General features: G+C 32.8%; 5 protein-coding genes across 5 annotated transcripts; 1 reads left to right on the plus strand and 4 right to left on the minus strand.

Annotated features, from left to right (window-relative positions):
- Window positions 1–13,371: 13,371 nt before the first annotated feature.
- On the minus strand, window positions 13,372–14,114 carry LOC131039120 (citrate-binding protein-like). Its single transcript, XM_059212373.1, has 3 exons — window positions 14,019–14,114; window positions 13,854–13,967; window positions 13,372–13,752 (listed from the first exon to the last, which is right to left on the minus strand). Exons 1-3 carry the CDS (start codon window positions 14,112–14,114, stop codon window positions 13,372–13,374), a joined length of 591 nt encoding a protein of 196 aa, XP_059068356.1.
- Window positions 14,115–30,306: 16,192 nt separating this feature from the next.
- LOC131039122 (cytochrome P450 71AU50-like) lies at window positions 30,307–33,365 on the plus strand. Its single transcript, XM_057971776.2, has 2 exons — window positions 30,307–30,585; window positions 32,796–33,365. Exons 1-2 carry the CDS (start codon window positions 30,307–30,309, stop codon window positions 33,363–33,365), a joined length of 849 nt encoding a protein of 282 aa, XP_057827759.2.
- A 12,887-nt stretch (window positions 33,366–46,252) lies between these two features.
- LOC131039123 (citrate-binding protein-like) lies at window positions 46,253–53,491 on the minus strand. The gene is made up of 3 exons (XM_057971777.2): window positions 53,231–53,491; window positions 52,765–53,134; window positions 46,253–46,281 (listed from the first exon to the last, which is right to left on the minus strand). The coding sequence occupies exons 1-3, from the start codon at window positions 53,489–53,491 to the stop codon at window positions 46,253–46,255; spliced, it is 660 nt and encodes a 219-aa protein (XP_057827760.2).
- A 9,234-nt stretch (window positions 53,492–62,725) lies between these two features.
- On the minus strand, window positions 62,726–63,461 carry LOC131039124 (citrate-binding protein-like). The gene is made up of 2 exons (XM_057971778.2): window positions 63,198–63,461; window positions 62,726–63,106 (listed from the first exon to the last, which is right to left on the minus strand). Exons 1-2 carry the CDS (start codon window positions 63,459–63,461, stop codon window positions 62,726–62,728), a joined length of 645 nt encoding a protein of 214 aa, XP_057827761.2.
- Window positions 63,462–69,462: 6,001 nt separating this feature from the next.
- LOC131039125 (citrate-binding protein-like) lies at window positions 69,463–70,193 on the minus strand. The gene is made up of 2 exons (XM_057971779.2): window positions 69,933–70,193; window positions 69,463–69,843 (listed from the first exon to the last, which is right to left on the minus strand). The coding sequence occupies exons 1-2, from the start codon at window positions 70,191–70,193 to the stop codon at window positions 69,463–69,465; spliced, it is 642 nt and encodes a 213-aa protein (XP_057827762.2).
- Window positions 70,194–72,089: the final 1,896 nt, after the last annotated feature.

Here is a 72,089-nt window from a genome sequence, read left to right on the forward strand (position 1 = left end):
CCATTTCATGCATGATTCTCTCACATACAAAATTCTTCTAGGTAGATTGTGGATTCATGCTATGCAAGTAGTCCTATCTACTCTTTATTGCAAAGTAAAATGCATACATGGTGATAAAATTTATGCAATGGGAGCTAATAAAATCCAAATACTGATATCTTAAATGAAGTAGGATCTATATCTTCGCTTAATTCTAAGATTCCATCTATAACATCATTTCTTGTTACTAATGCTTTCTTAGAGGAAAATTGGGGTGCATTATAACTTACACTCTCCTTTGTTCGAGAATACAAAGTCCCACAATTTGTATCTGAAGTGTCAAAAGAGCCTTGGGTTTTATTTGTCCAAGATAATTTTAAATCTCTTGCAACTTCTTCTTCTTTTGATACATGTCTTGATCGTAATGGGGCATCTTTAGATTTCACCCCACATGGAACAATTAAAGCTAAGAATAAAATTCTCATCCTAACATCTCAACACCTAATAAGAATCCAAATTCTTATAAAAGAAATTATTCTTCTTCTACTATTGATCCTACATTTGATTTAAAAATACATTATGGCATTCATTTAAAAAATCAAATAATATCAAATAATATTGGCTACAATAGAAATGATTTAGGGTGTATGGAACAAAGTATTAAGACCCCTCTAAAACCTACATCACACTTTTCTAAATATGGTTCAGGTTTTGAACTTGCTTCTTTTTTCATATAGCCTCATCCATTGTCTAATTCCTCTATGTCTTATTTCCAGAATCTAAGAGATTAAAAATGAGCACAAGATTACACAAAATCGACCATTGAATAATGGAAAGAATATGTAGACATATAGGTGAAAGACCAATCACAAAATGAGGAAAGAACTGGAGGTGGAAAAACTACCCTAGAAATAAGGGAGATGTGTCAAATGATATTTGACACCACTCACAACCTCTCAACAACCTGGACACCTCATAAAGAGATGTGTAAAGTTACCTAGCTAGGCTTAAAAACCTATGTGGACTCCTAGGTGGAATATGAAGTAAACTAAAACCTATGAACAATGAAACCTCTTTCCATAAGAAGAAGGATTACTTCCTACTATTTTCCATCCATCTAAGAAACTAAATATTTTTTTGATACTTATCAAATCTAACTTTATAACTCTTCCTCCTCTAATGTATATAATAAATCTCATAAACATACTAAAGAATCCTTCATTTTATGTGTATCATTTACTACATTAACATTCCTAATGAATGTCAAGCCTTGAAAATAAAAACTCAACAACTTCTCAAATTTGCTATCATTCAAATGACAAGTGAAGAAGAGTTGTACCTTTTTCATATTCCTTCTAAATAACACTTCTTGATATTATGTTTCTCCTCATTATGTGACATTTATAGCTCTATATGGGCTCATTGTCATTCATGGTGGTACAATCTCGCATATAACCATTTATTTTCTTTCCTAAGAAACATAATAGTCTCTAGTGTGGTTTTCTCACCTACACACTAGGGGCATGGACAAATTATCTTGATTTTAATGTGTCCTTCTATGAGGATCCCCTCTGCACATTTTTGGGAAGTGTGTGTCCTTTCTTAAGGATTCTCTCTCCCTTTTCTTATGAAGTGTGCATCCTTTATTGAGAATCTCCTCTCCTTATCTTGAGTGTATCCTTATTTGAGGATCTCCTCACAGTTTTGTTCATAATTGTGCATCCTTACTTGAGGATCTCCTCTTCTTCTCTTTTGTGCATCCCTATTTGAAGATCTTCTTCCTTATATGGAGGTATGCATCCTTAGATAAGTATTGTCTCCCCTCTTTTCCTTTTTGATAGCTATGTATCCTTGATAAGGATTTTATAATCATCCCTTCCTTTCTTGAAGATTTGCATCATCTATAAGGATCTTATTCCTAACTTCAACACATGAGTCTTGAAAAGGATGTATCATTGTGAAGGTGTTTATCTTTGATATGGATCTCAATCTTATTTAATTTATCAACATGGCAATATGATGACATCTTAAGGGGGTGTATATGTAGGTTCCTTTTTTTCTTGTATTCATTCATTAATGTACTGATGACTTAGTGGTTGTGTTGTTTTTCATAACGCCCTTTAAGGCATGATTATCAATTTATCTTTGACAACTTTCATGGTGTAGAATATTTATTTTAATAATCTAGTATACTGTGGCTTACTAGTTTGATCGGTGAAGTGTTCATGATAGATGGATCACCTAGAATAGCACAATTTGATAGTCAGTGGCATCCATATGACTTATATCAATCATCTAGCATAACACAATTTTTTTTTCTTGGTCCTTTCTTAAACATGATTATGTTTTTTGAGGTTTTGTTCATGTAAAATAACATAACTTGTTAGCATAAATGTCACTGTTTACACCTCTTGAGGCATTTATCTCCTATTATAGTGGGGCTTGCTAGTGTGATTATTTTGTTGTCACATATAAATCACCCAAAATAACACCTTGTTCACCATTAGAATCTATGGCATAATTGTAGATCCTTAGAATAACACAACTTTCTAGTTGATGGTACATGGATTCCTTCTCATCCTGATGTCATATGCTCTTATTTCTTTCTAGAATTCCACTTTTACTTTGGCAATGATATTTTAAGAATGATATTAGTTGTTGATAGAACCTTTTCATCAAGGTCTCTTCACCTAGTTCACTTGGAAACCTTTATATGATTTGGTTATTTTTTGTGTATGTGTGTATCTTTATTTAAATGAATGGTGTGGACAACTCGGATCTTAATCTTGGGGGTTTTCACATCACTAAACTTAGTGTCATCCTATCCATAGTCTCTCTCTCTCTCTCTCTCTCTCTCTCTCTCTCTCTCTCTCTCTCTCTCTCTCTCTCTCTCTCTCTCTCTCTCTCTCTCTCTCTACTACGAATATGGTTAAAATTTCATACACCTGCTAAAGTGGGGGATAAATGTAGTCTTGTAAATTATATCCCTATATAATTCTAGTTTAATTTCATAATATTTTTTGGATCCTACTTTAGTTTGATTTTTCTACATCATCACTTTAAGCCTATTTAGGCCTTATCCTACCATATAATTTAATTATTAATCCCATAATTTAACTATCATTAAATATTTAAAATAGGACTAGATCTAACATCAAAAACCTTGACTCTTGTGACCCCCTTTTGAAGGATTTATTTTGGTGGGACCAAGATTCCTGGGACTTGTGTCCTACCAAAATTATCTGAAATTATAGCCAATGCAAGCTAAGTTAAAAATCACATATTCTATCATTCATAAATTTAAGTTATAAAAAGAACCAATGAATCCATATTCGACATGATTAAATAACATATCTAAACATATTGAGTAGCAAACTACATGTATTAATCATTCAAGTATTACTTATTTTTTATTATGTTTTGTGATCATTCTTTTTTCACTAAAACATAAAGGACTTATCTAAAGAGAGTTGCATTACCATCATTTCCATTCCTAAGATATAAGTATTTCATATTAGTATTTCAATGATTATTCAGTCTATTTCATTCCAATGATAAACTCTGTTTTTCAAGAATTATAATTTTTGTGGAAGTTCAAAGACCAACATAGGGTTTGACTTAGGCAAGCCTATATGAAACACAACCAATTTTCACATTTTCATGTGTGTAGGTTTACATTTTACATCAAGGCATGTTATAGGTGTGTAGAGAAAACTATTATAGACATTTCCAAATTTTAAAAGGACAAAAACCCTTGGATTAAGGCACCCGGTTCCTATGCCCGACACTTTTTAGCTAATTTTTGGGGAGACAGTCCTACTAGAACTCTTGACTGCATTTCTATGCTATTCCATCACCTAGCACACCAGACCTCCATTTTTAGCTATGGGTTGCAGCCATAGGTTCCTCTCTGTATCTCATTTCTAGATGTGGCCTATTATGTTATTTTTCTTTTTTGTAATTTATTCACTATTGAAAGTCATTAATTTTCTATCACTTAGCCTTGATGTTGAAAAGACACTTTACAATCTAAATTCCATTAAAAAAAAGAAACATAAATATAAGTTCTTAGCTCTCATATTAGGAATATAGATAGACCTATTTATGTTCCCAATGATATGTAGTAGGGATTTGAGATCTTTGTTTACACTCATGAACTAGGGATCTCATTTCCATATATATCAACTCTCAAGAAGCTTCACCTCAATACAATCATCAAAAACCAAAACGAAGGAATTATAAGAACAACTTTTTATCATAGGGTTCCCACTAATAATCTTGCCAACCCATAAGCGGGGTCCAACCCATCAAAGAATAATTAAAAATCTTGTAGGGAAGGATCACCATGGGATCCATTGAGCTCTAAATATTCCTTTGACACATTTATTGCAGGTGCATAGATAGAAATTCCCTAAAAATCTTTGAAAGTTATCTTGTCAAGGTTTCTCATGACAACACTGTTGGGAAAAATGGTGTCTCAACCTTGCATTTATGCGAGGTTACTATTTATAGTAAGTTTTCATTTGAGCACGAAATGGTGCGAAACTCTCCCTAAAGCTTCTGGTTGGTTAGATAAGCATTCCGGTAAAGTTGCGTCGCAAGGTCACAGCTAGTTTTGAAGATATTAAAGTTTTCGTCTTGGAGGGGTGCAATAAAATATTTAAACTTAATTTTGGGGACTTTAGAGGCTCTGAAACGCCCTGAAAAGTGGTTGTAACCAGCGAAGCTGGTTACGAGGTGATAGAGCACTTCGCGAGCTTTCCGGCGCTTCAAACGGTTCGTCAATCGGACACCCGGTTCTCAAGTTATGGCCTCCGGAAGTTTGTACTCTTGAAATAGGAAAAATAATTTGTATCAGATACATAAATGAGCTGTAAAAGGGAGCGACACGTGTTGATGTGTGCTTTAACATGTCATAGAAGGGAGATAAGGTCGGCTACACCATATTGGGTGGTTTTAGCCCATGGTTTTGTAATACCGTTTGATGGTTTCTTGTATTGTATCTCCTATTTATGAGGTGTGTGAGATAGAGGTTGTGTGTAAGAGTCTTATGGCTATTGAGTTGCCTCTGAATCTCTGATTAGTGGTACTCCTGCGAAGAGCTTGCTCTGCAAGTATGTTGTAATCTGTTTTTGATTGCTGAATAAAATATTGAGCTGCTTTTGGAGGGTGGGGTTTTTCTCCCGAAAGGGTTTTCCCCATGTAAATCATTGTGTTGTGGTATGAATGTTATTATATCTATTTCTATTTTCTATAACTGTTGTAACGATCTGAAAAAGTTTTGCATTACCCTCCTCTCAAGGTTAGTGTAGGGAGTTGTTTCCGCTACTTAACTTCCTTACAAGTGGTATCAGAGCCTGATCACCTTTGGTTTCAATTGTGGGCAGTTGGGTTTTTTGAACTAATCCAAATTTGAGTGGGAGCTTGTGCAGAAGACACTTTTTGATCTTGTTGCAGGAATATTCAGATGGCGAGTTCGTCAGGGAGAATAGAGGTGAAGAAATTTAATGGAAGTAATTTTGAGATGTGGAAGCTGAAGATGGAAGATCTGCTAATAGATCGAGATCTTTGGGATGCTGTTGATGCGAATGTCCAAAGGCCCTCAGATCCTACTGTGGCAGCTCAGTATGATGTTATGGACCGAAAAGCCAAGGGTCTAATCAGACTGTGCCTGGCAGACTCTGTTTTAATCAATGTCCATGAAGAGAACTCTGCAAAGAAGCTATGGACTAAGCTTGGTGAGATGTATCAAGTGAAATCTTTATTAAATCAAATTTTCTTAAGAAAGAAATTGTATTCCTTAAAGATGGAAGAGGGTGGACGAATTGCGGACCACCTGGAAGCATTCAATATGTTGGTGGCTCAATTAGTATCCGTCGGTGTTAAGATGGACGAGGAGGAGAAATGTCAGATCTTGCTTTGTTCTTTGCCTGATTTGTGGGATTCTCTTGTTATGGCTATCGGTAGTACTTCTGTTGTTTTGAAATCTGAAGATGTGGTGGGTGCCCTACTCGGTGAAGAGATGCGAAGGAAGGTATCCATCAGTTCAAAGGAAGCCCTAACCGTTCGTGGAAGACCTAAGGAGAAAGGCAAGAAGAATGAGAAGCGTGACAAGTCCAAATCCAAAGGGAGATCGAAATCTCCTGGAAAGTCCAAAGTCATTTGCTGGAACTGCGGTAAACCGGGTCACATCCGTAAGGACTGCAAAGAAGAAAAGAAGAAGAAGAAAAAGAAAAAGTTCGATTCTGATTCTGAGTCCGACAAGAAAGATGGCGATGCCTTTATTGCGGCTTTGGCAACTCATGCAGGTAATGATGCCTGGCTAATTGACTCAGGTGCATCTTTTCATATGACTTCCAATAGAGATTGGTTTTCTGAATATGAAGGATTTAATGGAGGTAAGGTGTACTTGGGTGATGATTCACATCTAGACATTGTTGGTCGAGGTAAAGTTAGAATCAGGTTTTCTGATGGTAGAATAAAAAGGATTAATGGTGTGTTGCATATCCCTGGATTAAAACGAAACCTGTTATCTGTGAGCAAACTGATAGATGCGGGTGTGCAGGTAGTCTTTTCTGAAGCAGGATGTAAGATGATTAAGGGTGCTATGGTAGTTGCTAGAGGTGTCAGGTTTGGCACTTTGTATAAGCTTGAAGCATACACTATTGAATGTAATAGCACTTCTGTAAAAAGCAAATCTGCGGATACTTCACTGGAAGATTTGAAGGTTTCACGTTCAGCAGATGGAAATGGTTTTTGGGTACCTAAGGGTGCTCTTTCGTCTGAAGCAAAGTTACCTGCAGAGAAGACTATGTTATGGCATCAGAGACTTGGCCACATTGGAGAAAAGGGTCTAAGGACCTTGAAAAATAAAAACCTTGTTGAAGGTTTGAATGACTGTAACCTTGACTTTGATTTCTGTGAGCATTGCATTTAAGGAAAACAAAACCGCGTTCAGTTTTACTCGAGTTCTCATAAAACTTGTGGTGTTTTGGATCTTATCCATTATGATGTGTTTGGTCCAGTAGATGTCTCTTCGATTGGAAAATCCACATATTATGTTTCATTTATTGATGATTTTAGTAGAAGGACATGGGTTTATTTTCTAAAGAGTAAATTTGAAGTTTTTAGTCATTTTAAAGAATTTAAAGCAATGGTTGAGTTGCAGACTGGAAAGAAAATAAAATGTTTGAGAACTGATAATGGCGGTGAGTTTTGCTCTAATGATTTTGATAGATTCTGTAAAGACTGTGGAATTAACAGGCAGAAGACAACTCCATATTCTCCACAGTAGAATGGAGTTGCAGAAAGAATGAACAGGACACTAATGGAGAAGGCTAGGAGTATGTTGAGTGGTGCTGGTCTCGAACAAAAGTTTTGGGCTGAAGCTGTTGCCACTGCTTGCTACCTGATTAACAGGTCTCCTACATCAGCTCTTGTTGATAAAACGCCTATGGAAGCATGGTCAGGTCACAAGCCTTCATTGAGACATCTTAGATTTTTTGGTTGCGAGGCATATGCACATGTGCCAAAGGAGAAGCGAACAAAGTTGGAGAACAAGGCTGTGAAATGTATCTTCATAGGGTATAGTTATGGTCTGAAAGGATACAAGCTTTGGGACCCTGTTGCACAAAAGGTAATTCACAGTAGAAGTGTTATTTTTAGAGAAATTAAGTCTCCTTCTGTTACATTGCAGCCAGAATAGACTAAAAAAGAAGATGTGGTTCAACTTCCTTCTACACCTGAAAGAGTTGAATCGAGACCCCTAGATAGGCAAGAATTTGAGGAGAGCTCATCTAGCTCTGAATCTTCAGAAGAGGAGGAAGAACCTCCAACTCAGCTTGTTCGAAGGTCTACAAGACATAGACAACCACCTAAAAGGTATTCACCTGATGATTGGAGATGTATTTTTGCTCTGAATACTAGTGTGGATGAACCGAAATCTGTAGAAGAGGCATTAGGTATGAATGATGCAGAATCCTGGAAGATTGCTATGTAGGAAGAAATGGCAGCTTTGAAAAAGAATGATACATGGGATCTTGTACCATTGCCTGAAGGACGAAAACCTGTTGGTTGTAAATGGGTGTTCAAGAAAAAGATTGGTTCAGATGGAAGCATTGAGAAGTATAAAGCAAGGTTGGTTGCAAAAGGCTACTCTCAGGTTGAGGGTGTTGATTACGGTGAGATATTTTCTCCTGTTGCAAAAATGACGTCTATTAGATTTTTGCTTTCTATTGCTACTGCTTATGATTTAGAGGTTGAGCAAATGGATGTGAAAACTGCTTTCCTTCATGGTGATTTGGAGGAAGATATTTATATGACACAGCCGGAGCACTATGTGGTGAAAGGCAAAAGTAATTTGGTCTGTAAATTGAAGAAATCTTTGTATGGCCTCAAACAAAGTCCTAGGATGTGGTACCAGAAATTTGATACATATGTGTTGAGTTTGGGATTTGAACGTTCTAAATCAGATCATTGTGTTTATTATAAATCTTATGGTGATCATTTCTTATTCATTGCATTGTATGTTGATGATATGTTATTCATTGGTAAAGGGAAAGGTATGATTTCAGAACTGAAGTCTCAGCTCGCTGCTAAATTTGAAATGAAAGATCTTGGTGCAGCAAAGCACATTCTTGGGATGGAAATTAGAAGAGATAGAGTGAACAGAAAGCTATGGCTAGGCCAGAGTAAGTATGTGAATTCAGTGTTACAGAGGTTCAACATGCAGAATTGTAGACCATTGAGTGTTCCTTTTACAGTTGGAACGAAACTATCTGTTTCAGATTGTCCTACATCCCCATTGGAGATGGAAGACATGAGCAAAGTGCCTTACCAGAGTGCGGTTGGAAGCTTGATGTATGCTATGGTCTGTACTAGACCAGATATTGCCCAAGCAGTGGGAGTACTTTCTAGATATATGTCTAATCGTGGTAGAGTTCATTGGGATGCAGTCAAAAGAGTCTTCAGATATTTGAAGGGTACTTCAGAGTATTCTTTGTGTTATCATGGTAATTCAGTTGGAGACATTACTTCCCTTGATATCCATGGTTATGTGGATTCAGATTGGGCAGGTGATATTGATAGCAGAAGATCCACCAGTGCTTATGTGTTTACTTTGTTTGGTGGTGCAATTAGTTGGATGAGTAAGCGACAGGCTGTGGTTGCTTTATCCACTACTGAAGCAGAGTATATGGCAGCTACTCATGCTTGTAAAGAGGCCATTTGGCTTAAGAGACTGTGTTCGGATATTGGAATAAAACAAGGTACAGTGACAGTTTACTGTGACAGTCAGAGTGCAATTAGCCTAGCTAAGAACCCGACATTTCATGCCCGAACCAAACATATTGATGTTCAGTATCATTTTGTTAGAGATATGGTCGAAGATGGTAGGGTGAAGTTGGTTAAGGTGGAAACTTTGATGAATGTTGCAGATGCTTTAACTAAGGCTGTGAGCACAGAGAAGTTCAGATGGTGTTCAGAGTCTATGGGCCTTATGGCCCCTAGCAATTGATTCATTGTGTTGACATTCCTTTCTGCTCTTGCAAGGTGTTCGACAAGTGGGAGATTTGTTGGGAAAAATGGTGTCTCAACCTTGCATTTATGTGAGGTTACTATTTATAGTAAGTTTTCATTTGAGCACGAAATGGTGCGAAACTCTCCCTAAAGCTTCTGGTTGGTTAGATAAGCATTCCGGTAAAGTTGCGTCGCAAGGTCACAGCTAGTTTTGAAGATATTAAAGTTTTCATCTTGGAGGGGTGCAATAAAATATTTAAACTTAATTTTGGGGACTTTAGAGGCTCCGAAATGCCCTGAAAAGTGGTCGTAACCGGCGAAGCCGGTTACGAGGTGATAGAGCACTTCGCGAGCTTTCCGGCGCTTCAAACGGTTCGTCAATCGGACACCCGGTTCTCAAGTTATGGCCTCCGAAAGTTTGTACTCCTGAAATAGGAAAAATAATTTGTATCGGATACATAAATGAGCTGTAAAAGGGAGCAACACGTGTTGATGTATGCTTTAACATGTCATAGAAGGGAGATAAGGTCGGCTACACCTTATTGGGTGGTTTTAGCCCATGGTTTTGTAATACCGTTTGACGGTTTCTTGTATTGTATCTCCTATTTATGAGGTGTGTGAGATAGAGGTTGTGTGTAAGAGTCTTCTGGCTATTGAGTTGCCTCTGAATCTCTGATTAGTGGTACTCTTGCGAAGAGCTTGCTCTGCAAGTATGTTGTAATCTGTTTTTGATTGTTGAATAAAATATTGAGCTGCTTTTGGAGGGTGGGGTTTTTCTCCCGAAAGGGTTTTCCCCACGTAAATCATTGTGTTGTGGTATGAATGTTATTATATCTATTTCTATTTTCTATAACTGTTGTAACGATCTGAAAAAGTTTTGCATTACCCTCCTCTCAAGGTTAGTGTAGGGAGTTGTTTCCGCTACTTAACTTCCTTACAAACACGGAGGCTAGGGATAGGATCTAAGGCTTGGGGAGCATACTAACTCCCCACCCCCCCCCTCCCCATCATGATTTTCATGCCATGAATCCCATTGAGATCTCAAAAGTTTAAAAATGTTGTAGAGTGCCAAAAGCTCATATGTAATTTAACTCATGTTTTAGATATATAATTTATACTTACAATTGTGTGTTAATAAAACAATGAGGGAAAAATGATGTTGACTAATATTATATTGTCTAAAACCTTTGGATTGTTGATGACACTTCTTTGACATTACAAATGTATGGTAAGGTAAGGGAAATTTCGCTAATGGGTTCAAACCCTTCATTGATAAGTAGAAAAATAGTGGGAGCTTGGTATATCTTGTAAGGTTATACTTAGCATCCTTTAAATACAACTTATGGTATACATTATTTGTGCATCTCTTGTATATGTGTGCTTGGCTTCATAACATTATTTATTCTTATCATGGGTGAGGATTGTAGTATTAATTTCTTCCATATCTTGAGTATGTAATGATGATGTATTCATTTTTTATTACTATTTAATCTTGAAGAAATTATCATGTCATTGTTCCCTAAATAAAACATTATAATGAATAATGGTGAAGTGACATTACAATAAACAATTGAAATTGATTCCTTAGATGATTTGCTAATATAGTCACCCAATATGTGGATAAATATGATGGATGCACTCCTCCTCATATAACAACTATTCTCCATATAAAGTTGGATTATGCTCATATTTTAACCATGGTAGAGGTTTCTAAAAAACTGGAACTTTTCATTGACTGGATAACAAATAGATTCAAAAAATAATTCAATGATAGATAGAAAGGTTGAAATATTAAAGTGAATGATTATTGTGGATCTTATTCCAACCTAATTTTTTATGATACTAATCCCTTAAAAGTCACTTATCAAACATTAGAAAAAATTTAATTCATGTTTTACTATAAAAATACCAACATGCATACGACCATTAATTGTAGATTCCAAATATTATCTCCATAACCTATACATGCAATTTTATATAAAATATGATATAATATTAAAATGATAAATATGATGTTTTAAGCATGCTATTTTATCTGAAAAATTAACCAAACACCCATTTTTAGACGTGTCTTGTATAGATATACATAATAAATCATATAAAATATTCATCATATATTGGTTTAGGACTACATGAATCAAAAGTTGCAATCTAATGGTATACAATCAAAAAATACTCCTTATCCACCTACAAAGACAATTGTTGTACCTTCATTAATTGATACTTTTATTCTCGTTAAGTAGGATAATTAATCTATCTGTCTTATCGATTGGGATTGCTATTTGACAAATATTGCTTCATGGTTTCTAGAGTCTCATATTTTAGATTTGGAGGAAACATTTGAGGGTTTATCTCTCTTATTTGATGGTAGTCATAGCACAATTGTTGTCACATCATGTTTATCTTTAGAGCTTGTTAAAAAGTAGTTTCCATTGATTCCTTATTTGTCACCTATTGTGATTGGGTATGTACCTGATTGGTTTGTGGCATCTTCATCATCCAAGGAGTCGGTGAAACATGAGCATTTTTTAATGACAAATCATATATTTAGAAGTTTTAAAATGTTGTAGAGTGTCAAAAAATCATATGTAATTTAACTCACATTTTAGATGTATAGTTTTATACTTACAATTGTGTGTTAATAAAACAATGAGGGAAAAACGATGATGACTAATATTATATTGTATAACACCTTTGGATTGTTGATGACACTTCTTTTGAATTACAAATCTATGGTAAGGCAAGGGAAATTCTTCTAATGTGTTCAAACCCCTCATTGATAAGTATAAAAATAATGGGAGCTTGGTGTATCATCTTGTAAGGTTATACTTAGAATTCTTTAAATATAACTTATGGTATACATTACTTGTGTACCTCTTGTATATGTTTCTTCCATATCTTGATTATGTAATGATGATGTCTTCATTTTTTATTTCTATTTTATCCTAGAAAGAAATTATCATGCCAGTGTTCCCTAAATAAAATATTATAATGAATAATGGCGAAGTGACATTACAATCAACAATTAAAGTTGATCCATTAGATTATTTGCTAATTAAGTCACCCAATATGCGAATAAATATGATGGATGCACTCCTTCCTCATATAACAACTATTCTCCATATAAAATTGGATTATACTAATATTTTAACCATGGTAGAGGTTTCTAAAAAACCATAACTTTTCATTCATTGAACAACAAACAAAATCGACAAAGAATTCAATGATATATAATAAGGCAGAAAGATTAAAGTGAATCGCTATTGTGGATCCTATTCTGGCCTAATTTTTTATGATACTAATCCATTAAAAGTCACTTGTCAAACATTAGGAAATTTCTAATTCATATTTTACTATAAAAATACCAATATACATATGACCATCAATTGTAAATTCCAAATCTTATCTCCATAACCTATACATGCAATTTTATACAAAATATGATATACTATTAAAATGATAAATATGATGTTTTAAGCAAGCTATTTTATGTGAAAAATAACCAAACCTGTTTTTAGATGTGTCTTGTATAGACAAAACGGCTTAAACCACACACACTAATTATACACTTCTAGACTTAAAAGTATTAAACATTCAGATATGAATAATATTCTCTAAACTTAATATGTTGCTTAATGTGTGTAATTTAAAGCTGACTTGTATAGACACATAAAATAAATGGTATAAAACATTCATCATATATTGGTTCAGGACTACATGAATCAAAAGTTGCAATCTAAGAAATTGTCTCTAAAACAAAAGATCATCCTAATTGAGATTCGTCTTAGTAGAGTAACACTGAAATATTTTTATACACACAACATAGCATACTCTAAAGATCTATTGCCAACAATCGAGAACCACCACAGGCTTAATCTATTTGCTCCAGAGTTTGATATTTCTCCAACGAGATTCCATGCAGGATGACTCGTCGGTCTGAGCATACACTCCACACTTAAAATAATAGTTGTCACCCCCTGTCACATCAACCGTTATCCTCTCCTCCCCATCCACAAACACGGTGACTTTCCTCTGGTCTGTATCATGAATAACATTCAGATGAAACCACCGATCAAAAATATCAGGTGACACTACATCGGCATGGTATCGCTTTAGATCTCCATCCACAGCATCTAACATTATCACTATGGAGGGCCCCACATAGCCATGAATCTGCATTACACATACTCCATTCGTCCCCCTCAGAACATAGCCCTCGCCCTCGAATTGCCACACCCCAGTTTTATAGTCCTTTCCCTGCAACACATCACCTTAAGGTTAAACAAACACAACAACATATTTGCTCCATCTCATATAAATTTTATAGGTAGATAATCGATTAAAGACAAATCACCAACCTTGATGCGGATTTCTGTCCTGGGCCTGGTGTTACTGTTGGGATTATGAGGTTTGTCATCGCTGTAAACCCACATGTCATGGACGCCATCAACGAAGCTGTAACGCTCGGACACCTACTTATCATATGGTTTTTGTATCTCAATATTTGCGTCAGTTAATGTCACCTGAGTAAAACTGTCAGTTGGTGACCCAGTTGTCTGTGCATTTTCACTTCCCATCCAAATCAAAAGCACACACAAGAGCGCAAACATCTTGGCCATTAAGTGATTTGAAGGATTACAAGCAGAAAGTGTGTCTTACTACATGCAGTCGTATGCATATTTATTGACAGAAAATATTGAATTGTAGTTTTGAAAATTTCAAGTACGCATTGGGGCCGCAAACTGGTAAAGTTAAATTGAGGTATCCATCGCTATGGAAGTCACTGATCTAGGTAACATTAATATTTCTCTCGGGATCTTTCAATCGTAGCAAAATATTATCGACAAAAGTAGAAACATACATAAATGAGGTCATAGTTAGCTAGGCATTTTAAAAATTGGATTTTCTTGTACTATATTTTCTTATCGTAATCTTAAGATAGCAAATAAAATGAGGTCATAGTCACCCAGACATTCTGACAATTGAATTTTCTTGTACAATATTTTCCTACTGTAATCTAGAAATAGTAAATTAATTGAAGTCATAATCATCTATTTATTTTCATAAATAGATTTTCTTGTACAATAATTCTTTATGGTAATCTTAAAATAAAATAAGAAAACAATAAATATATGAAAGTTCAATTTTCTTATTTATATTTTAATGATAAGTGTATAAAATTTGGATCTTTGTATAAAATGAAATCATAAGACCATCATAATAAGGAAGGTATTTTAATGGTAAGTGTATAAAATTTGGATCTTTTTATTTAACATTTTTTCATTGTATTGTTAAATAACTTAATTAAAAAAAATTAAAAATAAAATCTTAATCACTATGATAGTTATGACATTTCATTGAGAATTATATAAAGTTTGGACTCTTTTATTAAATAACTTTATGACATAGTCACACTCAAATTCATATTACTATTATAATTCTAATAGTTAAATTTCTATAAAAAGTTTCATTATCCATCTAATTTTGTGTTTATTTTGATAGGTATTTTGATGCATTTGCATATAAATGACAAAATTTGACATAAAGTTAGGTTCCTCACTTTATAATATAGTTTCATAATTATTCATTTGTGACATCTCAATAATATTTTTTTCAAATGAGAATAAATTTACTATTATTTATCTCAAATTCAATAACATACATCCAAATGGGTGGATCATCACAATAAAATTTTATTTAATATATACAAAGTGTGAGGAATTTTTTTTAATGATGCACATAGATACATGTATGTATGTATGTATGTATGTATGTGTGTGTGAGTGTGTGTGAGTGTGTGTGTGTGTGTGTGCGCGCGCGCACGTGCGTGTGTGCATGTGTGTGTGGGAGAGGTAGAGGAATACTTGAAACAAGAGTTACATGGATAGATAGAAGCCAAATGACCAATAGAACCAAAAATCTATGATGAAAATAAATGCTCTCAAAATTGATCTGAAAGTTTCTTATTCTATATAGTAAGAAGAATAGATATTAGTCAAAGTGATTATCATGTATTTGTATGATCATTTGGTTATCATGTTGGAGACCAAGCTTCCCTTCTTTCCTAGCATGAATAGGAAAAAAAACTAAAGATATCACCTAGTAGTGGGGCACCTTGCAAGAGTATATATTTAAAGCTTTGGGCTTCTTTAACCTCATATACCTCCTATTCCATAATATTGTTGCAACTTTAATCTCTTTATTCTTCTCCTATGTATTTATGATGTTTCCCACTATAATCTTTGCAAGGAATTAGCCAGTCGAAGAGACCACTATCCATCCAAATGTTAGTAGTGTCCTCCTAACATATCATCTACTCATAATGATTCTTCTTTACCATTTCCTCTCTTGTCTATGTACACAACTAACTCTTCTTCATTTCTAGTTAGTGTTATTTCTAAGTAAACAAAAACTACTCCAAGTTTATATTATTTCAAGTAAAATGATGATACTCTCATGACAAAAGTCACACTTGTTAGTCCTTTGTAGAATAAAAATATGGTACTCAATGCCAACAATAAGCTCTCCTAGTTCAACAACCAATCGAGTGTAGCTTGTTCCTTGTTCAATTTGATCCATCTCTTTCCTCTTCATATGCTTCATTGTTATGAAAGTTTCCTAATCGCAAGGAAAACACAAGGATTTACCCATTCCTAAGGTATATTTATTTCATTTTAGCATCTCCATTATCATTTTTCCTTTTCCGTTCTAAGGATAAGCTCTCTTTTTAATCAATCATATCAATTATAGAGATGGAAACATAAAAAAAGGGTTTTAATTAGGCAACCTCCTATATAGTACAACCATTTTTCTCATTTTTGTGTTTGCGGGTTTAGATACAAAAGTAGATAGTGTTATAGGAGTGTAGAGTAGACTATGATTGATATTTTCAAATTTTGAATAAATGAAAACCCCAAGACTAGGGTGTCTAACACCTATGTCTAATATGCGGAAGCCAGTGCTGCCCACATTGGATTACACCTGGCTAAAAGAGAGGGGTTTACTAAAGTGTGGCTAGAGTCCGACTCGCTAAACACTATCAACTTCCTGAGTGGTTGCATGGATCCTAGCGAGATGATTGCCAGCTTGATCAAGGACTACCGAAATATAATTAATAAGTTGATAAATTTCAAAATCTCACACATATACCAAGAAGGCAATAAGGTGGCAGATCTACTAGCCAATCTGGCGGTGGGATACGTGGCAACCAACTAGTGGAGTAGAAGGGATGCTTTCCCCAAAAATCTATGTGATCTGGCACATAATGATTACTGCATTAATCAATGACCCCTCATAATGACATGATTGAGTTGATGTGGAAATGGATCTTTCTAGTTTTCCCTAATCAAAAATCTAGAAACCTCCTCAGCGACTGGATTTCCTATCTCATTGTGTGGTTTCTATGCTACTATTTGGATATCCTTTGGGTCTGGCCCATTTTCTATGACTGGTTGGTGTTAGTGAGCCCCTTCTCCTATTATTTGGTGACCAAGAGCATAATGGGAGGGGATAAGAATAGACAAGAGCCCTCTACTTGTGAGAAGTAGAAAAAGAATAAAGATGTCTGGCAAGAAGTCATCAATGGTGGTCTCATCCCCTACCTGGACTAGCTTCACGACCCCTCTCCTGTGATTACGGAGGCCTTTGTTAATGGATGGAAAAAAGGGACTCTTAGGGCTTATGGTGTTGATTATTAGATTGATGAAACTTTGGTGCCGATGGTCACTGGTCTAGCTACGACTGACAAAAGGTTTTACAGGGATAGAAAAACTAGGGAGGAGGACTTGTTGAGTTTCTTTGACAAAGACAAGGAGCGCTCCAGAGTCACCAAGATGGCCGATGACGGCTATAATGGAAAAGACCTCATGGCCCCATGGGCTAACATGGCTGAGTTTATAATGAGGTATATCACACTCGATGGCAGGTATGCAAGCATCTTCTCCTACCATTTCACTATCTTAAATCATTTTTGGCATGGTAAAATTATCTTTGTTCCCTACTATCTAGCCTCCTCCCTTGAGAATAGCCTGGAAAAGCACCTGGAGAACCTAACAACCCTATTCTCCATGAGGAACTTATTGTCCTTATCATGGAGCATGATAAATCCCTTGAAATTGTACCCACACTTGTTTAGATTGGCCTACAGATGGAGGTCCAAGATGTCTCTAACTTGGAGATGGACCTGGATGAAAGTGGGGTTCTAGTTGATGACCTTGAATACGAACCTGCAGATGAAGGGGAGATGATGGTCACTCGTGGAAAAAATATCGGCAGCAAGGATCTCCCCAAATGGGTGGCTAGCAAATACAAAACCAATAGCAAGTTGATCTCCAAGGCTGAACCCCTCAACAAAAAGAAAAAGCTGGTAGCTAAGGATCACAGCCCAAAGACTACGGACCAAGGGATTAAACTGGGCATCCTTATCAATGTCCAAAAAGAAAAACAAGGGACCATAGCCAATGAAGAGTGTTGTGGAAATCAGAAAGTTGGTAGTCTGATGAATCTGGTCATTGAAGCTACCAGAAGCCAAGAGAGCTGTTGGAAGTGGGTCGAGCATGAAATTGACACCCTCAAAATGGGGATTAAAGAAATAATTGATATTTTCACTGCTTCCCCTGAACCCAGCAAACCGGAGAAACTCACAATTATGACTCAAAAACTCTCCCAGAATGTTGAGGAGATGAAATGCAATCACAAACAAAGGATTGATAAGGTGGAACAATCCATGGCTGAGATTAAGAAAAATCTTAAGAACCTAGCCAACATTAGTAAAGAAGCCATGAACAACAAAATTGAGGGGCCTGAAAATATTAATGTCATGGTTGCTAATTATAGATCCTATCATAGTGATCTGGTGAAAGATCTTGGAGGAGATGATATGGCTGCTGGAGACAGCAAAACCAATGGATCCAATTCCAGAACCAGGAGCAGAAGCATCAACAAGGGTACCTCTAGATTCATCATGGAGGAGCATGAGGAAATCAACAGGATTTCCATCCAAAAGAACAAGGATATGGTGCTCTCGCTTAACTGAAAGATTTTTCTTTTTCATTGGCTTATTTTTCTGCATTTCCTTTATTTTGGTTTCTGATCAGGGATGCTCCCCTGTTTCTTGTCAGTTTGGCTACTGGCCGGCTATTGTACAACTTTAGGTTTTGGGTCCTTATAAAACCCGTTTATCTTTAGGTTTCGGGTCCTTGTAAAACTTTAGGTTTCGGGTCCTTGTAAAAGTACCTATGTCTAATACTTCTCACCTAAATTTTTGGGATATAGGCCTGTAGAATCTCCTCACTGTATTTCTACTTCATTTTATCGATTTGGACACACCTAGGATTATGGTACCTAACACACCAATCCTACATTTTTACTCCAAATTGTGGCTACCGATTCCTTTCTGTATCTTCTATATCTTGCCTACTATGTTGGTTTTCAATATATAATTTATTGCTCTTGTTAGAAGTCCTCGTTTTTATAACATTTAGCCTAGATCTTGAACATACACTTCACAAAATCAATTATATTACAACAAAAGAACATAAATCCAATTTTTCAACTCTCCTATTAGGACTACTTTTGAACCTATTTATGTTTCCAATGATATGCAATGGAGATTTGAGATCTTAGTTTGCACCTATAGGCATAGAATATCATTTCCATGCATATGATTTTGGTGAACCCAACATGTCTTAAAATTGTATATCCTCTGAATTTGAAACATAAATCTCATTCATCTACATATATTTTTATATTTAAATGCCATTTTTCTTAAATTTAGTGATTATCTACTTACACTAAATTAATCATAACATTACTATATTGAATTGCTTAATTAATTGGTTAATCAACAACAACATTGGATATTTTTGGTTCTTATATCATTGTTATCTCATACAATTTACTTTATTAAGATGAAATATGTTATTTGGAATGAAAATTTATTTCATTATATATCTCATTGCATGTTCAAATATTAGTTCTATAATGAAGATATTTCATAAATGTGATGATGTCTTAGCATCTCTTATATCACTCTATCCCTCTCCTAAAATTCCACCTACCCATTAGGACATTTTGGTATACGAGGATGATGGAGCTAGCACCTTTATCAATGGTCTCACTTTAAGAGATGAAACGTTGATGAACCATGCTTGTCTCCCTCCCAAATTTGACTTTACACATGAGGATATTTTGGTACAAGAAGATGATATGATAAAAAAAATTCTTAATTTCACTTTACCTTCCATGCACTTATATGAAATATCTTCTAGAGATGAAGCATTAATGAGTCTTTCTAACCCCTCCCCCAAAATTTTGTCCTACTGAATGCAATTTTCTAGATTCTCTCCCTTTAAGAGAGGAATTTTTGGTGAACAAAGAGGTCAATCAAATTCAATTCAATATGATTCATGTTTCCAGCCATATGAAAATCTAATTGTTGTTCATGTTCATCCTAATGTTAGTCAACCTCAAAATAAACCTATTATTACTATTAGAGGAATCCAAAACCTCCAACCTAAACCAATTATTATTTTCCAAGGTGCTAAGACTCCAATTAAACCTCATAATTCTTGGATTCAAACTTCACCTACTTACAACAAGATTCTCCAAGAAGCCCTAAATAAGGTTGTTGTCTCACCTTTTACTAGAATAAATGATGTAGTATCATTGGTTGATTATATTAAAGCAACAAAATCGGATATTGTATTCTTGCAACACTAATTACCTTCTCTAGAAGTTGAAAATCAATATGATACCATCATGATCATAGTTATTATTAATTAACACGGAATTAGGCATATGATAATTGATCGATAATATATTGAGTCTTAATTTTTTTAACATAAACATGTTTCATAAAATCAATGTTGATGTATTCAACCTGATTCTATCTCTAAAAATGTGGCTTTTATAATGTTGGTAGAAAATTGTTAGGTATAATCACATCACCTATCACTTTAACCATGTCTATCCATGTCATGCACAATACTCTCACATACAAACCCATCTAGTTAGATCATGGATTCATGCTATACAAGTAGTCCTATCTACTCTTTGTTGCATGATAAAATTTGTACATGGTGATAAATTATACACAATGGAAGCTAATAAAAATACTTAAGATGTTGTTTAAAAAGAAGTAGGATCTGTATCTTACCTTAATGCTATTATTTTATCTATAACATCATCTCTTGGTGATAGTACTTTCTTAGAAAAATTTGAGGTCCATTAGACTTTACACCCTCCTTTTTTGGAGAATGCTATAAAGTTCCACAATTTTTATCCAAAAAATTGAAGGAACCTTGTGTTTCATTTGTCCAAGATACTTCTAAATCTCTTTCAATTAATTATTGTAACACATTTCTTGATGTTGATCATGACTCTTTATATCTTAGCATACATGGACTGACTGAATCTAAAAAATGAATATTTTAATCCTCACATCTCAACACCCAATAAGGGGCCAAATTATTTCAAAATAATTAATTGTACATTTAATTTAGAAACACATTATGGGGTTGGACCTTTTAAAATTCTATCTAATCTTGGCTACAAATAAAATGGTTAGCAATCAAACCTCTCTCCACAAGAGAAAGGATTACTTACTACTCCTCACCATCCATCTAAATAAGAGAATAATTTCTTGGAAATTCTTAAATCAATATTTCTTACTCTTCCTCCTCTAAATAATTCAATAAATTTATTAAACATAATCAAACAAATCCTTTATTTTGTTTTTATCCTCTAGTGCATTTCCATTTCACATGTCAAACCTTGGAAAGTAAAATTCAACTTCTCAAATATGGTATCATTCAAATGAAAAGTGAAGATGAGTTGTACCTTTCTTTTATTCCTTCTAAATAGAATTTATTTCTATTATGTTTCTCCTCACCATGTGTCATTTATAGATCTATATGGGGGCTCATTGTCATTCATAATGGTAAAATCTCACGTGCAACCATTTTTTTGTCGGTAAGAAACATAATAGTCTCTAGTGTGGTTTTATCACCTACACATTAGGGTCATGGATAACTTCTCTTGATGAATCCATCCTTGTATGAGGATTCCCTCTCCATTTTCATGGGAAGTATTTATCCTTGTTTGAGGATCCCCTCTCCCTTGTATTGGGAAATGTGCATCCTTTCTTGAGAATCTCCTCTCATCTTTTGTGCATCCTTGTTTGAGGATACCCTCTCCATTTCCTTACTATGTGAATCCTTTATTGAAGATCTTCTCTCCTTCTCTTGTGTGCATATGTGTTTGAAGATACCCTTTCTTCTATGGATGTACATATCTTAGAGAAGGATCCTCTTGTCCATTTTCCTTTTCCTATAGCTATGTATCCTTGATAAGAGTCTCATTGTTATCATTGCAATATATTTCCTTTATATTGATATCTTCCTTATTTGAATATTTGCATCATTTATATGAATTTTCTTCCTATCTTAGATGTGTCCATTCTTCAAATGGATATCTTATTGCCTTCAAAGAGTGTTTATCTTTTCAGATATGGATTTCTCTCTTTATTAAGATATCAACATAGCAATATTATAACATATTAAGGAGATGCATATGAGGCTTCCTTATTTCCTATATTCATTCATTGATGTACCCTTGAAGTGGTGGTATTGTATTGCATAATGCCCTCTGAGGTATGATTGATAATTTATCTCTAGCAACTTTCATGCCATATAAAAATTAATTTAATTACGTAGTATATTATAGCTTACTATATTAATTATTGAAGTGTTTATGATATATGGATCACCTAACATAACAAGATTTGATAGGTAGTGGCATCAATATGACTCATCTCTATCATGTTGTGTAACACAACATTCTAGTTTGATCCTTTGTTTAACATGATTACATACTTTCTAAGGCATTAATCATCTAACATAATACAACTTGTTAGCATGAACATTTTTGTTTACACTCTCTAATTCATTTATCTCCTATTATAGTGGGGCTTGGTAGTGTGATTGTTTTTTTAAACAAATGAATCACCCAAAATAATAAATTGTTGGCTGTTAGAATTCATAATAGCACTATGGACCCCAAGAATAACACAACTTTCCATTTGATGGACCATGGGTCCCACTCTCAACATAACGGTATATGCTCTTGTCTCCTTCTAGAATTATAATTTTGTAATAACATTTGGAGAATGATATTGATAGTTTAGACATCATTTACATCGAGATCTCTAAACACCTATTTCACTTATAAAATTTAATTTTTTTGGTTACATTTTCTTTGTATATTTATATGTTGCTTTCAATTTTTGAAACTTTCAAGTACGCATTGGGGCCGCAAACTGGTAAAGTTAAATTGAGGTTTTCATCGCTATGGAAGTCAATTATCTAGGTTACATTAAAATTTCTATCAGGACCTATCGATTGTAGCAAAATATTATCGACACAATATAAAATTCAAGAAAACATTCAACCAAAGTAGAAGGATATATAAAATGAGGTAAGAGTCAGACTGGCATTTTGATAATTGAACTTTCTTGTACAATAATTTCTTATCATAATTTTAAAATAGTCTATTAAATGAGGTCATAGTCATTCAAGCATTCTAATAATTGGATTTTCTTGTTCAATTATTGAACTTTCTTATACAATAAATAATCTTTTTTCGTAATCTTAAAATAGTAAATAAAATGAAGTCATAGTCATTCTGGATTTTCTTGTTCAATATCTTATTGTAATCTTTGAATAGTAAATAAAATGAGGTCATACATATCTAGCCATTCTAATAATTGATTTTTTTTTATAATGTTTTCTTGTCATAATTTTAAAATAGTAAATAAAATAAATTGCTAATAACTAAAATAATAAAGACATTTAATAATAAATATATGAATGTTAAATTTTTTCATTTATATCTTTTCATCGTAATTTTAAACAATATATTATAAAAATGTATAAAAATAAATAAAATATAAAATGGTACAACTCGAGTTGGCTTAGTGGTGGAGAATTTGTGCTCTTGAAATAGAGGTTACAAGTTCAAACCCCACAAAGGGGGCAGGGTATGTACACCTTATCGGCTTCGGCCAATTACCTATCAATATATATATATATATATATATATATATATATATATATATTAAAGAAAGATATTTCAATGATAATATATTAAATTTGGATCCTTTTATTTAACATTTTTTACTATATTATGAAAATATTTATTTAAACATTTTAGAAAATAAAATCCTAATCACTATGATAGTTATGACATTCCATTGGGAATTATTTAAAGTTTGGACTCTTTTATTTTCTTTTTTAAATGCTTATTAAATATTAATAAATTACCACCTTAGTTGGAAGGAGAGTGGTGGGGTCTAGCTAGTGGGCCCCATGTATAAAATATATTTTTAAAAAGCTTTTGATATTGTAGCAGTCCAATTGGAGGAAAAAATTGGAAAATGGACTTTGAGAAAATGATAAAAATTTTAAGTTCATGTATTCTTCATATAGTGAAATTGGATGTTTTCTTCCAAATAGCATAACTTTCACTTGGGATGTCAAAATTTGGACTTCTTATACTCATTAGAAATCTAGTTCTGAGAACTACATGGGTTTGGTTCCCTAATTTTTCCATTTTGACATGTTTTTGGAGCCTAGAAGCCATATGTTCTCCTTTTCACTGTTTTGGCCATAACTTTTGCATATAGAATCAATTTTTTAATTTTGAATAGTTGTTGGAGAGAATGTTTGGTCTACTATAGTATGGTGCTATTATTTTATTAGTTTGATGAGTATGAAGAGTTGTGTAATTTTTTGATCAATTGTAGGTTCTTGAGATTCAGGGTGTGAGTATGAGTGCATCCAGATGAGTCATAAGGTGAAACCTTGAGGGAGTACATATTTTTATGAGATATTCATGATGTTATAAGTGATTATCAGATTTTGTGCTCCTTGGTATAGGTATATAGGTGTTTTTCAGTGTTGGACATTAATGGTGACAGGTACATAGGTGGAACTCTCAGATTGAGGACATGATTGGATATGGTTTGAGACTTGGAGTTTCATGTGGGTGATAGTTGAATGTTGGTGCAATGTTGGTGATGATTATGGTGTCATGGGTATGTAGGTACAACTTTTGCATTGACACGACATAGTCATGTTTGGTGGTGATTTGGTTTAATGTTAGGAGATTGTTCTTATCTTCTTGATGCTTACTTGGTTCCTTGACTATGGTACTTGGTTGTGGACATGTTTGGCAAATCAGATTGGATGTGGATTTGGAGTTTGAGCCATGTAGTCTACAGGATTATTCTCTTTGATATCTCAGTTTGTAGTTTACTAATGCGATGATGTGTTTACATGTTTAGTGATTGGATCTACAAGTTATGTGATTTGTAAGATATATGGCCTATTGATTGCAATGGGATGACTCAGATGTGGACTCTTTATATCGACCACATTTGATTCATTGTGGGGCATACTTGTTAGCTGGCCTTGTTTGTTGTCATTAGTGCATTGGTATGTTTGTTTTGAGATGAGAGGATGGATGATGTTTATAGTACTTGGATAGTTGGTGTTGAGACTTGTAACATGTGGTTTATTATGATGCCATGATAGCTTGGTTATTCATTGGTTACACTTTCATTGTGAGATTTTGGCATTGATGTATTAGCAGTGTAGGATTGATTCCTAATTGGTGGTTTTGTTGGTGGTTGTTTGTATCTTCTTGGATTGGAGTTCATGGTTATACTTGATGTTATTGACTTTTCAGTTGTATGTGTGTAGAACTGGATGTTCCTCATTAGGAGATGGTTGTCATGATGCCATGTGTGACTCAGTATCACATTTCAGTGGGAGTTGTTGGTAGTATGTGTATTCACTTTTGGATGTTGCATGACCTTCTTAGTGTGTAGATGTTATAGGAGCTCTTGATCCTTTTGTTGTTGAGGGTCTTTCACATTTGCAGGTGCACTAGTAGGAGATGGTTATCTTCATGTTGATTGGAGATGGTTACAGGTGATATTTGGTTTAGATTATGTTTTTTATTATGTCATGGTTACTCTTGATTACCGTTTTAGAGTTTGCTATTATACATTTCTCTTGAGACCATGTTATGTTCACTTGGAGTGTATGATCTTCATGATATTTGAGGATGTGGACATCTTGGAGGACTCATGGAGCCCTTGGTTGAGCTATGGTTTATGCTTCCATTTGACATGTTATCCTTGTTTGTAAAGATGGTTGTTGTTATGTCATAGTACACTCTTGATGTGCATTTAGAGGTTTGTCATGATACCGTTATTTGAAATGTTCATATAGAGCATGTTATCTCCTATGAGAGGATGGTTAGTTCATGTTGTCATATTTATGTTACTGATTCAGTTGTTGGAGCTTTGACATTGATCTTGGTTGGTTCTCTTTGTATAGAGTGTATGATCATTTGCTTGATGAATTCATGATGATGCTATGTTGCATTTGAAGTTTGGCATGGATTGATCAATTATAGGTTCTCATGGATACATTGAGATGCAGGTGATGCTAGTATTATCTTGTGATTAGAGATATGTGTTGGGACGATTAGTTGTTTCAGTAGGAAGTCCAAGGATCATTCTCCTAGTATTGAATTGAGAGGAGATTGTTCTTAGTTTGACTCATGATGACTTGGATAGATCAATGAGCATTCTCATTCCCCACTATTGGTCTACTCGGCAGTTTACTACTTGAGAGGTATTGCCCATTGTTCCTTTCATATGCATTATTTGTATGCTCATCTTTCATAGATATGGATCTTGAACTATGGAGATGTTTAGTTCTAGAGGGTTCTTTTGTAGAGATGTATAGCATTGGTTATCTCCTTGTGCATATGATTTGATATTATGATATCATTTTAAGGATGTTAGGAGATGGTTTAGTGGGCTGACTTCCTTCATTGAGAATGGTTTTATGAGTTTGATCTTTTTCATTATGAGAGGCATACATCCACGTTGGCAATGTATACAACAAGTGGGAGAATGTTGATAAAATAGGTGTTGTACACCTTGCATAATATTTTTTATAATTATAATATTTATTTATTATTTGAGTTTACCTAAAGGATACAACATGGGATACAAGTTTGGCAGCCAAAATAACCTAGAGAAAAACACAAGTAATGAAGAAATGGAGGAAATAAAATAACCCCAAGGATTAACTCAAGGCCCTTATGTTTTACACTCTCATTGGGACCATACATTTTTTATTATGATTTATCTCTAAATTTTGGGATGTTTGTGTGTATCTCTTCCTCTTTTCTCATACACAGTGAGTAGGAATAGATGAAAATACTATATGCTCCATGTCCCCCATTTTCTACTTTTATCGGGATGGTATGTTAATGGCTAGCACTTTAAAGTCTTATGGTTTCATGTTTTCCTTATAAAAGGTCTATACTTTGAGATATGTAAATCAGGACAGATTGAGCCTTGCTCTCTATCGATACTTTAGCTACATAGTTCATAAAATATTTTTAAGTGGGTAGTAAGAATTTGGTCCACATATTGAGTTCATCTCTTTTTGGTACTTTGGTTTTATTTGATACAGATTGAGCTCTTCTCTCTATTCTAAACTTATTTTTTTGTTGTGTCTATGTCGTAATGTTTATATTTTTAAATAATATATAAGTAAACGCTTGTGCTTTTGCCTTAAAAAAAATTAAAATAGATCCTATCGTGAAGCTTTTTAGAGATTTTATCCACCAACTTTATCTAGTGATGGATTTTCTGTTGGGTAAATTTGTGTAGTACACCTTGCATAATAATGTTTATAATTATAATATTTATTTGTTATGTGAGTTTCCCATGGACATGTAATCTAATATTTATTCATTTGATGTTGCACATGGACATGTAACATGTAGAAATTCCTTGAGAATATTCTCAAGGCCACTTGATGAGTTGTATTGTAAAATTGGGATTACTATACTATAATTATTTAATATTGGGGAAAGATAATTAAAAAGAGAGAAATTAATACCCAATATTAAATGTGGGGTCAAGGGGTAGTTAACACATGGTTTTACTTTACCACTAGTTTTTTTTGTGTGAGCTTGGGTCTATATAAGCAATCACATGTTTAGTGGTTAAGGTTGGCTGGTGGTTTTAAGTTGTCATTGTATTGAGTCCTTTGCAGGATTGCATTTGTGAAGCATGGCATGGGATGTTTGAATTCATGCTTGGACACAGTGGAATGCATTGAAGGACTTGATGTTTCAAATGTATTCATTATAACTTTATGTTGCTTTATGAGTAATTAATACAATGGAGTTTGACTGGACTCTTTATTAATCAAGATTTCTAGAGAGAATACAAAAAAAGATTTCTAATAGTCATATCTATCAGAACAAGAAAAATAGGGAGGAACCAAAAGTTTTTAGAACAAAGCCACAAACTCCAAGAACATATGACCCTAGCAAAAGCTCAAGAAAGAGGTACAATGATTAACCCACATCAATCAAAATTATATGTAAGAACTGAGTAACCTTATCAAGAGAAAGAGAATCCTAATCACAAACATACCATCTTTAACGGGGACACTAAACCATATTTAACAAGAGAATTAGATATAGATATCTAGGAAAGATATTTAAAACATGAATATTTATTTGTTACATATATTTTTTATTAATTTCTCTTTTGAATTAATTATAATTTAGAAAAAAAATTCTCTTCCAACACAGCTCTTTTCTATATATATATATATATATAAAAAACTTTTTGTTTAGACAAAATTATGAATAGGTAGTATGGTCAATTTTTTCATATTATTATCTTCCTTTTTATCGTTCCATGTGCATCAAATAAATACCTATATGTTTAGTATAAAAACAATGCTCATTATAAAATTAAAATAAACATATAAATAAAAATACTGAAAAACTACTTGAAAAACCTATTCCAAGGAATACAACCATGAAAAATCTTATATAATGGTAAATTCATTTGATTGCTAAAACAATGATTTGAGTCATCTTTTTTTTAAGAAAACTAGTTGAGTGAAATTTAAAGGTTTGACTAAGGGTGAAGGACCATTGATTAAAGCCTTTCACAGTAAGGTACCTTTCCTTGCATAAGGAAAGCTTTAATGTGCAACATTTTAAAATTGGAAGGAGGGCCTTCATTTAAAATATGCCTTCATTTGAACCATGTTAACATGTGATAGCATTGAGTTGAAGATGTTTTGCAATTTTTGCTCTCCAAGACTCATATTTACATGCACTTTCTCACAAGTTAGTTGTGGATCTATTATTCCACCCATAAAGCTAAAAAGAAAACGCTTGCGAAATAATGTTTTTAATTTATGTTCACAAGGTTTAGGAAAATCAAAATTATATGATTTGTGCGTGATTTTTTAATATTTTGTTTGTTTGTTTACTTTCAAGATAATAAGTATATTTCCAAAGTCACGATATAATAGTTTTGCAAGAAGCAATATAGAAACATTTTTTATGGGATCATTAGAGGGTACTAACTTATGTCTCAACAATTTGCAAGAAGTAATATAGAAACATTTTTTATGGGATCATTAGAGGGTACTAACTTATGTCTCAGCAATGTCAATAGGGAAACCATTATGCCAAAGACAATTGAGCTTGATAGAATAGTTCATATTGAAAAACACAAGCTTTTAGGAAACATATTTTTATTTTCATTTTGTAGATTAGATTCTCTTGTATAAGTGTTGGGATGAAAAAAATTCTTTTCACCTAAATCATTTGTGCAATGAAATTAGGAAAGCTCCATTTGAAAAGAGTAGCAAAGTCAATTTACTATAGAACCACCATACTAGTGTAAACAATATTTTTGAGATAAGTGTTTGATATTATAGGTACTCATGGGTGAGCCATGATGCTTAGGAAAAAAATTTACTATCAAAAAATGTCATGGAAGCTAGTATAAGATTGTCATGTTATCATGTCATTCGCTAGATGTCGATCGACCATTTTTTTGTCAGTCTTGTAAATTGATTGGATTTTTGACAGTTTCATTCAAAGTATTCTAAATTTTTTTATTTTAAAAATAGCTTTAATTTATGTGTCAAATTGATATGAATGAGAAGAATCCGATAGATCTCATTAAAAGACCTTCTACAAAAATAAACTTTTGAGATGTAATAAATTGTTCAACATTTATTGTAGATTTTGAACAAGTTTATTCTAGTTGCTCTAAATCATTTTAAATTTCAAAAGAGACTTTTGACGTTGTGATAAATTGTTCAACTTCAGTCCATTGACTTTATAGATTCTTTTGTTAGGCGTGAAATTAATACCGTCTAAGAGATTGAAAGCTAACAACAATGAGACAAAATTGTCAAATATGAATAAAAGAGATATTATAGTTCCTATTTGAAAGATGTGTTCAAACTTTATTCTAGATTTTGGACCAGTCTATTCTAATAGTTCTAGATTGTGAAGTTGCCAAGTTGTTCAACCTCCATCCATTAATGGATTTGTTTTGTTACGTGTGAATTTAACACGGTCAAGGGATCAAAAGCTAACAAAAATGAGATATTCAAAGTTGTTTGGGGGCGTGTTTGATTTTAGATGAGGCTGGGTGGCAAAAAATTCCATGTCGCCTCAAAAACCAAAATGAAACGTGAAAGAATGTAGCGGCACCTTGTTAGTATAAAGACTTCCCTCCTGAGCAGTCTGCCTTTCTAGGTTTGCATATTCCTAAGACAGTAGCAAACTGAAGCAACAATCTGCCTTTCTCGATTTGCATAGTATTATGGATCTCAATATGAGTTTTTCTGCGATAGGACTTACAATCTTATTGTTTACTGTATCACTGTCCCTTCTCTTGGGATGGACGAGGAAAAAAAATGGGAGGACAGGACAAATGCCGACTTCAATACTGGCGACTTCAGTCCTTGTTTGGAGTGGCTGGAGTTGCAGGGGCTGAGGCAACGCGTAAAGAATGTCAGTCAGCAGTTGGATGCCGTGTTCCACAAAATAATTGCTGAACATGAGCAGCGCAAAGGGAGGTGTAGCGCGGAGGAGGAGGACGAGGAGCGACATAAGGACTTGGTTGACGTGCTTGTGGACACGGAAATCACACTAAAAAATAAGAAGGCTATCCTTATGGTAAGACAACTCTCAACTTTAAATTTAATTTCTTGTGAATAATGTAGTTAGTTTAGAGTATATAAAAGTAGAGATTAAGATAGAGTGAGAGAAATAGATAGAGAAATAGAGAGAAATAGAGAGAAAAGTAGAAAGAGATAAAAATAGGAGGTACAAAGAGAGATAAAGAGATATACAAGTATATAGAAAGAGGGAGAGATAGAGAGAAGACATAAATAGATATAGAGGGAGAGATAAAGGGAGAAATAGGGATATATGTGTTACTATGATAGAATGATAGAAAGAGAGAGATATATAAGGAGAAGTACAGTGAGAGAACCAAACATTAGTAGATTGGCCAAAGAACTTACAAGATATCTAATATATAGATTTGAGTGACTGCTTGCTTGTAGCTAACCGTTGCGTTGTGGGGTATAATTATTATAATATTTATTATCTTATTATTTTATTATTCTATTATTATTAATATTCATATTATATTATCACTAAATTGAATTTATAAATATTGTATTATCATTTTTTAATTATAATAATATTAATACAATAATATAAATAATACATAATATATATACTAACAATATATATAATACTAACAATAATATAATATAATATTGATTAAATTATATAAATATTTTTTATTATATCTTAATATTATTATATTCTTAATTTTAGAATATTATAATAATAATAATATAAGCTATTATAATAATAATGTAATATTAATAGTAACAAAAGATGTGCTTTCTCTTCTCTTAATATACAAATAATAGGGTGGAAGCTTCAAAACTAGGTCTAATATGAGAAATTATTAAAAAAAAAAAAAAAGAGGAAAGAAAAAATATCACAGAGTGGATGATCTAACATGAGCCACGATAAAATAAATAATAAAAATAAACCCAACTTGCTAAAATCCTCAATGAAACAAAAACAATGAAATTTAAAAGCACAATCAAAAGTAAACACAACTATTATAAATGAAGAGTAGAAAAATGATCCATAAAATTAAATGCATTGGATATGTAATATAAAATTAAAAAAATAATGGTTTGATTTTTACACTGATTGGAACCAATAGAAAGAGAGATAAAAGATTTTTTGAAATTATTAAATAAAAAAAATAATTATAAACTATAGAATTGTAGTTCAAATTTTCAATTCTATACATTTATTGGCTAAACTATTTAAAAAATTGGATTGAATGGATGGAATAGTATCCTCCTTGGCAGAAACTAATAAAACTCCTACAATAAATATAGAGTTCAAAATCAAGACATAGTTAAAAGGTGAAGAACAACAAAGTATGATTAATCAATACTATTCATTGTTTTTTTCTAAATGAGAGTACTCCTTATTTATCCTTTTATTTATCCTCTTAGAAATAACTAGTGTTTTTCATTGTAATAGTTTCTTATAAGACCCTTTTTAAATTGTGAAAGTTTTATATAAATGCGCTTTTTTCTTATGTTTTGGGATCATCTTAATTAGAATGTACAAAACATAAAGACTAGTTTACAAGTGACATAATTTGTAGCACTTTAGCTAATGACATGATATCTCTCTATCATTTTTATCACAAACTTCAGTAAAGTGGCTTAAATAACTCTTGAATGTGATAGAGTGCATGCACTCCACCCTCTAAAAAATAAATATAGACTTTACACTATTTGATTATTTCACCTATTTTACTAAAAGTATTTCATTATCGACCTCAAGAAGTTTTGCATCCCAATTTAAATGTAACTCAACGTATTTTTCTTAAAATTATCCTCTTGAACACTTTTCTTAGGTTAATGTGGAATTCCTTGTAAGTTACTATGACAAACTAGAAAGGATATAAAAAAAAGGACTATATTCCAAAGAAAGAATGTTGTGCCACTATATTCACATGGGAAGAAATATGATAAACACCTAAATCTTCTACTATCTATGGTTGTTTAATTATAGAAACCACAGTTTATAAAAATATTGGAATTGATAGAATGATATTTGTATGTGACAAAGGTTAAAATATGTGTTACTAGAATATTTTTTTGAAATTTAAGATGATTTTTTATTAATTTCTAGTTCCTTTATAAAAATAGAAGTGTGATTTCCACTTATGAGAGGAGGGTTATGAAATTTACTATATATGTTAATGTAGTGTTTGCATTTATTTATATTAATAATATCCATTTAATTATTTTACTTAAACAATTCATCACTACATATAGGATATGTTTGTTGATGGAGTAGAGACAACCGCTACTACATCGGAATGGATAATGAGTGAATTAGTGGCAAACCCACATGTGATGAAGAGATTACAAGAAGAAATTGATTTTGCAGCTCGAAAGAATGAGAAAATAAAATTGTCTAATATTGCAACCATGGATTACTTGCATTGTGTGGTGAAGGAGACATTCAGATTGCATCCAATAAGCCCCTTGCTCATACCTCATGAATCCATGGAATCTTGTATTGTTGAAGGACCTCATCATCACTACTCGATACCAAAAAAGACAAGGATTGTCATTAATGATTGGGCTATAGGAAGAGATCCAAGTGTATGGGAAGATCCCTTGGAATTTAGGCCTGAGAGATTTGTGGGTAAATATTTTGATATCACCATAGATCCAGATTTAAGAATAGTTCCTTTTAGGACCGGAAGGAGAGTCTTCCCTAGTGTTTCTATGGCCATTGCCAATATTGAGATTGCATTGGTACATCTTGTCAACTACTTTAACTGGAGAAGCAAAGAGGAGTTAGACATGAATGAATCTTTTGGATCCACCATTCCTTGAAAAGTGCATCTCTTCGCTATTCTAACTTGGAGGTTAAGTGCGAATGCACCTTATTCCCTTAAAATATGATTACTATAAAAATATTTCCTATATTTCCACCTAAAACCTAACTATTATAAATAAATATTCTTCCCATTATGGGATGAATATAGGCTTTATATATATTAGAATACATTAACTTGAACACTATCATAAATAAATTACTTCATCTTTTACCTATTATACCTAATATGTTATTGTTCAACATGTTTTTTTTTCCTTCTATAATATGTTCATAGGTAAAATTTGTTGATTTGATATTTCTTTGGAGAACTTAATATGATCATCAACTGATGGATAATCATCTATATTCCCATGAGTTCTTTAACTTGAATATATTTTCTTTAGTGTAATATTTTTAATGAGCATATATCATTGCAAATTTGTAATTCTAAATATGTTATGGTGTTTATTTTTATGCTATGTTGGATTGTTGTCACTTCCCTTATAATTTTGAACTCGTATCCTCTAGCTATGTTATACTATTCAAAACTTAAATTAACAAGTAATTTAATTTTAAATAAAAATAAGCATAAATAATACTTGCATAAAATTCACCCAAAATTTCAATGCAATAATATAAATCAATAATTAGAAAAGATCTTATAAGAATGTCTTTTTTTAAGTCAAATAAATTAAAAATGCTCGAACAATTTTCTCCTTTGCTTACTTTAAATTATCCTTAAAGTGAATAATTTTTTTGGATACATTACCTTAAGATACCTAAGATTTTAAATTGTATAATTTTGATAGTAGAGAAAGCATCTATAGAATATAAATTATTTGAATTGATAGTAATAGAAATATAATATTAGATAGAAAAAAAAGTTAAATACATGAACCGTAAAGATATTATTTAAAGCTTCTTTGATTAAAAATTTATAGTCATGTTGTTTAAAAAAAGCAATTTTAAATTGATTTCTTTAATTGATATTCTAGATTTTCATCTATCTTTGTGAGTAAAAATCTACAAAGAGGTACCAATTATGTGTATTTTGTTAAGCATTCTATTGGTAAACAGATTTGTCACTATGGTCGTTTATCTAAAACTGACCCTGTTTGCCTGATGAGAAGTGACAAGCGTTCCAACAGTTGGAGAGATTGGAGTGAAACCACAATCTTCCTCTGTGTTTGAGAGGGGTAGCTCCCTTGTATGATAATGGTATTTAGGATTTTTGTGTATTTTTAACCTGAAAGTACATAAAGGAGAAAACATAGAACTTAAACAAGATTAATAACATAAACCCTACTATAAGACATACAAATACCAAGTAGGATTCCATAAATGATAACAATTACAAAAGGGGTCACCGCCAAAAAGGTTAGTCATGCAATGATGATGAAAGAAGTACAGTAAACATCGACACATGAAGAGATAGGTTGTACTAGCACATGCAAGTCAAGATACCATGAAATGATGTGTTTCATCAATAGATTTCACCAATACATAAAGGGATTAATAATTCAACATACGAGAAATTAGTAACGATAACTCATGAATACACTCAAGACACACGTACTCAATGCATTTTTCATTATTCTTTTTGAAAATATACAAGTTCAAAAACCCTCTAGTACAAAGGTATGAACATCAAAAGTTCTCATTTAGTTCCTCTATAAAATTCTGCAGAGTTTTCCCCCTATCGTAAAAGTCTCCCTTACAAATGAAAGAGCCTTGCATTTATAGGCTTGAGAGAGTAACCACCTCATAACCACTAAGATTAACCACTAAGGATAACTAACTAAACAATCATTTAGGATAACTACCTTTTTGGAAACAAGTTGGGATTTACCTAACTTTTATATAAATCAAGTGTAAATCCTTACTTTCAGTTACAATAAGTGAGTTAAGTAACTTTTACAAAAAGTTAAGTGGAAACACTTGAGCAAGAAATCGATTTAGTCAAAGAGAGCACCATGTTTTCTTGAAATCACAAACAACTTGGTTTTCAAGGAAATTCACTCCAAATCCAAATTGGAAAGTTGCTCCTTTTTATGTGATCAAATATCCACCTTTTGTAGTTAAATGCATATCAGCACTATGGAGACTGAAACATTTATAGAAATCCATTCAAATTCTCATCGGAATTATTAAAGCCATTATTCCAAAGGATTTACAAGAGACACATCTTTAATAGAGGCTACTTTAAATTACTCCTCAAATTGATATTTTAAATATCATCTCCCAAACACTTAGTGGATGTCACATTTTCAATGTTTTAACCCGAGCACATGCATTGTCAATTTGTTTCAATGATTTAACTTTAGAAACAATTGCATAAAGGCTGATATCAAAACAATTGATGCAAAGCCTCTTGACACATCAAAATATGATTGAACATCTCTCCATGCATTGCAATCATCAGCAATAATATCCAAGAGAACCTTCTACGTGTTTGAATAAAACCACCCTACTGCCTTATTTTGCCAAGTCGATTCCTCTATCTTTTATGCTTTGATGAATGTCCCCACCCTAATCTAAAGCTCCCATTTTGACATGATCTGAAAATATTCTTGTAAAGGTGGTGAAATTTGGGTGTACACCTGCATATTGCATTCCATAAGGTGACGTCTCTTTGAAGCATTCTATCACACAGTTTACATGCATTGTCTATGCTTCCATAATCTGCATTTGTCAAACATGACATGTATATGTGTATTGGCTATGCTCCCAATATCTGCATTCTGCAACCTTCTATCAAACACTTCACAAGCTTTTATTATGCGTCATGTTCTACATACAAGTCTACCAAAGCGGCTGCAACTACCACACCTGACAAAATTCCTCTATCCTTTGTGCTTTGATGAATACCGTGATAGTTTTGTGCATATCCTACGATCATTGCATTAAATGAGACCATATTTCTTTAAGGCATTCTATCAAACAATTCACTTGTCATGTCTAAGCTTCCATTATTGCATACATCTCCCACAACCATGGAATTCTGTTAAACAACTCAATGTACTTTGTCTATTCTTGCATATTCTGCAACATTGCAAATAAATCCAAACAACTCACGTGCATTGTCTATGAAATCACATTCTTTGAAGTGTTCTGTCAGCCAGTCCACTTGCCTTGGCTACGCCTTCCACATTTTGCATACATATCAATAACTCACGACATGTCTATGCTTCCATAATCTGTAGTGCAGTATTGCTGTGTACTCTTGTTTCCATGGTCAGAATGCATGTCTCTAGGGCAACTGCAATTAACTCCCTCTATTCTTTAATGCCTTGATGAATGTCCATACTGTTGTTTGAAGCATTTTTTTAAAAATAACTCTTATGGAGGAGGTTAAGAATGCTCCAAAACCTTCTTGACAAAGTGGGCCCACACAAGGTTAGGAATGCTCCATTTTGCTAACCTTTTTGACAAAGCGGGCCCACACAAGGTTAGGAATGCTCCATTTTGGAGCATTCTTAACCTTTTTTTATTATTTTTGTCCTCTTGAGGTTATGAAAATGGGTTAAAAATGCTCGAAAATGGAGCATCTTTAACCATTTCTTAAAAATATAATGACCTCGACCTCAAAAACCATTGACCAAGGAGGCGAAATAGAGGAGAAATGGAAAAGACATTTTTAGACAACTTATACCTCCTTAGATGACTTCAAATATTAAAATAATTTAAAATATTAAATTATTTATTTGAAAATAATTTAAATATTATAAATTTAATGCCCAAACTTAGGAAAGATGGCCATATCTTCCAAATGGTAGGGAGTTAGGCTTTGAAATTTAAAACACGTGTTGATGGTAGGGAAACGAGCCAACATCATCATTTATTCCTCATGACAATACCTAGGATGAGAGATTTTGATCATTTTTGGGCGAGGGACATCAAAATTTGAAAGTTTAAAATATAGCAAACTGTGAATTGGGTTCAAGAAAATCTTAGCTACATGATGTTGGGATCTGAGAACACTGAGAGGGGGGTGGATTAGTGTTCTACCAGAATGAATAGTTTTTAACTTTCTAAACCATGCATGTATGTACTGGTAAACAAATAAGCATATAACAAGAAGCAAATAAACCATCCACATAAATGAACACCATAACACAAAGAATTTATATGTGGAAAACCTCAATGAGAAAAAACCACGGTGGGATTTGTGACCCACAATATCAGTTCACTGGTCATATGAAAAGATATTACATAAAACAGGGTCCTGCACTTGCAGGAAGGCACACTGCCTAGAGCATATTGCTCGTCACTAAAGAGCCTCACTGACTACAAGCTTTCTGCCAAAGTAGATTACTAGAAATGAACTCAAGAGTTCATCTGCTATAGAGTTCTAGTTCTACTCTGTACCGGTTCACAAACTTGAACTATTACCAGTATTACTTCTCCTCCAAGAATACTTTCCAAGCTATCTATAGATCATTGCATGATATAATGTTTGCATACAAAAATGATCTCCATAAATATATTTCGCATCTCACAATTCTTCTATATATATATATATCTATTCGATCACAATACCATATATATTAAATTCACCTAGCAAACTAACTTATATACCTATTACACATGATATGCTTTATGTCGGCTTACAATACATTTACAAGAGATATTCAATGTCGGACTCAACATTAATTACAAGATAACTAAATAAATATTCCTCGATGTTAGCTTCCTTGAAGTATTGATGTCAGTGTCGGTGTAGGCCTGAATGCTTCCAATGCTGGTATCTACTGGTATATGCCTCCTAGTGCCAGTTTGTGATTTCCATTAGATCTTTTTGCCATCAATGACAACAAAATGAATCCAATGAGTGTCAATTGCCAACAATCTCCTCCTTTGGCATTGATGGCAACACTCATGTGAAAAATGGATTCCCTGTCGGTGTGCTCCCCCTGAGCAATACACTTCATATACTCCATCTGATAATATTTTCTTTGATATTTTCACATATGTACATACTCCCCCTTTAACATTAATTCCAAAGACCGGTGAAAGTATAAAAAAATGAAAGAATACTGTTAGTATCACTCGAGCTTAGTCATCTTCAGGATTTTTGGGGATGCCTTTTGTAGCAACTGAAGATACGTGTCCCAGCCTAATTTGAAAGTATCAGACATCAATGCAAGTCCACTGAGTAAGTGGGAAAGTTATTCCTTCTCTTGGGTATCTACTAGTGTGGGTTTTACTAGCATATCCATGCATTCTTTCTTGTGAACACCCAATGAATCAAGTCTAGGACTTACCAATCCTCTTAAATTTCTTGCTCTCCTTATTATTTTATCTTTCTCCTTCTCAAAATAGAAAACTTGGTTCTCCAAGGACAAAATTTGTCCATCAACAAATGTAGTTAGTGTAGTCAGTCCATCAAAAGAGTTAGCAATATTAGCCATTTTGTCATATAACTCTTTCAATTTGCTATCTACATTGGCTATAAGATTTCCTAAATTACAACATACTCTATAGATATTAGTACATTGTTTTAAAAAAATTTCAATGGGAATAAGCTTGTCTTCTATTTTCTTCTTCCCAGATTCTATAAGTTGATCAAAGGCTATTCTTTTAACTACAGAGAAACTTTCCAAAGCCTGTCGATCTGCAATCTATCTCAAAGATTAAAAATTATTTGATATGTGCTCTGGTAAAGTCTTGAGCTTACCACAAGGGCTTGCTCCATCCTCAATCTGACAGTCACACATTATTTTGTGCAGTCCAAAGAGTGATTGATCAATTAACTCTTTGTCTACAGTTCCTTCCTTTAGCAATTTCTGAGTGGCCATCATCATTACTTCTATTGGACTTAACTCAGAGACTGATTTCTTCTCGACCTGAGAAGTGTCCATTGCCACAACTCTTGCCAGGGAATCAATTTTACCTGCCGATATGGACTCAGTTGATTTTACCTTGTCCATTTCAACCTCTTTTGCACTGGTGGCTTTGCCACTTGGTGCAGTATCAGTTACTATCGGTGGAGTATCATCCACAGTGTTTCCAATGCCCTGTACATTATCCTACTCAAAATTGGTCTATGTCGGTACATACTGTACACTCTCTTTAACTGTTCGTTGTGGTTGTGCCAAAACTGGAGTTGAACTACCCAAAATACACTTTCCTTTTGATTTGTCAAGAATGGTGCGGGATGTTGCCTTTGCAAATTCTTCTTGGGATGTGAGAAAATCTGGGTTTTTCTGAAAAAAAATAGTCCATCCCTTACTTGTCTCATTTATCACCTCATTTACTCTTCCCATCATAAGGCTTATCTGTTGTTTTTTACTACTGAAAATTGTCCTATTAGTAGTATCTATACATCTTTTTATCTCTTCATTATTTATAATACCACATTGTTCCAAAAGTGCAACTTCCTTGATTTCCCTATCCCTCTTGATAGCATCAAGTCTTCTAGCCTCAAGTTTATTATACAGGGATAAAGGCATTTCCTTTAAAATTTCAACTACGGATTTCTTATAGATGTCTATATACAGTAAAATAGCCTCTTCTAACTCATTTTGCTCATTTTCTTCAAAGTCTTCATAATATTTTCATATATTCTTTAATATTCCATCTTTTGTAACTTCATCAATAATTTCAACACATGTCATTGTTGTCTTACCATTTCCAGTATCATCACCCTTCTTCTTTTTGCTTGTGGTTTCCGGTGTGACTGGTTTCCTCTTCTGCATAGGCTTCCTTATCGGTGGCGGAGGTGCAGTAGGCTTAGCTGCATTTCTGACAAGTCTCCTCCTAGGTTTTGCCTTTTGTTGCTCTACCAATAGTTTTACCATATTCTTCCTTTGCACCCTTCTGAAAGCCAGAGGCTCATTATCCTCAGAGTCAGAGTCGGAAGTGATTGGGGAAATGTGTACTTGTGGCTTCTTCAGTAGTAACCTTTGCTGGTTTGACTGCCTGTTTAGATTTGGAGCTCAGCTGAGTGTCTATCTTATAAAGAACATCTTGTACATATGCAAAGATCTTTTCTATTTTCTTTTCTCTTCACTTCCTATTAAAACTAGTTTTCACTTCAAGAGCCTTCTCTCCTATTGTACCAAAGTGTTCTATCTTATCATCTAATGGGGCATCTAACAACATCTTTGCATAGAGCTCAAAAATTCTATCATCTACCTCATATCCAAGCTCAGTAATCCAGATTTGCCTAGCTTTAACTGCTTCCATGAGAGTTTCATCAATTTTCACCATGAAACATATGTCAGTGGAATACTTATCCACGATATTCTTTGAAATTCTCTCCCTTTTCCTCATGTTTTCTTGAAAAGTCTTAAAATACCCCCAAAGTTTCTCATCTCTGTCGGTACCAAGACCGGTGATAGCTATCTTAATCTACATACCCACCGATATGTCATGAGCCCATTGCTTCTTTCCTAAATTGCGTAGCTCATTCAGGAAGTAAAGCATTAAACAAACAATTAAGTTTCCATATCTGAAGGTGTCTTTCTTGGTTCCTTTAATCTTGGTAAGGTTTAGAATCAATTCACTCCTCATACATTCACATAAATCATACTTCACATTATTCCTTAGCATCTGATATGCAACATTAATGCATGAACTTGCAACAAAATTCAATCGGTTGGATTGAGTTACCTTGTAGCCTATGATAATGCTTGCGAAATTTATGTCTGTGTCATTTATTGTGTTTATCCTCATTGATCTATTATCAGTTGTAAAACCGGTGAGTTTCTAAACCTCTGTGTTGGAAATTTTCTTACCAGGTTCTTGTTTGACCCTGGGTAACCTGGTGACAGCTTGAATTACCTCCTTTGTGATCATGTAAGGCCTATCTTGCCAAATGAATTCATTGTGAACCCCGCTCAAAATGTATCAGATCACCTCATCCTTAAATTCTAGTAAATACAGAATACCGATTAACCCTAGATCCTCAATTGCTTTGAATTCTGGTTTGATCATTCTGGTGTCTCCTAGTATCATTGATTGATACATGCTTTTGATTTCTTTGGTGCCTAAATCCTCAAGAGTGTAGTGAATGTATGCCCTCACATCTTCAACATACATTACTTCATCAGGAACCCTATAAAAGGCTCCCTTAGAGTCTTCCTTCTTGGCAATTTCGGGAACCTCCTTAAAGATTGGCCTTAACCTATCCTTGACTTCGACAACGGTGGGATTTCCAAAAATTAGGTGCTGAAGATCTAGATGCCATGTCAAGAAATACCTGAGAGTGAATGTCAGTGAAAGACTTGAGTGCTTCAGATAATTGCTCGAAATCTTCTCTCAATGCTTTGCTTGCTCTTAGTTTGCCTTTACTTCGCTCTAATTGCTTGAATGCTTGGTGAGTTAAAATGAATTCACTTACCCTCTTTTATCAGCAAATAAAACCCTAACTTTCTATAATTAATGCTTCACCAACAACCCTATGGATGTCGGTTTCACAGTTATGTGTCAGGGTAACCTTCATCGATGATGAACACATTTCTCCAAATCTCTTTCCTGATCTCCTTAGATCTCTTCTGAGGTAATATGCAAAATTTAACAGTGACTTTGCCAACCCCTAAGGCTTATGCCTCAGTTACCGGTGAAATTTCTTGTCAGTGGAGGAATACTCTATTCTACTGGTGGATTTGTCGGTATAGATCCATCTCCACTTTGTTCTTCATATTTTCTAACCCATCTCTTGGTGTGATCTTGTTGTATTTAATCTACCTTCTTCTTTCCTTTCTCATTATTAACCGGTTGAGTCTTGCTTCTGCAATACTTAGCAATATGACCTATTTTGTTGCATGCATAGCATGTAACATTATTCTTTTGAATTGCTTTGATATATTCGGTATTATTATTTCTTGACCTACAATGATTAGAAAAATTTCCAAACTTTCCATATGCATGATATTTAACATGCATTCTACAATCTTTTGATCTATGACCATATTTCTTGCAGTTTGTGCTTTGACCAGGAATAGAATTGTAGTTTTGATTTTCCTTATTTCTACATTGTTTAGCTATATGCCCAAATTTATTGCAAACAAAACATCTACCATTGAATTTATAAGCATTATATTGTCTTACCGGTTTCTTCTGTTTTGATGAGTTCTGCATACCGGTTGTCTAATCTTCATTTGCAGTACCAGAGCTTTCACTTTGTACAAATCCAAGTCCTCTAGAATCATCAATTTGTCTTTGTCTTTTCAATAAGTCATCCAACTATGCAGTACTGATCCTAAACTTTTCTTTATACTTACTTGCAGTAGTCATATCATCTCTCAGAGTGGTTACTTGTCTTTCAAGTTCTTGTTCATTATTCCGGGAGTGTGCCAAATCAGTCCTCAATAGATTATTCTCATGAGTCAATATTCCACATTCATCAAACTTGTTCTTCAGAGATAAAACAAGATTATCTTCCTTCTTCTTTCTATCCTCAATATCTTTTGATAACCTCATGGTCAGATCTTGCATTTCATTTTTCATGAGCATGTTTGCTTGACTTAGTTTCTAACATTTTTCCTTAAGAGCATTCTTCTCCTCATCATCCAATTGTTGTAGAATTTCTTTTCTCTTGGCTTGAGCAAATGATAACCTTTCTTGTAGGATAAGAATGAATTCATTTGAAAAATTTAATTCTTCTTGCAATTTCAAGTTCTTCATCCTTTCAACATCATAATCCTCAAGAGCCATCTCAAGTTGCTTCTCCATAGCCATGTTCAAAGATTCTGGTTTCAGGATCTTCCTCAAGCTGTTAAAATTCTTCCAAGGTACCAAGCTCTAATACCAATTGTTGGGATCTGAGAACACTAAGAGGGGGGGTGAATCAGTGTTTCACCAAAATGAACAGTTTTTAACTTTCTAAACCATGCATGTATGTACCGGTAAACAAATAAGTATATAACAAGAAGCAAATAAACCATCCACATAAATGAATGCCATAACACACAAAATTTATACATGGAAAACCTCAATGAGGAAAAACCACAATGGGATTTGTGACTCACAATATTAGTTCACTGGCCATATGAAAAGATATTACATAAAACAGGGGCATGCACTTGCAGGAAGGCACACTACCTAGAGTATACTGCTCATCACTAAGGAGCCTCACTGACTACAAGCTTTCTGCCAAATTAAATTACTGAAATGAACTCAAGAGTGCATCTTCTATAGAGTTTCGGTTCTGGTTCTGCGAGCTATACTAGTTCACAAACTTGAACTATTACCAATATTACTTATCCTTGAAGAATGCTTTCCAAGCTATCTATAGATCAGTGCATGATATAATGTTCGCATATAAAAATGATCTCCATACATATATTTGGCATCTCACAATTCTGCTATACCTATATATGTCTATCTCTATTCCATCACAATACCATATATATTAAATTGACCTAGCAGACTAACTTATATACCTATTACACATGATATGCCTTATGTCGGCTTACAATGCATTTACAAGAGATATTCAATGTTGGCCTCGACAATAATTACAAAATGATTTAATAAATAAATGTTCCTTGATGTCGGCTTCCTTGAAGTATTGATGTCAGTGTCAGTGTCGGTGTAGACCTAAATGCTTCCAACGTTGGTATCTGTCGGTATATGCCTCCTAGTGCTAGTTTGTGACTTCCATCAGATCTTGTTGCCATCAATGACAACAAAATGAATCCAATGAGTGTCAGTTGCCAACACGTGATACAAAATGATGCTTGGAACCTGCCTATCAAAATATTTCCCTCAATTCTTGGTAATTTTCAAAACACATGCATTTTCCTTATTTTGACCGGCAATGGCCTTGGATCACATGCTCACTGCTTACTCATAAACACATATTTGAGCCTTCATTCAACAGTGGGACCAATGTAAATTTCAAATTTTAGGTATGCCAGATATGGGGGCAACATCTAGATTTGACTGGGGAAAAAGACTGCAAAGGACACAGGATGAACCCAAAATCTCTGGTTCACAGGCTAGTGCACTATCCATTGGGCAATCGAGTCAAAGAGGAAACAACATAGGGAAAGCTGGAGAAACAAGACACAAACCAAAAATAGGACAAACACAATAGAAACTTCTAACTAAATATGTACATGGTAGACAAAGCCCACCTCGAACTTCTCCAGGATTGTCATACAAAACCATTCATGGGCTGAGAGAAATATGCACCTTTATGAAAATGTGGTGTACATCCATGTGACACCTGCAATCTCAACAAGTTGGCAAGATCAACATGTATAAGATGAGAAATATATTTGAGCAATGAACCAAACAACCATCTCTCATCATAAATCTACACGCTCTCTTGAAAGATATGGGTACCACTTTGAACATTATTGGCAATATGTGGAATATTCTCAAGCATACCTATATCCTCTATCTGAAGATCCCTTTGATAGTCTGGTTTGCAATAAATTAATCCACGAATTGGACAACCTTCATATAATCTATGATGTGAAGAAATTTGAGTAGACACAACCATCAAATCCTATTCTTGAGTATCAACTTGAAAATTGTCTGTAAAAATACACCCATGTGAAAATAAAGGATTGAGGTACACACTTTCACCATAGGATAAGTCATCGTTTGAAGCCTTCAAACACCAATCTGGAATACAAACATTATGAGAATTAACTTCAAGGGCTTCCTTCATTAGACCATCCATTACCTCATTTATCTCTACATTTTTGATACAGTTCCCAAAACTATTCTAGATTGTATAAGGATGTCTTCTTGATCTAAATATTCAAACGGAAGATTTCTTTGAACCTTGAATACTTCATAAGGCATAGATTGCAATTCCATCAAAATAGGGACATTTTTTGATATACCTACATGGATTTCATCTTCAACCCTCTCATAGACATCTGCATTATTTTTTGTGTTCTCTTGTCCCAATGATTCCTCTTCATCACACTCTTCATGAAATTTGAAAACTTCATACTCAGGTGGCATGTATGATAAAGAGTGGATGCTTGATGGTTCATCTTCTTTCACTTGGGGTTGATCTAGAAGTTTGGTAAGGTCTCCATTTTTTAAGATAAACAATATGTCTGCAAAATTTTACTTTTGGTTGCTTCTCCATTAGTCATATATGTATGAGGTTGTCCACTAGGTATCATACCTTTGATTTCCTCGGAAAAATTTTCATCTTCAACTGTAAGTGATGGATGAATGAGAATATCTTCTCCACATAGAAAGTCATCGTCAGAAGAACTAAGACACCAAGTTGGAATGAAGACTATAGGGGATTCATCTTGGGATGCTCTTTCTTCATCATCTTCTTCAAGCTTCAGCTGCATGCATGTCTGAAAAGAATTTGATTCATCATCTCCAAGCTCTTTGTTTTCAAGTTGATAGAAGATTTTTTATTTTCTATGACAATCTTCATAGTTCTCATGGCATTTTTCAATAAAATCTTCTTTCTCTATCTCACTCACCTTTAGATCTTTCTCTTGACATGTATCCTTACAAGTAGTTGTGACTTCATCTTCTTCTGCATATACACATTCTACTGAGCTCCTTTCATTACTTTTCTCAAAAGAATTTATATCAATGAGAAAATAATTCTCATTCTCATCTTTTTGTTCAATCTTTTGCAGCTTTTGAAGCAACGAAGGGTGCACATTATCAAGATCAAGATGTCTAATTCCATAGAAGTTTTTCAAAAACTCGATCAGTTTTGAATCATTGAGAATCTGATTTTGTTGAGGAATAGGTAGGGGAGAATGAGCATTATTATCTATTGTTGATTCAAGAATACAATCACGAGAAAAAATTTGGTTCTCTTTTCCACATCTTTCCTCAATCTTTTGCAGAGTCTGGAGTAGAGAAGGATTAATTTTATGATGATCAAGTTTCTTTCCATTGTAGAAACTCTTCAAGAATTTAACTTGTTCAGGATTATCAAGACTTTGATTCTTTTGAGTAGCTAATACTGGAGTTCAAGATCACTTTTGTCTTCATCTCTCTTGATTGTTGTTGATTTAGGTAAATGATCACAAGCAAGAAAACCAATCTCCTTTCCATCCTTTTCTTCAATATCTTGCAACACTTGACATAAAGAGGGATGAATCTTATCAGGAGTAAACTGCATGCCACCATAAAAGCTTTAAAAGAAGTTGACTTGTATGGACTCATCAAGAACTTGCTTCTTTTGAGATAAATAGTCTTCATTATCACTTTCACTGTCACTTTCCAACTTTCCTTTGTACCAAACCATTGTTCTAAATTTGTTCTTTCAGAAAGAGTCTCCAAGCTTCATTCTGAATAAGGTACCTTACAATTTCTGAGGAACAAAGCACATTGGTATTTCTCTCCCCAACAGAGTCACCAAAAATCTATTAGTAAACAGATTTTTCACTGCGGTCGTTTATCTGAAATTGACCCTATTTGCCCGATGAGCAGTGACAAACATTCCAACAGTTGGAGAGATTGGAGTGAAACCACAATCTTCCTTTGCATTTGAGAGGGGCAGCTCCCTCGTATGATAAGGGTATTTAGGATTTGTGTGTACTTTTAACCTGAAAGTACATAAAGGAGAAAACATATAAATTAAACAAGATTAATAACATAAACCCTACTAGAAGACATAAGAATACCAAGTAGGATTCCATAAATGATAATAATTACAAAAGGGGTCACCGCCAAATAGGTTAGTCATGCAATGATGATGAAAAAAGTACAATAAACCTCGACACATGAAGAGATATGTTGTACTACCACATGAAAGTCGAGATACCATGAAATGATGTGTCTCATCAATAGATTTCACCACATTCCTAATCAATCTATGTGGATATCATAAGTACATAATTTTAATAGACAAAGTTGAAGAGGGTTTATATTGCAATGTGTTGTATCTAACACAATATTGAAGAGGGGTCATGTTTTTTTTTTTGACATAGGGACCAAATAACTAGCAATAAGGGGTGTGCAAGGGAAGGTGTAGCATGGAGGATGCAAAGAGAAACATAAGGACTTGGTTGGCATGCTTATGGACATGAAAATCATAGTAGAAGATAAGAAGGCTATCCTTATGGCAAGGAAACTCTCAACTTCTACATAATTAGGAGATTTTTGCAATTTTAATTTGTGAGATTTAAATCACTTAGAATTTTTAGTAATTTAAGGATAATTTATGTGAGATTTTTTTTGATATGTGAATTTTAATGTTTATTAATTGTCATAACTGAATAAAACATTTAGAATAAATATAGAGAATAATGATATAATTAGTTAGAATTATTCATTGTTCTTTTAAATAAGAGTAATATATATTTATCTTTTATTTATCATCTTACAAATAACTAGTGTTTTTCTAATAATAGTTTTTTATAAGAGTTCATTTTAATAGTGAAAGTTTTTTTGTAAATGTACCTTTCTCTTATATTTTTGGCTCATATTAATTAGAATGTTCAAAACATAAAGAATAGCTTACAAGTGATGGATTTTGTTAAACATTAGCTAATGAGATGATATCCTTGCATCGTTTATCAAAAACTTGAGTAAAGTTGCCTAAATAAATCTCGATCATGATAGAGAGCATGCACTCCAGCCTCTAGGAAATAAATCTACACCTTACACTATTTAATCATTTCACCTATTTTTCTAAATGTATTCTATTATTGACCTCAATATATTTTTCATTCCAATTTAAATGTAACTCGTGTTTTTTTTTCATAAAATTATTCTCTTAAAAACTTTTCTTGGGTGAATGTGGAACTTCTTGTAAGTTAATATGGTAAACAAGAAATTATCTAAAGTGATAGACCATATTCTGAATAAATGAAGTTGTGATTTAATATTTGTGTAAAGAAATATTATAAACATGTAAATCTTCTAGTGTCTATGGTTGATTAATCATAGAAGCCATGTCAACAGGACCTCATCCTTATTCATAATAAATATTGGACTTGATAAAAGGACCGCACTATGTAAAAAAGGTTAAAGTGATACTAATATATCTTTTTTAAAGCTTGAGATATATTTTTATTAACTACTAGTTCCTTTAAAAGAAATAGAAGTGTGATTTTCACTTGTGAGAGGTGGATAATAAATTTTATTATTTATGTTAATGTAGTATTTGCATTAAATTGTATTAATAATATATATTTTAATAATATTATTTAATCAATAGTGTTAAATGCTAGGAGAAATGGAATGAGTGCATGTAGGCGAAGGAGTTGGATGGTGGGTGAACCAAACGGATGAAGGCTTATCGATGTCTGAATTGTGAATGTACCACATAGCTAACCAATCTGATGGAAGAACTAGGGATAAATCCTTAATTTTAATAGTCATTCCATCCTTGAAATGCTGAATCTAGACCTTATCAGTGGAAAATAAATAACCACTATTTAAAATCTCTTTCTAAAGAAGCAATGGGTCCAAAATCTTTGGAATATTGAAAAAAGAGGAGGACCCACTTACCTTACTATGGGAGTTGACAGCTAACACTCCTTCTAGACCATTGATCTCTAATCCATGATCGGGGGGCTTACTCTTTAGGAAAAAAAATATGACCAACTTTAGGTGACCTAGTATTGTTCACTAACATTCCCACCAAACCAACATCATTAATAGCTCAGGGAAGTTTCTGATTTCCATTAGAATCCCTCTTACATATATGAAAACCATGGGATTCTTGCCCATCACTCGCACAACTCATTTAAAAAATGGTTGAACCAAATTGTTAAAATGTAGCAACTAGATTGTTAAGAATATGAAGATGATGAAGAAGAGATGTTGTTTTTTATTATGTTAGTAGGAAGAAGGCCTTGAACCCTTACAAAATAGAAAAATCAGAGAGTAGAATCACAGAATCTGACATCAAATAGCTAGAGAAACAAAACCATAGTAGCCTCTCTCAGAAGTAATAAAAAATCATCATATCCACATAATTAAACATACTGTTCTGATCTAGCCACCATCTACCCAAAATATAACTACAAATAACTAAACATAAAGAGTCCATAAACTTAATAGAGCAGATAGTTTTAATAAAAGTCTTGAGGAAAATGAGACGCACGCCTATTCATAAGAAATCATTATAACAACTACGCCTAACAATACTATACATCATCATAGAGCAAAATAAGAAAAACATAAACTTCTTAATCTTCCCTAATGAGGTTCCAGTTCCACTCCAATCTCTGCACCTATTTATTCTAAATCTCCAAGGGGATTGTATCCTCATTCTTGTCTTCTTCATCTAGTTTTCCTTGCTTTGACAACTTCCTAACTTTCTTCTTCATCTTTCTCTGTCTAGAGACAAATCCCATGGAAGCTTTCCTCATTATGCCATCAGTTTTGGCGCACAGAGAACTTAAGGAATTGCCCATTTGATGATATCCTTCCTTGTACTCTTCTATTTTGGCTTCTAGGTTCATAACCCTTACTTGTAGTTCAATCATCTAGTTATGCAGCTTCCTAGTTTTGTCCCTCTCCACACTAAAGAGTGAATCTTGAGAGCAAGGAACCACATCTACATCATCTAAAGAGTTATGGGGTAGGGAAACCGGTTCAGAATCCTCCATGTCCTCCAAAGATTCACTCTCCTCTTCCATTTACTCCTTATAGTTCTCCTCATGTTCTTCCTCTTCCACTTGAAACTCCTCATCATCTGTATCCTCATTAGAGGAAGCTTCATCATCTTCTGGGGTAAATTCCTCATCAAATTCATAAGTGGTCACTTTAGGTTCAATTTTAACCCTTCTATCTTTGGCCAGGAGATGGGCCAACCTTCTCTCCCTAGAGCTGCCCTCCTTCTTTTCCTTCTCATGCATCCTCTTCTCTTCCTTGTCAGAGTCATGTAAGTCAAGGTCTATGGTGATACTTTTCCTGGAGGAGTCTTTACGGAGCTTTCTGGCCTTAACAAGGCCATTTTTAGGGGTTTCTAATTTTATATTATCAAGGTTAATTTTAAGCACAACCACCTCTAGGTTTCCTATTCTTTCTCAATATGGGGCTTCTTACCTTTAGATTTGGTCATAGGAGTACTGTTAACTGAAGGTAGGATGTTGGTCTCCATGAGCTCAATTTAACAGAGGAGCCATGGACCTCATCCTTATGCTTAGAGTTTCCTGGAAGGGTAAGAAAATAGATACGATGGAGGGAGTGGTCAAAGGCATATTTATGCTAATATAAATAAGCCCTTGGGGTAGTAGAGGATTAGCGCATTAGCAATGCTGGTTGCCAGTGAAGTGAAAAGAAAATAAGGTAATTATATCCTTTCTCCGTGCCTAATGTGATTGAAGATGGGAAAATGATAGTCGTGCATAGAGGTATAATGTCCTTCTAAGGTAAAGTATTTCATAACAAAATAGCTAACAATAGCATAGGGCATAGGAAGGGCAAAATGACCATACCCATTTTGCACTACCACCAACCTCTCTCCTTTTTCAAAGAATTTCTTCATGTAGTGCTTGTAATCTCCTAAGATTTATTGTTACTAGGTAGTTGCAAAATTTATTTATCATACTAATAATAATTGTCACATATTAAAATAATATTAAATAAAGAGTTTGGAATTGCAAAGAGTGTTGGTGTAAAAGCCCGAGTCATTAGAAATATAGCAACATTCATTTTGGTTAGATGTTTATTTTTAATATTGAAATATGTGTGTGTGTTTGAAAGATATAATTTATGATGAAATAAAAAAATTAAAGTGGGCAATTAAAAAAGTTTCTTATGTTGGCACTAGAAGGGGTGTCGTGGGGGTGTTAGAAAATAGTGCTTAACATAGGTTATTTAATAGAATAAAGATTAATTAATAGTAGTTGTTAATTCTTAGTTGGTTATGGATAATTAGTTTGTTAGAAGACTTTTCAAAGTTTTTTTTCTATAAATGTTTAAAATTGCTTATTGATGAGTGAAGAATTATTAGATTTGACCGTTTGTCTCAAATTCCAACAAATATTACATGGATATTTCAAAACAAAAGTTACTTCTAAATACTTAAAAATTAAAATGTAAAAAGAAAATTAATAAATAATCAATCAATACTTATAAAATAATTTATTTGTCTTATTTTTCACTTGAATCAACTGCTCTTTGAACACTAGTTACACTTATTTATCTACCTAGAAATAATTTGCATATCTCAAACTCAAATTTTGGAGTAAAATAAAATTCATTAAGTTGCAATAGTTTCTATAAAGCAGGCCCTATTCATGTTTCCATACATGAATTATATCGTTTCCATTAGCTATTAAAGATTTAATTATTATATTAGGATATTAAAGAGCTATGTTATAGGTGGACTGATACAAGTAAGTAATGATGTTGACTGCAACTTAAAAGAGGTGTGGACATGAAATACATGAAAATATTGATCTCCTTGAAAATTTTCCATAAAATTTTCTCTCATAGATGTATTGTACTTTGTGTAAGTTAATAGAGCTTCATTTTAAGTATTTATCATCATTTAATTTGAAATTTTGATGATTTTATTGAGGTTTAATTGATCTTTTTAGTATGATTTTTTTTCTATACGATACATAACTAAAATATTTCTTTTTCATTAATTTTTATTATCACAAGCTAAAAATCAAATTATTTTGTTTTTGCTTTTTGCTTGATGTATCTAGGAGACACGCCCCTAGACTTATTCCCTAGGAACAAGAAGGGATTATGGACAATAGTCTTATTGTAGACTGCCATCCACAATAGAAACCTTTAGCTAGCCTACTAGTGGTTCATCCAATTGATTTGATTCTAGCAAGTTATCTTAGATGAGTTTTTCTATTTCACCAAATCATGCTATAGGAAAAGAAAGAAAAGATAAAAATAGCGATGGATGGAACACTCTCCAGAACACTATTAAGGTATAAAACCAAAACCCTCCCCACTCTACTACTGTTTTAGTTTCCTTGCAGCTTTGTGTTTTCTATGTTGGCTAGCCTTAAACAACACACACTAAGCAACATATCAAGCCTAGAGAATGTTAGTTAATTCTGAGTGTTTAACACTTTTAAGTCTAGAAATGTATTCTTAGTGTGATCACACACCTTAAGCAATATATTAAGCCTAAAAAATGTCAGTCATCTCTGAATGTTTAACACTTTTAAGCATAAAAAAATAAGCTTAATGTATGTGATTTAAGCCATTCCTTCTAAGTTCTAAACTTTAATCCCATATGTAGCTTTTTCCATGCACCCTCTTATTCATTGAAACAACACAAAACCGCATAATTATAATGAAAAACATAAACAGTAACGACTTCCCTAGCAGTCACGCATGAGGTGAGAATGCAAAAGATTTCTTATTTGAGAAACTACAGAGCAGTAGAAGCAGGAAGCTGGACTTGACTGATTATGAACATACTCTTTGTAACATATGACAGATGATGATACGTTTCTCTTCACACTCGTCTTCAGTTAAATTTATTACACACAACATGCCCATAATCAGCTAGTATTACGTCGATAAGTCATTTGGTCCAAAGTCTGATATTTTTCCAACGAGACTCCATGCAAGATGAAGCGTTATTATTAGCATAAACTCCACACTTAAAATAATGGTTGGCAAGACCTCCGTCATTAGCCACTACCTTCTCCTGCCCATCCACGAACACAAACACTTTCCCTTCATCTGTATTGTGGATACCATTGAGATGAATCCACCGATCATAAATATCAGATGCCACAACTTGGTCATTGTAATGCCTAAGATTTCCGTTGGAAACCAGAAGCATTAACGACGTGGCATGTTTGACAGCGCCGAAAACTTGCATGACGCACACTCCCGACGTTCCCCGCGGTACATACATGTCCCCCTCAAACTGCCACACTCCATTTGTATAGTCATATCCCTGCAGCATATATCATCATTCAAATTAAACAAACACATAATGTCTTAGAGCACTTTATATAAAATTTTAGAGGAAATTTTTTATAATAAATTTAACCTGGATGCGGATTTCTGTCCTGGGCCTGGTCTTGCTCTCAGGACTATGGGGTTTGTCATCGCTGTAAACCCACATGGAATGGACGCCATCAATGAAGCTGTAGCGCTCATATTCCTCCTTGTCATATGGCTTCTGTATAATAAAATTTGTTGCATTTAAAACCACTTCGGTAAAGCCTTTAGTTGGTGAGGCAGTTGAATCCGCATATACACTTGCAATCCAAATCAAAACACCACCCAAAATCGCTAACATCCTCGCCATTAATAAATCTGTAGATGCAGATCAAATGTCTGTCTGCTTCATGCAACCATCTCAGATTTTATGGTGATAAAAATTGAAAACATTATTCATAATAATATCTGAATTAGTTATTTTTTATGTTTTCAAATATGCTTTGAGACCGGCAGACGACCGACTGACATAAAATAATCACCTGAAAAATCTTTCGTAATGAAGAAGACATTGGACACTCACGGGATCCAAAAGCCCGCAGAAGACAATACTTTCATTAGTTTATTGAAGATAACTGAGCTCATACTTGTAATAAAAGTAAATTTTTAAAGGAATTTTAATCAAATCAGCTCTTTTTTTATTATATCTGGCCTAGTCTTTTAGAGTGGTTGTGCCAGTGGTCCATTACTCAGCATTCATTAATTTAAGGGTGATTGTTTTGGAGTGTGATTAACGTTGGGTCTCTGAAAAACACATTTTATTAAAAAATTCTCCAAAAAGAATACCTATAAAATGAAATGAGACCGACAGAAATAATCCAGTCGTAATGGTAGTCCCTATCACAACAAGGTGCCTGAGAAATAAATAGATACTACTTGGATTACTAGTTTGGGTTTTTTTTTACTATGGCCTCACGTAGTTCTATCAGCCACTGTTTTTTCTGTATTTAAAGACGATGCATATCGGTAACTACCCAAGATGATACACAAGTTTTTGCATGGGTGGCACTCATCAAAACATCCGTAACACAGGAAACGAAAGATTCCATGAACAAAATTTTTGACTAGTTTTTAATAATTTTATAGATGCCAAATTCTCTATTATTAAATTTTACAGTTTCTGGAATAATAAGAACTAGTTGTTATATCAAAAATCTTAAAACGCTCTAGAATGAAGGGCTTATTCTCATATATACAATCAGATTATTGCTTGGTTTGTCTCACGACTACTGAATTAGAAATTCTCTTTCACCCCTTTATGACAGTCATTTATGGTTAATCTAAGAGTGGATATAGAGGCAATGGTTGTGGTATAAATGAACAAGTTATTAAGGTTCCAAATAACCCCCAACTTGCGTGATGGTTCATTTGGTCTTGGTTATAATCCTTTGAAACCCACCAAAGCTTCCCACTAACCATCTCTCAATGTGAATGTGATATATACTTTTAATAAATAGCTCACTTAAATTCATCCTAAAATAATTGACGTTAGTTCGCTTGTAGCATACCTTCCTATGACATTTTTTTCAATAAATGATTCTTTCATTCAATTCATGGGGGCTTATCCAAATCTTCCTCAATACCATCATAATTGTCCATTTCCATATCATTTAAATTCTGAACTATACATTGGGAAAGACACTAGATTATCAAATGATAGCAAGTGAAAATAACCAAATAACTCCATCTACTTGATCTCTTAGAAATCAATACAATCATTATGGGGAATACTATTGATGTTTTAATGAATTCAAATAATCTTGAAAAGGTTATACAAATTGGAAAATTCTTAGATGCTCATGAAAATCAAGAAAATTCTACAAATTGGAAAATTCTTAGATGCTCATGAAAAACATGAACATTCTTCTCTCATATATGAATTTCTTAAACCTTTTTCTTGGACCTATTCACATATGCCCAATATTAATCCATAGATTATAACACATAATATTGTGGTGCATGTCGATGACAAGCTTGTAAAACAAAAGATTTGAAAGATGAACACCAAGCTAGCATATATGGTTAAGGCTAAGATTGAGAAGCTCCTAGATGCTTTCTTTATCTTCTTGATCAAATATTCTCCTTCGATTTCAAACATTTTTTGTGTTGAACACAAGGCAGGACTAAGAGGGGGGCTGAATCGGTCTTAAATAAAAACTGATGCAGTAAGTCACAACACTTAATCAATTAAACAACAAGATATAATGAACACATCAATGCCAAAATTTTGTACGTAGAAAACTCAAAAAGGGAAAAACCATGGTGAGAACTTGCTCACAAAATATATCCACTATATATATCAGATTACAATGAAAGAGTTCACTGCTTTGAACTTGCTAACCAGGGCTAATTCCTCTTTAGGCAAGATACAAAAATGACTTGCAAACCTGATGCTAACTACAACAAGGTAAGATACAAAAAATTGATTTGAAAAGAAGGATCTCCTAATCATGAAGTTGTCTTTGAACTCAACATCAAGTGACCAACATCAACACACATAATTGAGATCTCATCTATCAACACATTGTCTCATATTTTTCCCATAGTCTCAAACAACTTGAATATCATTCAAACACAACTCTTCCTCTTTGTTCTTCATTGAATTTTGTTATCTATATCCACATTACACACTCTATCTCACCCTCACACAACTCAATCACATACATTATTTATATAAAAGATAGATCTTCAAGGCTTGAACCAAGTTGGACAAAAATAAAAATAAATCTTCTGGACCAAAAACACACACATTGATCCACTCCAACATATGTATAATATCACATCGAATATCTAGACCAAAAAGGTAGGATCTATCATAGCAATAACACATCAAATTACCTTCCACAAATCATATATAGACCAAAAAGGTAGGATCAACATAGAATATCACATCCGACTATGAATCCTACACAACGTCTAAAGAACACAAAGATATTTTCAGACCACAAGACTAACATATCCATAATTCCAAAACATATCCAATGAACATAACAACACGAAACAACATCAATAATAATTTTTGGACCTGGACACTTCTGGAATAACAAATAGAATAAATTCAACACTAATACAACAAGATATCTTTGCACCATAGACTACCAGATCAACATCTATTTGGAACAACAAGTTTGACATCAGTGACAACCACAACAATACATACTTCCAACATTTTGTTGTTGCTAAACTAGATAACAATATTGGAATTTGTACTAGTGTTTTTTTAAATATTCATAAATCTTCTTTAAAATATTATTTCATCTTTTCAACATTGACAAGATTGTTGATTCCATCACAAGTGACACCTTATTTTACTTTGTGGATGCCTTCTCTGGATACAACCAAATTTTTATTAATCCTTAAGATCAGTTAAAACAACAATTATAACACCATGGAAAACATTTTGTTTGGTGGTCATGTCTTTTGGATTAAAGAATATTGGTGCAACATACCAACATTCTATGACTCTTATCTTTAATTATTACATTCATAAAATACTAGAGGAGTCTGTTAATGATATCTTGGCCAGATCTATTTTGTGCCAAGATCATGTCAATATCCTTTATCAAATCTCCAAACATGCTCATAAATAAAACATGTTCTTGAATCCTCGTGAATGTGTATTTGATGGTGATAATGGAAAACTATTAAGATTCATGATTTTACATTGTAGAATTAAGATGGATTCAAAGAAAATTGATGCTATAGTCAGCATGCCACCTTGTAAAAATATTTTTCAACTTCATAGTTTACAATGAAAGATTAAAGCTATTCCTTGGTTTGTCTCACAACTAGTGGATCGAAAATCTCCTTTCACTCAAATTCTCAAAAAGGATAGTCATTTCAAATGAAACTTAATTACAACAAATTGTAATTTAGCTAGATTAAGATGATTTCATTGTGGGTCAGTCTCATTATCTATTTTTCAAACTTTTCTATTTCTATCAAAATTTAACCAACTTCTATAATTTACTTATTTCTCCATATTTTTATAATTTAATAAAATAGATCTTTTAATTGAAATCTGAAAAATGTAAAAAAAACTTAATACATACATCCATACATACACATAATGTACACAATAATATATAAAACAAATAAATATTTGAATTAATTAATTAAAAAGTAATATTTTTTTCAGTATAATACTAAAAATGAAACTACTATGTCGTTGGAGATTTCGAATCTAATTAGGGTGATAAAAATACTTGGTTCACATTATAGACAGTCTTTGAATTCTTTATTTTGAATATTTTCAAACACTATTTTTGGACTAGCCCATGATCGACTCACATAAACAAATAATGAAAAATTTTGTCGCGAAGGGCCGCACAAGACTGAAATTTTTTTTTTGATTGAATTTATCATGATATTAATGGATACCAAAGCTCATGCTTCTAAACAAAGCAATTTTTTTCTAACAGTTTCTTCAAATCAGCTCTATTTTATTATTATATCTTCTCTAGTCTTTGAGAGCAGTTGGATTTGTCATCTATTTCTCAGCATTAATCATTTGTAAGGTGATCTTACTGGAGTGTGACTAAATGTAGGGTCGCCAACAAACAAATTTTATTAAGGACCCTCCATGGGACCACAAACTTAGTCAGTCCTTCTATATTACCCCTAGGTTATAATTTTATCACTTTTCATACGGACTAAATCTGTCACCCTTGTTCTTTATACTCCAATCATTTAGGAATATAGTTTCTACTCCTGTCGGTTTACTTTCTAGTTGTTTTACACCTGTAATATTAATTGTTTTAGGTTTGATCAAATCCTCTTTATAGAGAGAGGTCATGTAATTTGAAACATAAATAAAAAATAAATTTTGTGTGCTATAGAGTTATAGTTGTCTCTATTCTATTTTTAATGTTCTCTTACTTTATGAAATTGGTATCAAAGCTAGTCTTGGCCTAATTCCTTCATGGGAGAGTCTAGGATACTTATCAACCATTTGAAAATGGTGAGTCATAATTTTGGGTGTAAATTATGGATCTTCCTTTGAATGGTGTTGGTAGGTGTTAAAGTTTCTTGTAGAAGATCAAAAGAAATTTGAAGGAGAAAAAGTGTAGAGAAAGATTAAAGATTGCAGACACAAGAGTTGATTTGTGTAATTGGCAAGCTGCTGCAACAAATGTAAGTGGGGTCGCCAACAATAAGAGGTGGAGAAATAAGAAAGAAGATGTAGCTATTGTTTTGACAAAGATGCCAAAGTCAAAAGGGTTGCCTACCTAAAGAGAACTATTTATGTTTGAAAGATATAAATTGTAAGGAGCATCAAAAGAAGGTTGAAAGATTTGTTATTTGACAAGAGTTATTCTAATTTTAGATGAATTATTTTTTATTAAAGACTCAAAGTAAGGAAAGATGTAGCTTGTTTGGATTGTTGTAGTAGTTGCTTGGAGAAAGATATTTTAATTTTTATTGTTGAAATCATGTGTATACAAAGTTTATGGTTATCTAAAACCATGTGTTAAATTTGGTCTAGTCATACGAAACCACTTGGATGTGAGCTTTATGGTCAAACAAAATCACTTGTCATTAATGTTTGTGGTTAGCTAGAAAACACACATGTAATTAAACCACTATTTTTTTTTAATTACCATCACATTAGGGAGAGATAGGAATTTGATAGATCTAAGCCCAATAGACCAAAATTTTCATCATATTTTGAGGCTCCTAAATGGGGCTCTTCTTTCCCTAAGATTTGAATTGTATTTTTGAATTGTAAAAGATTAGGGTACAATAGTGAATCATTGAAAAGATTATGCATAAAAAGTGAGCTAATGTCATTTTATGGAGCCACAAACCTAGATCTGAGTAGAAGATGAAGGTTCGGATCTACTTCCTGAAATTTGGCTTGAATTTTTAAGACCATGATGGTGGTCGCCTTGGTCCTCCTAACTTTTTATCGTCCAAAGGGGAACCTGTTCATCTTTGTGAATCATGTGGTTCCTTCGAAACACAACTCTATACATGTTCCTACACATAGTGAAAAGGGGGAAAAGTTACAAATAGGGGTTTGCCTTAGGCCAAACCCTGGTTTTGGAATTATGAAATAGAATTTAAATGTAAATGAAGTACCGTAGTAAAATACTTTCCTTTTGAGGGAAAGAACTAAAATGAATGAAAATCTAATGATATACCTTTAATGAATTTTTATTACTGTTTCATGTAGATAGCCTTCATAAAACATAGAACATGAATGTCATCTCCAATGCTTGATAGAAGGCTGATTGCTTGCTCACTTAATTGTAGGATCTAAATTTTTCTTTCTTGAATTGCTTATGAATTCAAATTAGGAGTGTTAATTTTTCGAAATGAGAAGGGTAGACCTCCTTTTATACTTCCTAGTCAAAACACAAATTAAATTTCTAACATAGGCAGACATGGGATCTAGGTCCTTGCCCAAATTGAGTGACCATTATGAGGCCACAAAATGGGTCCTTTTTTAAAAGAACATGGCACTAGGTGTCATGGTCGTGGGCATCAAGGCTCCAAGATTAAGGGGGAGAAAGTGAAGGCAGTGAAAATTTGAGTTTGGTAGCTAGTGTGAGCAGAATCAGAGCTTCAGTCAAGCCTCAGAGGATGAACACCAAAATGAGGCCTAAGTGAGGACAAAATTGTAGGTGAGTATAATTTAAGACACTACAGTGATTATCTAAAACCACTTGGATGTGAGGCTTGTGGTCAGTCAAAACCACTTGTGATTAAAGTTTGTGGTTAGCTAGAAACCATGTCATGTGATCGTTCGTGATAAATTGAAACCATTTCAAAATTGTATTGATTACCTATAAGCTAAAAAACCCTATAGTGATTATGATGATAAAAGTGACAAAGTATCTTTATTGGTTATACTAAGAAATCAAAATCTTATAGATTGTATAACCCTATTTTAAAGCAAGTGACTACTATTAGTTGTGTTAATTTATGGTTTTATTAGTTTTTCTAATTCCCTCCACATAGTCAATCAATGCAATCAGTTGAAATTAAACTGCAAGTTCACTTAATCTATTGATTTTGTTGTCTACATGTGCTAATAATAAGGGGAACAAGTTACCTACATTTCCTCCACATAGATGATCATTTGTAACTAAGATGATGTTAAACTTTCTACATATTAATAACGAGCAGTTTGCATTCCCGTGTCTTCTACAAATTTGTTAGACTCCTTCACATATTATAGTTTGTTTAGTTGTGGAATTTTTAGTTGCTTTACACATGTAACACATGGTGATGGATGGTTTTGGATACTGGGTTTTTCCCTCGTGAGGGTTTTCCCAAGGTATATCTTGTGTCATCTTTAACGGGTATGTTGTCTATTCTTTGCATGTGGATTTTATGTGATTATTTTGTTGAAGTCTAAATTGGGTTATTTCAAAATTGTCATAAAGTTGGTTGCAAGTTTCCTTACACACGTAGCAAATTGACTCACATGTTTGTTTCATTTTAATGCATATAATATTAGTAGTGGTAGATGGCTTTTATGGCTTTTTTGCAGATGTGATAGATGGCTTTTATGGATTTTTCTTTTTATTTCTAATTTGTAAACTTTTAATAGATTTTTTATTCCAATGAGATTTCAAGAATGATTTTTATATTTTAGAAAAAAAAAATCATGTGTTTGGAAAATATAGAATTGTCATATTTCTATGGATTAGTTTATGTAGTAATATTGTAAAATTGTCTCAAAGGGCTTGTAATTTCTATTAGATTTAAAAATCAAAATTTCAATTTCTAAACAAAGAAGGATGCTAAAAGTAGAGTTAATGATATGAAGTTTATTATTTCATTGATTTCTAGATTCTTGTAATTGTTACATTCCTATCTATTGATTCATATTAAAAAAATATTGATTTTGATGTTTAATTTATACACCAATCTAAAATGATGGTATGATCAATCTATAATTTTAAAATATATTGCATTATCATAATCATTTTTTTAGGATTAAATTATTTTAAATTTTCTTGCATGATTCAATATTAAAACTTTTGCTATACTACTTGAAAACTTGTGGCATACATATCCATTAGGAATAATGTTCTATAAGATTTCCACATGAAATAAGGGATGGTAAGGAGATTGAACTTAAGTAACCAAAATCAATCTCATATCATTAATTTTATTTGCAATCTTGTATTTATCTATTATTTAACAGTGTTTTATCCTTATTATGAGTAATTAGTATAATGCAAGCTTAGTGATATATTTTTGGGATTTACTTATATATAGAATGTGATAGTTTGAAGGTCTATTTTTTTATTTTTTTTCCAATTGGACCTCTTGAATCATTCCAAATGCTTTTACAAAGACAAAAATTTAGAGGAAATCCCTAATAATGTTTATCAGCTTCTTAGCTACAATAATTTGATCATAAAATTTGGAATCTCCTTTAGGTAAACATATATCCCCTAGCCTAGATATTGACACTCTACTTTAGAATTCTAGAGTAGTAATTATAAGTGTGAACACAATGAGCTAGATTTATATTTAAAGCTAAAGCTTTTTTTTTTTTTTTTGGATATTATAAAATGTCTTGGATGTGGATGGATCGATAGATAATTTATCGATAAGTTTGAGAATATATATCATAAAATATTTTAAATAAGTATTAGAAGTGGTGGTTCAAGATAAAACAGTAAGATTATATTTTTCATGATTTTTTTGTGCAATCGATCTTTGGCTCAAATGATAAAGTGAATGAGATTATTTTTTTAAAAGGAAAAGATACAAAATGAACTGAGAGATAATATTGTAGAAGCCTCCCTTGTGGAATTTAGTTTAATGCAAGAGGAAATTGTAGAGATTTTGTGGTATGTCTTAATGTTGGATGAGTTTTTGCATATATAACATGATTGTTTAGGTATGCAAAAGAAGGATGGAGACTTTAATCAAATGAAACTAATAAGTAATATAATTGTTTTGATTGGTATGCAACTTGAGGTGATAATTAAATTTTTTGGTCTAATCTCATCAATATTAAAGTTCAAAATTTCTACAAATGAAATTTACAATCAAACCTATGATTGATGACTTAATACATGTCTAGGCAGACAATGTTTCATTGGGTGTTGACAAATACATGATAGTATGTTTTTTTAATGTACTTTCCTATGTTTACCTAATTTTCTTGATATTGACTGTGACAATTGATTCATAATTTCTCATTTTTGAGAGACGGTTGTCTAGCTTTTCTACTTAACCTAATTTTTTATTTGTTCATATAAATTATACACTATATTTTGGTGAGGGTGTCTCCTGAGTAAACTATTCTATAAATCTATTAACTACTTCCACAACAATAATACAAAAGATTTCCTATTTAAGAACCTCCAAAACAGTAGAAGCTGGAGGTTGGACTTGAATTTAAATCACAAAAACATGTTCATGCAACTTATGAACATACGCTGTGTAACATATTACAGATGAAGATTCGTTCTTATTCAAATTCGTCTTCTCTTCCATGATAATTAATCTTATTACACACAACATGCCATAATCCAGATACCAAGTGCAAACTATCACGTAGTCTCATGGCGATACGTCATTTGGTCCACAGTTTGATATTTCTCCAGCGAGATTCCATGCAAGATGAAGCGTTAACACCAGCGTAAGCTCCACACTTAAAATAATGGTTGGCACGACCTCTGTCATCAGCCAATACCTTCTCATTCCCGTCCACAAACACGGACACTTTCCCTTCATCTGCATTGTGGATAATGTTGAGATGAATCCACCGATCATAAATTTCAGACGCCACCACTTGGTCATTGTAACGCATTAGCACTCCGTTGGAAGCAAGCAGCATGAACGACGTGGCGTGTTGAACACCGCCGAAAACCTGCATCACGCATACACCCGATGTTCCATGTGGTACATACACCTCACCCTCGAATTGCCACACTCCCTCTGTATAGTCATATCCCTGCACCGTATACCATCAAGCAAATTAAAGAAAAACATAATACTGTGGAACAGCTTATACAAAATTTTAGAGGAAAATGATCAGAATTAACCTCGATGCGGATTTCTGTCCTGGGCCTAGTCTTGCTCTCAGGAGTGTGGGGTTTGTCATCTTTGTATACCCACATGGAATGGACGCCATCAATGAAGCTGTACCGCTCGTATTCCTCCTTGTCATATGGCTTTTGTATCATAAAATTTGTCGCATTTAACACCACTTCGGTAAAGCCTTGAGTAGGTGAGACAGTTGGATCCGCATTAACACTTGCAATCCAAATCAAAATAGCACTGATCAAAATCCCTAGCATCCTCGCCATTAATAATTCTGTAGATGCGATCAAATTTCTGTCTATTGCATGCAACACTCTCAGAATTTATGGTGATAAAAATTAATATTACACATAGTCTCTGAATTGAGTATTTTCTATGTTTTCAAATATGCTTTGAGACCGGCATACGGCCAAATGACACAAATAAATAAAGAATAATTTCAATCACGGATACTTGGATTTATACTTGAAATACAAAGCTATTATTTTTTCTGCATTTTCTTCAAATCGGCTCTATTTAATATTCCAGGTCCTCTTTATCTTATAGAGCAGATAGATTTGTGGTCTATTTCTCGGAATTTGTCAATTGTAAGGTGATGGCATTAAACTGTGACTAACGTAGGGTGGCCGACAAACAAATTTTATAAATCTTTTGCTAAATAGAGTTCATATAAAATGAAATCAGATTAAGACGTTCAAATGCCAATTGTAATGGTGGTCACCATGACAAGAAGGTAGCTGAGTAATAAAATTTGGACTACTGGTTTGGTGTTTTTGCTTTGTTCGTGATTACCAAAGATACTATATACTCGAGTTGAGTGCTTTCCTACTACGAACAAAACTGCACAGGTGATACTCATCAGAACACCCGTGACACGAGAAAAAGAAAGATTCCATTAACGAAAGCAATCAATAAACTAATAGTGACCCCCATAAAATGGAGTGTGTTTCAGTAAAGAAGAAACATATCTTGTTCTTTGTTGGTAGCTTTCAAAAGCACTTCATTCATGACGTTATCGTGCGAGAACACTTCTTCCCGTCGCCTTGTTCAAATGTAAATTTCTCATACGCTGCTAAAAATGACACCTCTCATGTGATACAGTATTTTTTAAATTATTATAGTATATAACGGAAAGAAACTGCATACAAGAGAGAGAGAATTTTTAATTTTTTTTAAAATAGTGTAGTTTTAATTTGTAAATGATATTAATATTCAAGAGTTACACGATGAGTTAATCTTAATTTCAAAGTATATCTAATGTTCTTTCAATATTGTAAAATAATTATAAGTAAAACTACAATAACATTATCATTCTAAACTCAAGTACATTGGTTTAAAAGACAGGATGTAGAAAAATGAGTTCGACAAAAAATTTCTTTTACAAGTGTTAAAGATACTTAACAATTGGAGGCAAAGCGTAATACTATGATTCAATTGAAGAATATCATTGAGAAAATAATGCAGTTATCAAGATATTGCCTTGATGAATTCTAGTGGATGTAATGTGTATCCCATATTAGCAATTCATACATATAATCCAACTTGTCTGTAATAGAAAAGCAAAGAAGGCTACTTCACTTATCTAAAACTTTTAATTAGTTTGCATAACAATAAAGTGTGTTTTTGCATTTTTTTTCTCATTCAAATTAATATTACAATTTTAGAGCAATGCTAGTATGATATATCTACATTTTTCATGAATAAAACTACTTGAAAACCATCACTAAATTCTAAACTATTGAAAGTCTATTCTACAAACATTTAAGTTATAATATACCTTCTATATGACTCAAATGTATGTATAATAGAATATCAAAATATTATTTATAGTAGAAGAACAAAATGTTTATATTTAAACTATAATTTGTAACATATGGGTACTCTATTTGATATTCTACTACATTTTTCTTTCTCTCAAAATATAATTTCAAATTGAGATGATAATTTAAAATCTTTCCTCTTCATCACTTTAATAGTAGTGTGAATATGATGACATAAATTGTAATATCACTTAATTCTATACATTGTAAACATGTAAGTGGACTTGCATAAAAAATATGAAATGTGTAAGACCTTAAAGAGTGTGATTGGGAAGTTAAATTTTAATGAATAATGTTTGACTTTCATATATTTTTTAAAGAAAATATACTAAGCTTATAAATGTGAATGGTAAATTTAAAAAGTGGTTCTGACTATAAGCAACACTAGTAGTAGTGATGCTTAATCACCTTTAATAATGTATTAGGGAAAGCACAATTATGTACCTTATATTACAAAATGAAATTATTCTTCAATATCCACCAAACCATCTTAAGAGAATAATCAATTTATCTCTTTGAGAAGAATATATTCAAAACCACTATCATATTTATCTTTCATAACACAAACATATGGAGCATAGATTCAAGATTATCGTAGTGAGTGTTAACATATTAATATATTTCTTGTATTCATGAATAAACTAAGATATGTATATACTTCCTAGCTTTTCAAAATGATTTATAAGGATTTAGTGATATTAAAAAAAAGAAATGAAGGTGGAAAAATATGATATCATTTATGATGGGAAAAAAATAGTTTGCAACATATATTATATAAATATCTTTTTACTTTTAATGTCTAGATTTCAAGGTTCAACAATAGAAATGTTATAGGTATAATGTCTAGAAATTTAAATCAATTCCAAGATATTTCTCAAATATTATCTTAACATATTAAATATATTTTGTGTTTTCAGTATTATTAAATTAATTTAATTAACTACAATTGATCAATGTAACTTAATCACTAACTCACTAAGACATAAAATTATAAAACATCTCTTACTATAGGAAATTTAAATAATATAAATGAATTCAAACCAACATTCTTTTACATGTAGAGCATATTTCAAGATAATTACTCAAACTGTATAATTTCTAATTTGTAAAATAAGAATGTATAAATAAATTTTCTTCTAAAATAAAAAATAATGCACAAAACTACCTTTCTTAGATTCTAAGAACCTCCTATATAGAAAACATTTCTAAGGTTTCTTCTCTAAAATTATAATCATTTTAAAAACTATTAGCACCTACTATAAGATTTTCTTATTATGGTACTTTGTGTTGAACCATTTCCCTTCATATTGATAATTAATCCTAGATATTATAGATAGGTTTTATTTCATTCTTTTATTTGCTGAATATTTTCTTGTTTTTTTCTCTAGTCTTACATAATTTCAATTTATTATCTATGTTGACTCCTTATTATTTATCTTTTCAATTTCTTTGTTAAACATTCACAAATGTATTCTTCAAGGGTATTGTGTGAAAACTAGCATCTTATAGGATTCCTTAACCTTTCTTGTATCTATTTTTTGGATCAACCCAATAAAAATTAGAGATCAATATAAATTAATCATTTATCATCCATTGATGTGGTTTACTTAATTTTCTAATAATCACTTACATTTCCACCAAGTGATAGTGATCATAAATTGAATTGAGAAATTAATGGTAGTCTACCAAGGAAAAGTGAAAATAAATTGGTTTCAATAGTATATCTTGGCAATTGGATGTAACATGAAAACGTGATCATGTAGCATGTATATTTTAGTGTAAAGTAATCATTAAAAAATATAAATCTATTTTAACCAAATAGTTATTTCTCTTCTTATAGTTTCAAAACTATAAGATAACATCCAAATATTGGTAGGAATTTATTATCTTTAATTATTTATGTGCATGATCCAATATGACAAGTTGGTCAGCTACACAAGACTTGTGACAATGTATTCAATCTTGGCTATTGAATGTGAAAACTTAGTGTAACTAAGTAGCTTGAGGGTACTACTAAAGTTCATAAGATGTTTAAAGATATGATATTGTTAGTTGATTTGTATGAAGAGGCCATATAGTCACTTATGCTACACACTCTAGTGTTACATAGAAATCAAGGAACCTACTATTCTAGATAATCCTTGGTCTCTATTTCACCTTGAATTTTTCCCTATTACTCTACTTTTCTAGCTTTATGAAGCAATTTAAGACTTGATTGATAACAAAATTGAGATAACTTGGATAGGATAATGAACCCATATACAATACATGTTCTATAATTTGTTTTAGACCTCTAATTTGGCCTTGTTAGATGTACATGGAGTTTATTAAATTTTAATTCATACACCTAAGCTCTCACAACATTTGATTCATCCTATGCACCTTGGTATGATCCATTATTTTAAATCTTAGGACCTTTAAATCTATCGCTTGTGATTTTCTTTTTTCTACTATCAAACATTGTACCTCAAATCCCTAAAAGTTTAAAGTTATGTGATCAATTCTTAGCACATTCTTATTAGTTCATATGAAAATGAATTGTGTTAAGTAAATTAGGTTGCTTATTGCTTTTATTTACTATAATGTAATATGGACCATTCATCATAAGCATTGTATATATTAGTCTTTTGATTAAGTCTATATTTTTTCAATAGAAATGTTGGACTTTATGCCATGATTTATATTTTTCGTTCCATTATATTTCCCAAAATCATTTTTCATCTTGTCACCCATAGAAAATCTAGCTAAATTAATTTAATGATGCACGAAATAGTGAATACATTCAATACACACATTAATACATCAAGTATAAGTTTGTGAGTTATTAGTTGTTCATAATCAATACATGCATTTACATTCAATACACACATGTACATACATATTTTTAATACATGTATACATAATTATCATGTTAATAACTTACTAGTTCATAGGTGTGTGGTGGTAGGGTATTTTATTTGTCCTAGTGCATGTAGTCACTTTCCTATAATCGTTGCTCTTATATAGGTCGAAAATGGAAAAATAACTATCATTTTAACCTTTAAAATTATTTTCAAAAGATAATTAAAAACACCTTTTAGTGAAGGTAATCTTTGTTGAAAGATATTTTTTTCTTTCAAAAAAATTATATCGTATGCCTTTGTCTGAAGGTGACATGTGAATCACTTTCAAACTAAGATATTCTTTGAACATAGGTGATTCCAAAATCTTCTTTCAAAGGTCAACCTTTGAATGAAGGTGTTTGGAAAAATTTCTCGACAAGCTTGGAATTTTTTTGTGTCCTCAATTTGTAACCCATTATTGTGGGAATACCCAATCTAATCATTAGTATTTGTGACAATCACATGTAAATATTTTTCTTATTTGAAACTCCTTCTAGTAGAGAGGTATAGGTGATTCCAATATGGTTGTCATTTCTATTTTATAAATGGTTGTCATTTAAGAATTTTTGGAACAAGTGGTAGATAAGGTATATGGATTTTTATTAATATTGATAGTTATAAAAAAAAATATAAAAATCTACCACTAAACAAGAAAAGATCAACATAATTTATTTATTCTCTCGTAGAGTTTACTAGTAGGTGATAAATTTTTAATACATATTAATTGCTAACCCTTATATTGATTGATAACTTTTTATTCACTCCCTTTACATGTATTCTAGACCATATTACTTCTCAATTATAATCACTATAATAGATGATTCAACCTCTCTTCCTTCGTATTAGAAATACATTTAAAAGAATTCATATATACATTATTTTACAAATGTGAAAAGACATATATAAATCAATATCCAATTACATTAGTAACATTTTATAGCATCTAAAACTATGGTTATTTCCATTTTTATGCTATAGAAAGATGTACAAGAAGGGGTTGAGTACATAATGGTTGAATTCTTGAAAATATTTATTGGTCATTGAGAAAGTGACTTTTTCACCTCTTGGTATTACTTTTGACTACTATGCACCTAATGGGTAAGGCCAAGGAACTAGAAACATGAAAACCATTTTCTATGTATTTTTTCTCGTTTGCCACATTCTAGATGGCCTTGTTCAGATAAGAATTGACTTTAATTGTTTTGATAATAACAATAATAGTAAAGATGATAACTAAAGAGTGTAGAAGAATTTAGCTTTCACAATTTGTAGTTTTTTAATATTATCTAGATAATTTGTTATTACTTATGTGCAGATTTAGTTATATTTGATTTTTTCAGTCTTTAATTAATATTTTATTTGTTATTTAATATTATCTATACTTTAATCTATATACATATTTACAGTGAAACATAGAAATACTTCAATATATAAATTTAGAACAATTTCTAACATCTCATGCAGCAAGAACAGAAGTAGTTATAATCTGATCATTAGTCTGTCAGACAATCACACCTGAAGATTTAAACCTTATTAAACACAACATAGCATACTCCAAACACCTATTATTTGCTCCAGAGTTTGATATTTTTCCAACGGGCTTCCATACAAAATGAAGAGTTGGTATTAGCGTACACTCCACACTTAAAATAATAGCTATCCCCACCTGAGACATTAACTGCTAAAGTCTCCTTCCCATCTATGAACACATACGCTTTCCTCTGGTCTGTGTCATGAATAACATTCAGATGAAACCACCGATCAAAAACATCTGTAGTCACCAATTGGTCATGGTATCGCCTTAAATTTCCATCGACAACATCTAACATTATCACAGTGGCGGGCCCCACATAGCCATGAATCTGCATCACGCATACTCCATTTGCCCCCTCTGGAACGTACCCATCTCCCTCGAATTGCCACACCCCACTTTTATGGTCCTTTCCCTGCAATACACCACCTTAAATTAAACAAACACAATAACATATTATGTGAATTGTAGAGAAAGATGATGGATTGAAAATAAATCGCTAACCAAGATGCGGATTTCTGTCCTGGGCCTGGTGTTGCTCTGGGGATCATGCGCTTTGTCATATGTGTAAACCCACATGTCATGGACGCCATCAGTGTAGCTGTAACGCTCCGAGAGATTTTTATCATATGGCTTTTGTATCTCAATGTTTTCGTCAGTTAATGTCTGTTGAGTAAAACCATCAGTTGGTGACACAGTTTGTTTTGCATATCCACTTCCTATCCAAATCAAAAGCACACGCAAGAGCGCAAACATCCTGGCCATTAAGAAATTGCACAGATTAGAAGCATAAAGTCTGTGCACTGCATGCAATTATCTATCTATTAATGGGGAGAACACGTTGAATTGTAGTTGATAAAATTTCAAAGTAGGCGTCGGGGATGCAGATTGGTGAGGGTAGAATTCAGGTATCCATCGGTGGAGGAGAGATTTGTCAAGGTAACATGTGAGCTTCCGTCGCGATCTGTCGATGGTAGCAAAGCATTATTGAGCGGTACAGAATTCACGACAAAAATCTGCCTACGCGAAATAACAAATAAAATTATTAGATGATGGTCTGTGAGGCATTTTAATAATTGGATTTTCATGTTCCATATCTTCACATCATAATCTTAAAATAATATATAAAAAAAAAAGATTCTAGTCACTAGCATAAAAAGACATGCATCCATGTTATACAAAAAATTTATCTTGAGGAAATTCTAGTCACTACCATTAAAAAAACATACATGGATAATATACACATTATTTATATAATAAATATATAAATGTTAAAGAGTTTTTTTTTTAAATACTTTTTAATCATATTTTAAAATAATCTACTAAATTTTATAAAATAAAAATAACATATAAGATGAATTTTTACTCCCTTCATTATATATATAACTTATTATAAATTATTTTGGATTCATATAACTATAGTAATGAAATTTGCGCAACATTGATATTTCTTACTTATTATTGAGTCTATTTTGAAGAAAGTATCTTAATACATTTGCAAATTAACAAATGTCACAATTTAATAAAAAATCAGATCCCTTGCACAAATATTATATCCCTTATTTTTTATCAATCGCATCCTTATATTATTATTAGTAATTATAGTCATAGATTTACATCTTTTATCACTTCCTAAATTATTTTCAATTCAATGGATAGGCAAAAATCATTTATCATTGATTCATAAAGAAGTATTTAATATTGGAAGCAAGATAGAAAGATATATCACTAGTTATTGGAGGCAAAAAGAGAAGTGAATTTAATATTTTTTCTATAGGTACTGCAACAAAGATAGTGGAAGGAACCGGAGGTTAGTTCTAGGGAATATTAAGTCCTAAATATATTAAACTAGGAGAGGCCCCAACGTTTACATAACCACAACAATCTAGCTACAAAATCCAAGGGACCATGAGGGGTGAGGACCCAAGTCAGAAAGCCTATTGCTAAAAAAGAGCTAAACCCAGGAGGTTTCCACCACCATTAACAAAACCCAAAAAATAAAACAACTAAACACAAAGACTAAACAAGAAAAACAAGACAAGACAATCTCCCACCAAAAACACAAACCAATGGATTACCTAGTGGGAGACAACACCAACTTTCTCTCTAGACGAGTATCTTTACCTTTCTCTAAAACAGAGAGCTTTCTATTCGAACCTTTACCAAAGGAAATGGTCAGGGAGTTTGACATGGTTTTCATCTTACACATAGATTCATCAAGCCCCATCATAGTGGAAGACTCCAAATTTTTCTTTTTCTTGGCACACCTGCTCACAATTTCATCTTAAATAGGTTGAAGAGAAACTGAATTCTTCTATATTATCTCCTTGTTCTAATCAAACATACTCTCCATTTATTTCTTCATAGAGTCCTGATTTTTGTTGGAGTAATTTTAGGATAATTATCTAATTATTTATTAATTAGAACCTTTAATTCCTTTTTCACTTTTAAGCTAAACTTAGGTTCTTTATTCTATCTAGGTGTTATGCTTTTTTAATCTAAGTTCACTTAGAGTCACTTCTAGTTAGCTTTTTTAGCTTGGAGTTGAGCTTAATTTAGCTCCTACTTTGAATTGCTTTACTTCTTCTACTTAAAGGATTAGAGAATCTCTTGATTTCTATAAACAAAAGTCTTCCAATCATTGTAATAGTACCTTCAATA

Source organism: Cryptomeria japonica, chromosome 10 (genome assembly GCF_030272615.1).
Source record: "Cryptomeria japonica chromosome 10, Sugi_1.0, whole genome shotgun sequence".
Classification (NCBI taxonomy): Eukaryota; Viridiplantae; Streptophyta; class Pinopsida; order Cupressales; family Cupressaceae; genus Cryptomeria; species Cryptomeria japonica.

Bases quoted from the DNA above. Each gene is read 5' to 3' on its own strand.
- LOC131039120 (XM_059212373.1), bottom strand. From the start codon at position 14,114: ATGGCCAAGATGTTTGCGCTCTTGTGTGTGCTTTTGATTTGGATGGGA. The intron at 13,968-14,018 runs GTGACATTAACT...TATGATAAGTAG, and splicing joins CAACTGACAGTTTTACTCAG to GTGTCCGAGCGTTACAGCTT. The intron at 13,753-13,853 runs GTTGGTGATTTG...GATGTGTTGCAG, and splicing joins GGACAGAAATCCGCATCAAG to GGAAAGGACTATAAAACTGG.
- LOC131039122 (XM_057971776.2), top strand. From the start codon at position 30,307: ATGGACGAGGAAAAAAAATGGGAGGACAGGACAAATGCCGACTTCAAT. The intron at 30,586-32,795 runs GTAAGACAACTC...CACTACATATAG, and splicing joins ATAAGAAGGCTATCCTTATG to GATATGTTTGTTGATGGAGT.
- LOC131039123 (XM_057971777.2), bottom strand. From the start codon at position 53,491: ATGGCGAGGATGTTAGCGATTTTGGGTGGTGTTTTGATTTGGATTGCA. The intron at 53,135-53,230 runs GTTAAATTTATT...TATATGCTGCAG, and splicing joins GGACAGAAATCCGCATCCAG to GGATATGACTATACAAATGG. The intron at 46,282-52,764 runs GGACCAAATGAC...AGAGAGATGAAG, and splicing joins TTGGAAAAATATCAGACTTT to ACAAAAGTGATCTTGAACTC.
- LOC131039124 (XM_057971778.2), bottom strand. From the start codon at position 63,461: ATGGCGAGGATGCTAGGGATTTTGATCAGTGCTATTTTGATTTGGATT. The intron at 63,107-63,197 runs GTTAATTCTGAT...TATACGGTGCAG, and splicing joins GGACAGAAATCCGCATCGAG to GGATATGACTATACAGAGGG.
- LOC131039125 (XM_057971779.2), bottom strand. From the start codon at position 70,193: ATGGCCAGGATGTTTGCGCTCTTGCGTGTGCTTTTGATTTGGATAGGA. The intron at 69,844-69,932 runs GTTAGCGATTTA...GGTGTATTGCAG, and splicing joins GGACAGAAATCCGCATCTTG to GGAAAGGACCATAAAAGTGG.